Source organism: Lutra lutra, chromosome 2 (genome assembly GCF_902655055.1).
Source record: "Lutra lutra chromosome 2, mLutLut1.2, whole genome shotgun sequence".
NCBI lineage: Eukaryota > Metazoa > Chordata > Mammalia > Carnivora > Mustelidae > Lutra > Lutra lutra.
In genome coordinates this window covers 207,623,464-207,694,473 of record NC_062279.1, presented here as the reverse complement: position 1 = coordinate 207,694,473, position 71,010 = coordinate 207,623,464, and the positions used below count along the sequence as shown (strand labels likewise).

At 45.7% G+C, this 71,010-nt stretch overlaps 2 protein-coding genes and 2 pseudogenes across 3 annotated transcripts; 3 read left to right on the top strand and 1 right to left on the bottom strand.

Moving 5' to 3' along the window:
• Positions 1–23,225: 23,225 nt before the first annotated feature.
• Positions 23,226–31,000, bottom strand: PRDM8 (PR/SET domain 8). Of its 2 annotated transcripts, none has more exons than XM_047719649.1 (5): positions 30,884–31,000; positions 29,750–29,886; positions 27,234–27,454; positions 26,072–26,238; positions 23,226–25,589 (listed from the first exon to the last, which is right to left on the bottom strand). In XM_047719649.1, exons 1-5 carry the CDS (start codon positions 30,910–30,912, stop codon positions 23,615–23,617), a joined length of 2,529 nt encoding a protein of 842 aa, XP_047575605.1. In that variant the 5' UTR covers positions 30,913–31,000; the 3' UTR covers positions 23,226–23,614. The 2 variants fall into 2 exon arrangements, with proteins under 2 accessions (XP_047575605.1, XP_047575606.1); XM_047719650.1 differs by having other exon boundaries at positions 23,832–25,589; positions 26,007–26,238.
• A 5,632-nt stretch (positions 31,001–36,632) lies between these two features.
• Positions 36,633–42,981, top strand: LOC125094204 (collagen alpha-1(I) chain-like). The gene is made up of 6 exons (XM_047719872.1): positions 36,633–38,138; positions 38,194–38,458; positions 38,592–38,765; positions 39,546–39,580; positions 41,162–41,404; positions 41,545–42,981. The coding sequence occupies exons 1-6, from the start codon at positions 36,633–36,635 to the stop codon at positions 42,979–42,981; spliced, it is 3,660 nt and encodes a 1,219-aa protein (XP_047575828.1).
• Positions 42,982–52,714: 9,733 nt separating this feature from the next.
• On the top strand, positions 52,715–53,726 carry LOC125094413 (L-lactate dehydrogenase A chain-like; annotated as a pseudogene).
• An 11,883-nt stretch (positions 53,727–65,609) lies between these two features.
• Positions 65,610–71,010, top strand: part of LOC125094203 (60S ribosomal protein L35a-like) — a 9,566-nt pseudogene continuing 4,165 nt past the window's right edge.

Sequence of the window (71,010 nt, the reverse complement as noted above, 5' to 3'; positions counted from 1 at the left end):
AAGCCGCTGCCTTTGGCTCAGGTCATGATCTCGGAGTCCTGGGATCAAGCCCCGCATCGGGCTCTCTGCTCAGCGGGGAGCCTGCTTCCTCCTCTCTCTCTGCCTGCCTCTCTGCCTACTTGTGATCTCTGTCTGTCAAATAAATAAATAAAATCTTTAAAAAAAAATGGTGTTAAGCAGTGGCCACAGTCACCAAACTGTGGAAAGAACCAAGATGCCCTTCAACGGACGAATGGATAAGGAAGATGTGGTCCATATACACTATGGAGTATGATGCCTCCATCAGAAAGGATGAATACCCAACTTTTGTAGCAACATGGACAGGACTGGAAGAGATTATGCTGAGTGAAATAAGTCAAGCAGAGAGAGTCAATTATCATACGGTTTCACTTATTTGTGGAGCATAACAAATAGCATGGAGGACAAGGGGAGATGGAGAGGAGAAGGGAGTTGAGGGAAATTGGAAGAGGAGGTGAACCATGAGAGACTATGGACTCTGAAAAACAAACTGAATGGTTTGAAGAGGTGGGGGGGTGGGAGGTTGGGGGAACCAGGTGGTGGGTATTGGAGAGGGCACGGATTGCATGGAGCACTGGGTGTGGTACAAAAACAATGAATACTGTTATGCTGAAAATAAATTTTAAAAATTTTTAAAAATGGTGTTAAAATATCATGATGTGTTGATACTCCTTTCTTTTTTTTTTAAATTTTATTTATTTATTTGAGAGAGAGTGAGACAGAAACAGAACACAAACAGGGTGAAAGGCAGAGGGAGAGGGAGAAGCAGACTTCCTGAGTGAGCAGGGAGCCCAATGCGGACCTCGATCTCAGGATCTGGAGATTATGACCTGAGCCGAAGGCAGAAGCTTAACCATCTGAGCCACCTAGGCACCCTGATACTCTTTTCTTTCTTTCTTTCTTTTTTTTTTTTTTTTTGACTATACAATTTTTTTAAAGTTTATTTTCAGCGTAACAGTATTCACTGTTTTTGTACCACACCCAGTGCTCCATGCAGTCCGTGCCCTCTCCAATACCCACCACCTGGTTCCCCCAACCTCCCACCCCCCGCACCTTTTCCTTATTTTTTTAAGATTTTATTTATTTAGTTGAAGGAGAGAGTGAGAGAGAGGGTGAGAGGGGAGAGACTCAGAGGGAAAAGCAGACTCCCCACTGAGCAGGGAGCCTGATGTGGAACTTGAACCGAGGACTCCGGGATCATGATCTGAGCCAAAGGCATTCACTTAACCAACTGAGCCACCCAGGCACCCCCTGATACTTTTTTCTAATATAAAAGAAATTTGTAATCCTACAATTCTTTCATTAATGTTTCTAAAATAGGTTCTTTGTAAACCAGCCTGAATTAATTCTGCTTAGTTTTTAAGTTAATTTCTTTGGAACATTGGTTAATGTGGGTTTTTTTTCCTAGCCTGTTGGATTGCATTAATCAATGCAAAATATAACTGGAAAAGTTAAACTTTCATTTCATTTTTTTTCTTTTAAACTTTCATTTTAATAACACCCCTAATTTCTTCATTTGGTCGAGTGGGGAACTGAAGACAAGGCATTGCCTGCCTCAATTCTCAACGCAAGTCAGGAACACACTTCCAAGTTTTATACTTCTTATATTACACTCTAATAATTATTTCTACTTGCTCATTCCCACCCCAACTCACTATATAACTTGTGACCCAGTCCTGGCAAGTTGATACTCAGAATATTCAGGTGAGCCAAGTTAGTAAAGACGATGTGATGTTGCACATACATAACCTTTGACTCATTCATTCCTTGTTGTCCACAGCAACACAACTGTGAACACTGGCAATGCAGTCATTATTTATGTTTAAGACAAACAGCTCTACTTAGGGGCAGTAACTTTAAGACTGTGAAAGAAAAACATTTTTGGTTCCCTCATTTGTAGGATAGAGCGACACTACTTAACTAGACTACCTCACCATGTTGTTTCGAGGTTTGAATGAGATGGTATGTGCGAAAGAGCTTTGCAAACTCCAAAAGAAGCGTTTACATGCAAAGTAACCTTCTGGAAAATAAGATCACAAAATTCATAGTTGCATATGAGACTGCTGGAAATGATAAAGTTTCTGAATTTCATTGGTTCATAGGAATAAGATAAAATTTGGTATTGTCAGACATTTTCAGAAAAATAAACTTGGGTGAACATCTCAGCGTATTACTTGCTGTGGTCACTGAACAGTTACTGTTACTCTTCAATGTTCTTTCTCTCTGTCTTACAGAGAAAAATCTCCCAAGCAAGAAATAGATTATTTTATTTTTAAATCTTCAATTGGCTATTTTATCTCTTCAAGCTGGCATCTCTGTTGTCTTTCTCTCATTTTCGGAATCCACTATCTCCAGGGTAAGACAGAACAATCCTAGCTAATAATTGAGGAAGAAGGGTTAGAATTAGAATGGTACCATTTTTCAACATTTAATGAAATAGCAGATCAAGGCAATGACCGTCGGTAGTCATTATCATTCCTAAATAAAACAACCTGACAAGTGACTCCTGAAGCAAGTCTACAGTGCCACCTATGAAGAATTCTGGTCAAGTCTCTAGATCCAACTGCCATCTTACAGGAAGTAAAGATGACAGAAAACATAATTTAATGACACTACAAGAATGCAACCAGAAAAACCTAGAGTGCATGCAATTTTACATGACAAATGGCCCGATTTTTACACGAAAAAAAAAATTGCAAGAAAAAAATAAATGATTTTTCTATTTTTAAAGGTTTAAGAGACATATAAATTCAGGTGCTGTTTAGATCTTAATTCAAACAGATTATAAAAATTAGTATGAGACAAACAGGGGGACTTGAAAACCGATTTTGGTACTTTATGATGTCAAGAAAGTATTCCTAATTTTTACAATGTAATTATTTTCTTGTTTGTTTGTTTTAAACATAGCCCATATATTTTTTGATTACATCCTGAAATATTTACGAATGAAATGATTTTCCATCTGGAACTTGCTTCAAAATAATCTAGTAAAGGAGAGAGTGAAAAGTTGTAGATGAAAGAGAATTGGTCATGAGGTGATCATTATTGAAGTTGGGAGACAGTTACATATGGGCCCATTTTTCTGTGCTTCCTACAAATGTGTGTGTTTGAAATGTCCCGTAATAAAAAAATACCCAGAATTTAATCATTCACTGCCACTACCTTTACCACCACTGGCCCAGGTGGAGCTGCTGTCACCTTTCACCTGAATGATTGCGGTGTCTCCTAATTGATCACGCTGACCTCACTTTTGCCCCCTTTGCAGTCTATACTCAGCCCAGGTGCTAGAGGAATTATTTTGAAATTTAAGTCAGATCAAGTCACTGAAGACGGAAAAGGTTTCAGCAAGAAGCAGCCTTGGAAGGTTATTAGAATAATCCAAGTTTAAAATCACTGTGGCTTGGACCAGGCAAGTTGGGAGTAGCAAAGATGAGGAGATGTGCATTGTATTTTGACACACGTTGAGGCAGAGCCAACAGGATTTGTTGATAGATTGCATGTGGAATAGGAGAAAAGGGGAGGAATCAAGGATAATTCCAGGGATGCCTGGGTGGCTCAGTTAGTTAAGCACCTGTCTTTGGCTCAGGTCATGATCTCAGGGTTCTGGGATAGAGCCCCATGGCGGGCTCCCTGCTCAGCGTGGAGCCTGCTTCTCCCTCTGCCTGTGCTCTCACTCTCTCTGTCAAATAAACAAACAAATAACATCTTTTCTTTAAAGAGGGAAAACCAGGGTATTTTGCATGAAAAATTGTTATAATGAAATTGCAAATATTTTATGAAAAATAATAACATTTTCCACAACAAAAAATAATTTAGTAGGGCGAAAAGTATTGTTTTACATTTTTAAAAATCTCCTTACTCTCTGAATTAAAAGAGAGCTGGAGTCTCATGTCTGCATTCAATCTATTGAGATAGTGCCCATCCTGTAGCCTCTGAAACACTCCAGTGCATTGTGAGAGACTGACGCTCTCTGGGATAGTATTGATATCGCAGACTCCCGAAAAGTGTCGTGGGGATCTCTGAACACTTAGAACTGCTATTGTACTCCACTGGTAAATAGTTAAGTTCAGATGTCTGTTTCTATTTCTAGAAGATGGGAATGACAATTGAATCAATCCTCAGACTTTTCAGAGGCATGATTTTCCTCCAAATTTCAATATTCATTTTCTATGCTTGATACAAAATCAGCATCCTTTAAATGTTTGTGGATTACGTTTCAGACTTCCTGTAGTCTGGTTGGTTTTAAGTATACACTCGAACAATGTCAAGACCAATAGTGACTGTGTATTAGTTGGCAAATCTTAAGCACCAGTATTCTTAGGAAAGAACTGGACAAAGTGTTTATTATGTAGTTTAGAATCGTTTTGTACTTGAGGTTTTAATCCACACAGTCATAAATTCTCCCTATCTTTGGCAACTGATTTCACTGACAAGCAGCCTTAGAAAAATGGAGTTTCAATTAAGAGAAGACGTAAAGGTTAGCTGTTTTGGCTGCCTCCGAATGTTTTTCTGAAATTAACCCCAGCTTCACTCACACTGGGTGTCTAACAGACTAATTCATATTGTATGTAATTTATTTGGAGTGCTGGGCAGCAAAATAACCTGCGATAGCCCAACACTTTGAAAGTAATTTTTCTCTGTAACAAGGGTAATATTTTACTCTGTTATAATCAAATTTAAATTTCATACTGTGTTCCCTAACTTAATCTGTCAGATAAATAAATAAAATCTTAATAAAAAAAAAACAAAACAAGAGATGGACTGGAAAAATATTTGCATGAATATAACCAACAAGCACTTGATACTCAAAATATAGAAAATCTCCTAGAGACTGGTAAGAAAAAGGAAATGATGCAACTGAAAAATGGGCAAAAATTATAAATAAGAAATTCACAGAAGAACAAATACAAATACCCAATAATGCATGGAAAGATGATACAGTTAAATAGTGCTCATAACTAGGCAAATACAACTTCAAACATGAAATGCCATAAAAATGACAAAAATGTCAAGTTGGATCCAGAATGCTGACCAGGGTGCAGGGAGCCTGGTCTTCTGCCGTGGCTGCTAGATGTGAGGACAGTTTTGAAGACACCGGGAGAGCTAGTTGGCGGTGTCTGTTAAATGGCCAGTGCCTGCATTCTACGATTCAGCAGTGCTCCTCACAGGACCCGCTCCGTGGAACGCTGGGCACGTGCAGACGATGAACCCAGACAGATCGCTTCCAAGTTGGAAAAGACAGAAACGAACAGTACTTCCCTAGGAATACGGGTAGTTAAATTACGGGCGTGTCCATTCTCAGCGACATTGTGCCCTAGTTCAAAAGAATTAGACAGGTTTATAGAAACAGACATGTAAATAACTTCAACTCTATTATTAAATAGAAGTCAAGCATAAATGACAGAACAAATTGTTCAAAGTTACATAATGTTTATTTTAAAAACACACGTGTACATGAGACTAAGTAGTATGTATATATTTTAGGGGTATACATATTTGCATGTAAATGTTTATCACGAGATCTGGGAAAATACACAAAAAGAGTTACCTTTGGGAGGGTTTGGAGATCAGGGCTAGTAATCAGAAGCCTGCAGTTATCTGTAATATTTCAGTATTTTCCATGGGGAAACTATTCACATATTATATTTGTGCATAAAATAACTAACAAATTGGGTATATAAATAATGTATTAAAATTGCATATTATATGTATGGTTTAAAGTACACCTAGAGTTTTAACTCTTTTATTATGTTTTCAAATGTTAAATATTTTCTTTGATAAAATCTTCTCATAAGTGGTAGAAATTATGTTTAAGTGACCTCTGTTACAGTCTATTTAGACAAGTTAGTGGTACATGAATGTATAAAGAGACAGACATTTTTTTGGAAGGCAGGAATAAATCTTTGTGTGATTTCTTTATAAACATCTCCATTTCACAGAGAAATGAGATATGGCACTAGTGTCGTTTAAAACTGCTTATATGAGTAAATTTTAAAAATAGCTACAAAAACATTTTAAAATCAGTACAGTTATAGAGAGGAAAGATGTAGTGGGCATTTTTCCAATGGGAAGCCAGGAAATTGTAACCTTATGCCAGGAGGCTTAATAGGAAATACACAAGACTATAAATACATACAGATATATATATATATCTATATATATATATAGATATATATATATATATATAAAATACACACATGATATGTATGTTTGTAATATATGTATTTATATATATGATGTGTATATGTTTGTAATGTTACTTCTTGTCCATGAGTAGTGAGACTAACTATGTAACAGTAGCTTAACATTTATGCAATTCAAGCATAAGGAGAAAGAGATAAACCGAAGTATATTAGGCACTCAGTTAGATAAACTAAAGTATACCAGGAATCACATTTTAGAGTCATTGCTTTTCAAAAAGTGGCTCAAAATATATAGCTCCAATGGATTACAAGAGAAATTAAATCAAGAAGGATGAAATTCAGAGATGCATCACCAAATATTGATGCTGAATATTTTTCATCAGTATCAGCGTGTGTGGCAAGGAGCAGAAGTTGAATGGCTGCTTCAAGTCCTGAGAAGGTGTCCATTTCTGCTTCCTTCACATGAATACAGCATTATAAAGTCTATTAAAACTTCAGAAGTAGATACATCTTGCTAGTGTTCAAAGAGTGATGTTTAAAAATAAAAAATAATATAGACCTAATTAGATACTCAAGAAAGTCATTAGAAAGTCACAATAGAAAATATATTTGATATATAAGAATATATGAGCCCAGTATCAGAAAGATTTCAGAAAAAAAAAATTGAGTAATAGCAGAAATTCTTCTGGGAGGAAGCAAAATATCCAACAGTGGAAACAAAGTCGTGATAAAAGATTCAATGTCAGTAATCAAGGCTTAATTTCTCCATTTTTTAAGGGAAGTAAGTTGGAAAGTGAACTCTAGTGGATTCTTAGCTTCATGTATAAAGCTGGCTTTTTTCATTTTGGGGGAAAAAAATGTTTCTGTTATGAATGATGAATGTAAGTTGCTGAGGACATGGAATCTGGACAGTATATTTAAAAACACAATTACATTATATATTTATTCTGATTGCTTTCAAATTTTTAAAAGCACTGCAAAAGAAGTTCACAAATTCCCCTGATAGGCTATCATAGATCTAAAAAGAACCTAAAATTTAGAATGTACTTTTCACATATGGAATAGCATTAACAGGCCAAAAAGCATTCCCAGTTGGGCTCGGGCGGATCGTTTAGACTCAGGAGACATGAGGGGTGAAAGCTCATGGGCACATGCGTCCTCGGGCCTGACCCTTCATTTCTTTTACCTCCCACTTGCTGGTCAATGGCGCCCTTCCACCCTACCCACCTGGCAACACATTGCTGGTGTCTGATACTCTAAAATAAGGCTAACCCTCTGCAGGAGCCCAGAGCCTCTACTGGTAAGTGCCATAAGCCAGCACCAGCTTCCGACTTCAAAATCTTGTAGGAAATTTGTTAAAAAGCACATATCGGAAACAGTACATTGATGTATAGGAGTGTAATGAAATAGTAGAAGCAGAAGTTCTCACCAAGGTAAAGATCAGATGTCTCTTTGAAAAGCACCAGAAACTATGGTTTTATTAAAAAAAGAAAGAACCATTTTACAGAGTGAAAAAAAATTAAGATGACATTCATTGAATAAAAGGAAGATGTATTCAGAAACCCGATTTCCAAGCAAACATAGAAATTCTGTGCAAGTTGTAAGGAGCATAGAAAATTCCCCAAATAATCCTTTTACTCTTTCTAACCCAAGAAAACTGTCAAATCAGTAATCATCTTGAGGTTAAGAGATTTTTAGAAGCAAAACTTTATAGGTTTTCCTCAACAATGTAATACAATTTTATAGGACTAACGAGATTTCAGTAACTGCTGAGAATCTCTGCTAGTTCAACCCTACACCCATTTAGAGAAATACTAAATGAAATGAAGTGTTTCAGTTTAGTATTACTGTCGTCTACTTTTCATATGCACTTTGAACTTAATTCAGGCTGAAACCGAATTAAATGGGATTGAATTTTACCCTCTGATTCATGTTTTGTTTTCTCTCTTTACTCATCCCTCGTAGGAAAGAAACGACAGAACCTTGAGTTTTCCATCCATACTGGCTCAAATTCTTCCAGTACCTGGGTAACTTACCAACAAGGTGATCTGAATGGCTATTTTAAAGATATAGGACAATTCTTTTCCAAAGTCAAACATAGATATTTGAAAATGTCCTATACAGAATCAACAGGGCTCTGATAGGGTAACATGTTAATAAAATTCAGGCTTTCATTCTTTTTTCGAGTACGGAGTTTGCAGTGACCCCTTGGCAATGTGTCTCGCCAGTGCGTGCAAGCCCTTAGAACGCGGCTCCCGTGCTCCCGTCCAGGTAGCGGCTTATCAGGACCTCCCAGGCTGCTCTCTCCAAGCGTGAGTGAGCAGACAGGTCTGGGGCTGTGCCCTACAGGCCAGCATTCCTGGGCTCCACCAGACCACCAGGGAAGGGAGCTCTCTCAAGTGGTGAGCTTCCAAAGCAGTCTGGGGGAGTGGGGCACCGCCCCCCAGGTGTTTAGGGGAGACAGGTGATCTATGCTGCTGTGGGAGGAGACCCTGGTTCTGCCTCCAACTTCCTTTGTCTCAGGTCTCACCTGCAGTTCTTGGAAAACCGTCTGGATCCCAGGATGTCTCCTTTTCCCGTCTCCCAGCAACATCCTCCGCTCACAGAAAGAGGAGAGGGGATGCCTCCCTTTATTCACAAAAGGGAGAAAAGAGTTTATAGGCCTGAAGTTGAGAAAGCACAAGATAATGGGAAATTCAGAAAGGCCTATCACGGGTAACTCGGAAGTGATCATATTTATGTATCTCGGGCCTACTGTGTGACTTGGGCCTCCAAACCTTCACCCACAATGTTCGTGACAACCTCATATGGTTTTCAACATTCCAGTTTACAGGGGAGAAAACAGGTTCAGAAGAATAAGGCGACTTGCCAACAGGGCACACCACAACAGTGTACTACTACTGAGTGGTCATGCCAGTGCCTTTCTGACCCCCGCACTCCTTTTTGCTCCACCTTCCAGTATAGCCTAGAAAAGCAAGAGTGGCCATTCCTTAAGTCCTTGCTAATCTCAGTGTCTCAGTGATCATGCTTATTAGGTGCTACCAATAACTTCTGAACCCTGACTGAAGTTTTGTTTCACCAATGAACTAAACAAAACCAACCAACAACAAAACAAACTAAAACAAAACCTTGTGACTTTTCTCTGGCTTCCGCAAAACCACGTACATCCACTCAAGTACGCGGAGGCATTAAAGATACCAGATACCAACCCCAGACAAAGGCTCTATCGCTAAGGTAGATATGGAAAGCCTTCAGGCACCCGGAAAAGCCTGTCAATTAGTGCACTATTTATTTTAAAAATTTATTTATTTACTTGTCAGAGAAAGAGAGAGGGGGAGAGAGAGAGCACAAGCAGGGGGAGTGGCAGGCAGAGGGAGAAGCGGGCTCCCTGCTGAGCAAGGAGCATGAAGCAGGACTCGATTCCAGGACCCCGGGATCATAACCCAAGGTGAAGGCAGACACTTAACGAACTGAGCCACCCAGGCATCCCATAATATGCCTTTTAGAGTACAGCAGTAAGAGGACAAAAAATTGTCATGATTTGAGATATTGAAAAGGAAGTGAAGACTTTGAATCTCTGAGGCATTTGTTCGACTCTTAGAACAGTATATTCTAGGCTGCTCGCCAGAGGAATGTTTGGTTGCATATATATAAGCTCACTATCGTACATATGTATAAGTGTGTACAATAGCACTGAGGGTTAATAAGACATTTTACACCTAAACAGACCAATATTTTATCTGAAAGAATCATTATCAGTTTCGCCTATATTTCTGGGACATTTTTCCCTCTTAACACTCTGAATTCTAAGTACCAGCCGTATTTCCCAACTATTTCATTATCCTGCAAACTCTTTCTACAATGGACCATGGAAAATGTGTGGAATGTAACATGTATGACTTTAGAAACCTCTTCTCGGTTATTGGGACAAACACCCTTCACTTCCTTAACTCGGCTTCCCTGGGATGTATATCAGATGCATATGTGTTCGGATAATAAAAAGAAAAAACTGACACAGTCAAAACAAAGTTACCCTATAAAGTATCATTTCATGGGGTGGCACTTAGGATGCCTTCTTGCACTGAAATGGAATATTTTAATTTTATATTACTAGAGAGAACATATCTCACTGTTACATATGCCATTTAGTATTGTTCCACTACAATATGGGGGAAATGCTACCTTGAATAATAATAGTAATCAGTTGAAAAAAAATAGTAATCAGTTGACAGATGTAGGTGATCAAAAAACAGATATATTAATCTATACTGGAACTTAAGTTGTAGCTCAAACTTAGAGGATTTTTTTTTCAGACCTACAGAAATACTTCCCTAATGGCATGTGTCATGACCTTTAATTTGTCCTTGTCACATCCAACTGTTGTTTCAAGCATGCAGTAGCCTCTTCCATATTTTATTGCTAAAACTACCTAACTGAGGAATTAGAAGATACGGAATAGGCCGGCAAAATTGATAGTGAAAATGCTACGAGGCAGCCATATAATCTGATAGAATAAAGAATGTCTCAATTACTAAGTGAATTTTTACCTCTGAAATTAAGTAGATCTGGTTACTAAACTATTTGTATTTTAAAAAGGGGGGGAGGGGTAGAAACACTTGCTTATTCTAAGAAGGCAGGTAGTTTCCAGCTTTGCATTTGAGACTTAGAACATTATTTTTCTGTTGTTTTGCTGATTTAAAAAGAAGGTAAGTAGGTAAAATAGACAACAAATACCACAAAATGCACCTGAGAATAAATATTACAAACAGAACATACAAACAGTTTCTAGGAAGAAAAAAATGAGACCCTAGAAGTCCGCTCTGTTCCTCTCAGTTGTCAAAATCAACTTTCCCAGACCTTATTCACAATACATGTGGAAAATTACTCTGGAAAATTAACCATTACTCTCTTTTGTTCTTTTTCTTTCTTTCCTCCTTCCTTCCTTCCTTCCATCCTTCCTCATTTTCTTTCTTCCTTCCTTCTTTCTTTTTCTCCTCCTCCTTCTTCTTCTCCTTCTCTTCTTTCCTCTTCCTCTTCTTCTGTGGGGATGGGATAGAAGAAGGGAGAAGGAAATAAATGTACTAGAAATAGTATAATTAGGCTTCCTAAGTATGTTATCTGGATAAGGTCTCAAACAAAAGTTTGATATCAATCTTATGTCCTCTAAGTATTTTATTAGTGCTTACATGAATGGAGTTTCTCACTATTAATTATTTAAAAGGTAATTGAGTATAGCGGACTCTCTACCTGTAGTATTTCATGACACCTACTAATTTAGCACACTTGTTTCCTTACGCCCAGACATACTGACATTTTCACGTGAAGCCCATTCAATTTGAGAGGGAAAGACTTCTGTCTTAATGCTGTAGAGAAAGAAATTGCATCCAAGAATTTAAGTCAAACAATGTGATGACTTAAGCTCCCCAAATTACCTCATTTGAAACAGGACCTTTCCAGAGGGCATTCACACAGTAGGGTTAACTACTTAAGGCTTGTGACATTCTTGGAACATACCAAGGGCTAAGAAAAGGGAAGTGTCCTTAAATTCTCCTTTCCTTCCCCGGCCCGTGATAAGAAAGACTCACAGAATCACTGAGTTGTTAATATGATCCTTCATGCTTATTAAAGGTCCACAAGTCCACCAGCTAGCAGCAACCTTCTCTGAGTTTAGGACAGGAAACAATAAAGATGCTACAACCATGTAGAAGCAGCCAGGATAACTTAGCTGGATGGAATGTGATTGCTGAAGTTAAAATTAGCCGGGTCACCTTCATCTTAAGGGGGGGAGGCGGGGGAGAATCCGCGGGAACCTGGCAACAAAGTAAATAGATAGGAACTTCCTTTCCATTAATAAACTTCTTTTAGTTCTATGCTGAAATGTCACTCCAAAGACATATACCTATTAGCTCACCAGCACTGCTCTCTAAACTAAGCTGGGCACTCACCTAATTATTACAAAGACCCTGGGCTTGATACTATAAGTGTGTATTCTAGATATACAGTCTGATCATATTAGAATTGGAAATATCTAATCGATTATGTAGTTTAACACCACTTTTTCAGATGAGGAAACAGGACCAGAGCTGTGACTTGCCCAAACTGGCCAGCTATATTTACATCAGTTGTCTCCTATGCTGGCCTTCTGTGGACAGTAAATAGTCTTTCTATTTGCCTGTAAATACTTTTTGTCATTTTAGCTAGATGTCCTTCAGAAAGATTGGGTTCAACTTTATCCCCCAGATAGCAGTAGCATATGTCTATGAGGAGCTGCTGAGTAAAAATAAAGAATATGTAACTTAAAAGACAAAAATGGTATGGCAGCTAAATGTGGAAGGCGTCATTTAATGAAAGTGTAGTTATTCATGATGGAAGAACATTTTTAAGCATTTCTTGTACTAACCATTTTGTGGTTTAAAACTAGTGAAATCAAATGATTCTGCCTATTTTCCACTAGGTGGCAATATATCTTTTTCTTTATAGTCTAAGTCTGTTTTTCCAGGGTATGATGAAAATACTCAAATAGTTTCTCTTTGAGTAGATCCAAGTGAAAATTAAGATTAAAGAAATCTTAAGAAAGAGGCATGAGAAATTAGGGATGTATTGGATAGATGACAGGGTTGTCTTATAAAACCCAGAATTAAAATTAAAATAATAAATTCTATTTCATGTAAACTCATAATTAAAATTTACATTAAATTTACATGACCATATTAAAAATTTGGTGGTAATTTATTGTTTAATTAAAATCAGCCCTGCTATTTATGAGTGGTAGCAAAAAGTCCTGGAAATTTTCTTAGTCCTGTCAACTTAAAACATCATCTTCAAAATTAAGTCATAGTATTTTAAACTGCCTTACTTATTTCCATAGCTTATCTTTAATCAGGATTTTGGAAAAAATGCTCATTAAATCATTTTCCTTTTAGTTCATTTGTGTCCATACAAGAGATAAGTTGGTTCTGAACAATAACAAGACAGGCCATTTTCTTTAAAGTCAGTCGGGTTTCAGAAAACCATTCAACTAATGTGGTAGTTTGCTAGGGTTGTCATTAACAAAACACCACAAACGGAGGACAGCATAAATTTATTTTCTCACAATATCAGAGGCCAGAAGGTCCAAGATAAGATGCTGATGCGGTCGGTTTCTCTTGAGACTTGCATTTTGGGACCACGGATTGCTGCCCTCTCCTTGTCTCCTCAGTTTATCTCTGTGTCCTCCATGTCCTAATCTCCTTTTACAAAGACACCAATTACATTGGATTATGGTCCACCCATAAGACCTTATCTCACCTTAATTACTCCTTTAAAGTCCCCATCTCCAAATACAGTCACATTCTGGGGTACTCGGGGTTAGGACCGCGACATATGAATTTGTGGGGTAGGGGACTCAGCCCCTAGCAGTAAATCTGTATACTGTGGTAGAGAACCAAGAATCCCAGATTAAAAGTTAGAGTTCTAGACCTAAGGAAAGATCTGAAAGATTATCTAAGCCACTGATTCTCAACCCCTGCGGCACAAAATAACGTGTAGCGCCTGGTCCCACACCCAGATAACCTGATGTGCTCATTTACAGTGAATCCTGTCAAGAACATTTTTTAAAACTTTCCTTCATGTTTCTAATGCAAGAGTAGAGTGAAGAACCACTGATTTAGACAAATATTTCCAGAAGGTGGATCATGAATCACCCAGAGAGTTTATTAAAATGCAAATTCTTATACACAGGCCACTGCCCCTTCGTTCGGAATCTCCAGAAATGGAGCCAAACCCATTTATCAAGTGGCCTAGTAATTATTATAAAGTCTGAGAAGCTCTGATCTAGTCTAGCCCTCTTGTTTTACAGGTGAGAAGACTGAAGCTAGAAGAAATTACTTCATCCAAGGTCACACAGCTGGGGAATGGTGGAGCCAGAAGGAGAGTAGATGTTAGGTCTCCTGAAATCTAATCTCATTTTTTTTTAAGCAGGATCCTCTGTGCTAATGAAGAACTATACAGACCTAAATGATCTTGTAGCTCCAGTCCCAGTATCGGGCTGCGCCAACCCTCGAAGTCAGGCATGTCCGGACAAACCTAGAAGCCTAGTAGGACAAGACTGTTGCGGTTAGGGTTGCATTTGTACAAGTGCATCCCAGAGCCCTTACCCTGTCGAAGGACCATGGGCAACATCAGAACTGCTGGGTTCCTGTGAGTGCTTGGCCACCACCAGATGCCGCCAGGCCGTTCGGGTCCCACCCCCTCGGATTTCCATCTGAGGCCCTGATGGAGGCCCCGATGGAGGCCCGGCAGGACCCAGCTAGCAGAAGAGCCTCCGTTTCTGGGCCACAGTAGCTTCTGCAGTGGGAGTTGGTGGCCTCCACTCACGGTCCCTCAGAAAGTGGCAGTGTCTGTGTGGCCCCCAGCGGGGCTGGTTCGGGAAGCTGGGACAGGAGCAAACCCATAGCTTAAGAGATTTTCAGTTCTGTGCTCTGATCCACTGAGAACCCGCAGGTGAAGAGAATTCTTGGGAGGTTGGTGTCGCTACCTGTTTGGGGAAGGCCATGAGCACACAAATGCAAAGACGTTGTGACGCAATTTAAGAAAATCCAAAGTGTCCAAATGCAAAATAAATAAATAAATAAATAAATAAATAAAATGAAAAGCAAATCCCTCATGAGCTGATGATCCATGGACATTTAAAAATCTTCCATAACGATTCTGCTCAAAGATTCTCTTAGAGCCTTTCTTATGCATTTATATATATTTTATTGTTGTTTATACTAACGGCCCGGGCCTGAATGGGACAGAAAGGGCAAAATGTTGACATGTTATGAATCAGCAGAAATTAAAAACTGATCTGAGGGACTCCTGGGTGGCTCCGTGGGTTAAAGCCTCTGCCTTCGGCTCAGGTCATGATCCCAGTGTCCTGGGATCGAGCCCCACATCGGGCTCTCTGCTCAGCGGGGAGCCTGCTTCCACCTCTCTCTCTGCCTGCCTCTCTGCCTACTTGTGATCTCTGTCTGTTAAATAAATAAAATCTAAAAAAAAAAAAAAAAAAAGAAAGAAAGCTGATCTGAAACACAGCATCCCTGAAGATACTTAAAAACTTTTACTGTAAGGGCGCCTGGGTGGTTCAGTGGGTTAAGCCTCTGCCTTCGGCTCAGGTCATGATCTCATGGTCGTGGGACCCACGTCAGGCACTCTGCTTAGCGGGGAATCTGCTGCCTCCTCTCTCTGCCTGCTGCTCTACTTGTGATCTCTCTTGCTATGTGTCAAATAATTAAATAAAATATTTTTTAAAAACTTTTACTCTATGTAACACTGTAATTCAAATTAGACTCAGTATTTCTGAACCACTGCAAGTTTCTAGACTGAGGTACACATATACTTTAATTTGTTTCCATGGGGCTAATTACTGTTCTGAACACTTCACGGTGCTTCTCAAGTGTGGATCAAGAGTCACCTTCTCTAGAATCACCTGGGATGATTAATTAAAACACAAGATTCTCGGGGCGCCTGGGTGGCTCAGTGGGTTAAGCAGCTGCCTTCGGCTCAGGTCATGATCCCAGCGTCCTGGGATCGAGTCCCACATCGGGCTCCTTGCTCATCAGGGAGCCTGCTTCTCCCTGCCTCTGCCTGCCATTCTGTCTGCCTGTGCTTGCTCGCTCTCCCTCTCTCTCTCTGACAAATAAATAAATAAAATCTTTAAAAAAAACAAACAAACACAAGATTCTGAGCCTGAAAGAAGATCTAGCCAATTTCCGGAAGTGCACCTGGAATTTGCATTTTGAACAGTCCGCTAGGTGGTCTAGAGAGATCTCATCCTCAAGGACCTTTATAATGCCCTATAGATATTATTGCTTTCCTGGGAAATATTACTTTTCTATTATTATTGCTCTGTGGGCTTTTAAAATCTATCATTTCTAATGAAAATTTCTGACAAGGGGAGTTTGGGGGAAGTTATCTCCTTTTGGAGTTGTCTCCTTGGAGTCCACACAACTGGGAAGTCATTATCAGAGCTCCTGTCTTTTCATCTCTGTTTTTCCACTTGACCTGAGCAGGCTGTTGTAAAGAGCTGATACGACAGAGACTCAGAAACTAGACATATTAAGCTTTAAATTTCTTCTCTTGAAATGTTCAAAGAAGAGAGAAATTTGTGCTATCTGAAATCCCAAACCCCTCTTTCTGAGCTGTCATCAAATTGACTTGGTACTGGGGTGCCTGGCTGGTTCACACAGTAGAGTGTAGGACCCTTGATCCTATAGTTGTGAGGTTGGGCCCCATGTTGGGCGTGGAGCTGACTCTAAAAAAATTGGCTCAATACCAAAATAAATGTATTTTAAATATTTAAGGGATTTAAGAAATTCAAATGTGAGCTGCTAGCAGTCATGGAACTTGATGAAACTTGTCTTACCATGCTATTATCTTTAGTATGCATGGAATTCAATTTTTGAGAGGTAAGTTTCCTAGATATCTCCCTGGTTTTATGTTTAGGCATGTTTGGAAGCTTAATAAACACTTTCAAGGGCAGCCTCAAAATCAAAGACTTCGGATTTGGAAGTAGTTTTAAGCATTATCAGCCCAGGAACAGAAGTACCTCTGTATACCATTGCCTCATCCTTCTTTGGACTGTTCCAGAATGAGAAAAGAAGCTCAAAACAAAACAAAACAAAACAAATGGTGTGGAAAATACCTTCGTGTACATTCAAATGTTTTTTCCTTGCTATTTATTCATACCAGTGGGAATTTTGTATACCACCCCTTTGCTGGAGGGGAAAAGACTAAGGGAGATCTAAGAAAGCCTAAAGGCAGAGACAACTGAAGATGGGAAGTTCTGAGATGAAAATCAGAGAGAGATTAAATGTCCATGAGGATAAGCTTTATGGCATTCACGATTTACCTCTATCAGCCCAGCAAAAGCAAATAGTTTCACTTGTACTCTCTCCAAAAGCACTGTAACTGGGGAAGTCTCATTTACCCCCTTTCTAAGAGGGACCCTGCAGTAATATTCCCTTTGTTTTCTTTCCTCCAACCTCATTTGGCTCCAACACCTAACCTCTGAGCCTAGAGAAATGTATGGATACCATGATTTTTTAACTGCATGATTTGCATCGGTTTCTGGGCTGGGTGTCGCTGTTTGTCTTTCTCAAAGACCCAGTGAAATCTTGCCAGAGGGGAAAACAGATCTTAATTCATTTGTTTGTCTGTGAGAAAAGAAGCCATCAAAAGCTTTTAAAAAAAAAGTTTCACACTTCACAGAAAAGTAACTAAACACAGAAAAAACTACTTTGCGTTCTAGGAGTGATGGCATAACACTGGCACACCCATCCAGAGATGAATCCCCAGGGAGGAGTGTAATCATGCTATATTTTTCCCAGATTTCAATCCCCAAAGCAGTTGTGTGTGCTCTGGGATCCTGGTCTAGGGTGGAACTGTTTTCTGGATTTCTTCCCTGGAGAAACCCACACACTCCCACACACTTTCTCCAGAGAAAATGGGGAAGAAGAAGAAGAAAAAAAAAAAAGACGAGAAGTACTTGGAATTGGTAGCTAGCTAGAGATCTGAAGAGAAGTGAAAGGTTATAAAACTGATAGTTACATTTGTCCCATGATTTTTTTTCTTTCAAATTTTATTCCTTTTCTTGGTTTACAAAAAGGTTTAATGTTTCTCAGAAGAATTTATTCCCTCAAGAATTTGAGGAAAAGAAGAAGATACTGTATGTCTTCTTCAGATCTCTTTAAAAGACTGGAAATGTATAATAAAATAATGCATTGTAACTTAAGGTCCATTTAAGAACACTAAAAAAAACTCGAGCTGGAGTTGGTAGTCCCTAGCAGATGAAGAATCAAAATCAACCCAGCAGGAACTCCCACCTTTGCTTCAAAATGAGCAAAGATCACTTAAGGAAGTTAAGATCACACAAGATTTCTTACAGAGCTCAGAGAGCATCCCAATCCCTCGAGGAAGGTAGGTTGAAGATGAAAGCATGTCATCACCAACAGGAAAGACAATCACATGCGGGAAGTGATAAGTTTCTGTGTGAAAGGTCTGGTTTGCTTTTCAAGAGAGGGCAATGTGTCAGACCAGAGGTGGTATTACTCACTGAGACCCAAGCATGCAGGAAAAGGCCACAGATTTTGGAGCAGGCCTCTGACTTAGAAGCCACTATTCTTAACATTACCCTGTATGATATCCGTCTTTTTGTTCCGAGATGACAGACATACCAACTTCGCAATCCCAAAACTTAAAGGAGTGGGGCCCTTTGTAGGCTTCTTCTTGGGCAGGTTGTGAGAATTAAGCCGAGTCAACAGAAAGCACTGAGAACAGTGCCTGTCAAGTTGTGTGCGTGTGTGTGCACTACAATGGATATGTACACTTCTATGTATAAATATATGTGTTTGTGGTGCTATGTACACATATATCTATATGCACATGCGTGCTATATGTGCAAACATGCATATGTATGTATCTCAGTACAGACACACACACACACACACACACATAACTTGAGAAGGCATAAATATGGGGTGCCTGGGGGGGGCTCAGTGGGTTAAGCCTCTGCCTTCGGCTTAGGTCATGGTCCCAGGGTCCTGGGATGAGCGCGGCATCAGGATCCCTGCTCCTCTGGGAGCTGCTTCTCTCTCTCTCTCTCCCTCTGTGCACTCTCAAATAAATAAGATCTTTAAAAAAGAAAAGAAAAGGAATAAGTAACTAATAATTGGTATAACCGGGTCAGCTATTTAAGTTACATGCTTTACCAGACCTCTGACCCTACAGGTTAAAAAAATTAAAAAAGGATTTAAAATTTTTTTAATGATGCATTTATTTATTTATTCATTTATTTCTTAAGATTTTATTTACTTGACAGACAGAGATCACAGGTAGGCAGAGAAGCAAGGTGCGGGGCGGGGGGCTGGGTGGGGGGGGATGGGGGGGTGGAGCAGGCTCCCTGCTGAGCAGAGAGCTCGATGTGAGGCTCCATCCCAGGACCCCAGGATCACGACCTGAGCGGAAGGCAGAGGCCTCAACCCACTGAGCCACCCAGACGCCCCAGAACTTTTTTTTTTTTAATAGGACTTTTTCTTCTGTTTCTTCATCCACTACTGCTGGAGAACACACATGCTTCTGAGAAGTTTTTAGTTCCAATTCAAAGGAAGAAAAGCAAAAGTTACCTTGGGAATGGGGTGTGTGAAGCAGAGAGGCAGAACATCCCTCTCCCTGCCCAGCTGCACGACAAGGGCAGGAGGCCTTCAGGCCCACTAGCCTAGGACTCGTCTCCGCCTCAGGCTTCTAGGCCTCAGGCCCGCCTGCTTGTCAACCAAAACGCACGAGGAAGAGAAAAAAGGAGTCGGCGGCTTCTCACTCCATCCCCAGCTCCGCTTCCGGCAGGCCACAGTGTTCACACCTCCGCGAGGCACTTCTGCACCTGTGGGAGACAATGGCATTTCCCAGCAAGGCCAGGAGCAACGTCGGTTCGGAAGCCTGGCCAAGGGCGTCCTTTCCTAGGAGGGACTGTTTAGAGGTGGCTGTGAGTGTGTGTGTGAGTGTGCGTGTGTCTGCCTGTCTGCCCGTCTGTCTGTGTCGGAAGGCGCGCCCGCCCATCTCTAAATCCCTGGGTCAGGTGCGGGTCGCCCTCCGTGCGCGGTAGCTCGACAGGGCAGTGTCCTGCTGGGCGGCGGCGGCCCCCTGCAGGCTCCGGCGCCCGGAGCGGCGGGAATCCCGGGCCGGTTTCTTCCTGAAGCTCAGGAAAGACTCAGATCAGCAAAGCCCCGCGCTGGTGCGGACGCACCGAGGGAAGGGGACGGGAAAGACCACGGAAGGAGCCAACAGCGACGCCAGAACACGGGGCTGGGCAAGGAGAGGAAAAGAAAGAAACTCACGTCGAACCACTCACCCCCCCCCACCTCGCCCCCCAGGGACCCTCGCCGGCCGCCGCGCTGCCCGGGCTCCTTGGTGCCCGGTGCTGGGCCCCAGGGCACGTCGCGGGCTCCCCGCACCGTCCGGGCTGGCGGAGGGGGGTCGCGCGGCCCGTGTGCGTGGAGACCGGAGACGGGAAGCCCCGGGCCCCCGGCTGGACGGCTCTGCGGCTCGGGCCCCGGAATCGGGAGCGACTGGGGCGCGCTTCCCGGCCCGGGGTTGGGTGTGCCTGGTCCGGGTGTCCGAGGTGTCCCTCTCGCGGTCGCGCTCACTGGCCGGCGCCTGCGGGGGAAGGGGCTGGAGGAGAAACCGAACGGGGGACGGGAAGCGGGCGCAGCTCTGCCGTTCGGGCATCCCTGGAGGAAGGAGACGCGAAACCCGCCTCGAACACCTGCTCCCGCCCCCGCCCCCTGCGGCGCGCAAGGCCGCTGACCCCGGCCTGCAACCCGCCGCCCGCGGCTGCCACTGGGAAACGCGGCACCTCGGGCGTCGAGGACGGAGCCGAGGACAGGACCAGGGACCTTAGGGACTTTCCCCGGCGGCTCAGGTTTCGGCCTCCCCTCGCCGGCGCCCGCGGACAGGTGCAGAGATGTGTCCTCTGGGGCCCTCCAGGCGCGAAGCCGGTGAGCGAAAGCTCCGCACCCTCGGAAGCCAAACCGGGAAGCGCAGCCCCCCCGCCCCGCCCCCACCCTTAGCCTGCCCCCGCGGACCGAAGCCCGGAGCGGAGGGGGGTTCGGAACCTGCTCCGAGAGCGCGCGTGGAGACGGAAGGCGCAGGGCGCGCGGCAAATCCCGGGAACCGGCCCCGACTGGGACGCAGCAAGGGCTAGAGCAGCGCCCCGGTTGGGTTACCTCTCCCCGGTCTTGAGGACCCGCTTCGGGGCTGTGAGCTCAGGCCACCTGTCCTAGACTCACCTGACCCACGCAGCCGCCGCCTGCACAGCCTGTGACCCCGTTACCCCCGCGGCTGTGCGGGCGTCTACGCCGCGGCCTGGGCCAGCGACCGCAGCCCTGTGGACCCGGGCGGTGACGAGAAAGTCTCACCTGAGAAAGTTCAGACGCGCAGAGAGTCAAGATACACCCGAAAGCTCGAAAACGCAGCATTAAGATAAAACACTTCTGTTTGCTTTGGCTGAAGGCAAAACTAGCTCTGGGCGCCCTTCCCTACTCATTCCTGCCAAAATGTCTTGTGCGCAGACCGATCGGCACCGGGGCCCAGCCCTAAGCGTCTGCCTGCGGCTCACACACCTGGATCTCCCGGCCGTCGCTCTGCCAAGACGCCGCGTTCTTCCCGATTGTGCGGTTACGTTAACGGCCAGACCGAAGGAGACACGAGGGAAATCTCCACGCAGCCTTCGAACCGCGAGATTCCAGACTTTACAAAAAGGAGCATCTGCGTACCTTTTGTCTAGACCTAAGTTCATCTCTGGATCCCAACAGGGAACAAAGCCCCGTAGTCAAGAGGAGATTCTGGACAACTGGGACAGAACGTGGGAGCATTTAAGTCTGGGGCATTTTTGTCGGTTTTGGAGACGTTGGTCCCCAAGCGACCTGTGCTGTTGGTTGGTTGGCTGGTTTTAAAGATATTTTTGCTCCAGAAATCCACTAGTGTCCCAGGTCTGGACAATTCAGTTAGCCTCTCAAGCTTCGTGATTTAAGGATCTCTTGGGGCCCATATTTCATTTGCCCCCCAAATATCTTTCCTACTTCTTGCCATCAAATTTGCTTCCTGACCAATCTTGGTCTTTTCTCTACAAATCTCCTTTTAGATGTCACTGGGGCCTGATTAACCCATTACAAAACACAATTCCCCAGGGCGGGAAGTAGTTTACAGAGAGCAGAACCTGTCTCACTTCCTGTGTAGATGAGAAAACCAGAATGCAGCGAAATCAAATGACGTCAGTGGTGATGCAGCCATATTAGTCATAAAGAGCAGTTAAAACTGAAATTTTGGACTGTTCTCATTCTACTTTGCTGAGGATTAGGGTTTCAGATCATCCACCTGTGGCCTAGGAAAACTGAGAGCAGGCCTCAGACACATGTAGCACAGAAAAGTCCTTAGATGGTAAGGAAGTCAACCAGCTTTTTGACCCAATGGCGGTCACACTATGGATATGTCTCTTTACCCTACCCTTGGTCTTTACTTGCTCCCTGCCTGAAACATAACTTGTTCTGTAGTCACCTCAAGACAATGAAGGCTTTCAAATCCTTTTGGACGGGAAGCCATTGAATGTCTCCAGTGAGACAGTGTGGAAGTTTCCCATTACAGACCTTCTCACAGGTGTCCTCCTTCTGACATAGTGGAGGACAAAATGGGAAAGAATACCTCCAGTGATAGACAAACCAGCTTAGTGTCTGTTCGTAGAGCATTTCTAGAATGACTCTAGATGCGGGCTACCCTAAGTCCTAAAGGACCATCATTTTTATGGATTTGCACCTAATGGTGCCAAACAGTTTAACTGGGAATTGTCAGCAGATGAAGAGTACAGAAGACTTTTCATAAGAAGAACAGGGAGAGGAGGGAAAATTATCCGGTCCCTCTGTATCATCATGCTCTAGGACCGGCTTTTTCCAGAGGCTGTGCAGCTGCTCGAGCCTTTGGAAAGAAGGCTGGGCCCAGAATGCATAGACTATCATGGTCATTTCACCTTGGTTTCTAAAGAAACTCCTCACTAGGTCTCTTAATGGGTCATGACAGAATGCTGTAGGGTTCTAGAGCACAGGATACTCCTCCTTGTAGGCATCACTTGTAGAATGAAAATGGGCTTTTCATCCAGTCTCTCTGATCAAGGCCTAAAGTGGTCTCTGGCCACTTGTGAAGATGCTAATTATCCTGCCTCTGAAAAGAATGCTGACACCCCCCCACACACACACACACAGGTTAGCTTGCTGGCAGACATCTTTGTCTAAAGGATTTGCCCTTTGAGGAAGAAGCCCAACACCTTCCAGCTATTAAGATTTTACAAACATCAAACTTTGACTCCTCACTTTTAGGTTCCATATTGGCTCAGAGTACATAGATGCAAGTGGGACAGGGTTTATCATGGCTCTCTTCTGCTCTCTCTCCTCTTCTTTTCAGAGACTCAGTGAAAATAGATGGTAGCTACTCAAAGTGTAGCCCTTAGCTACAAAAAAAAAAAAAAAAAAGAGTACTTAAAAACTTTCCACATAATTGCTTTGAAGAAAATAGTCATTTATTGTCAAAGCATCCAACATACCTGGATAATCTATAAAGTTTAATAAATCTTTCCAGGGATAAAAGAAACACATAACTATTCAGACTCCATTTCACTGGCACAAAATTACACTTTGTATTAAAACCAAATACATATTTACATAATGATGACATTCTTCATTGAAGTCCATAATCATTTCATGATCCATGCACTTCCCCCTGGAAACTGAAATTGAATGGTGACCCCTTTTTCTTTTTATTTATTTTTGTAAGAACACAAACTGTCATCAAGAAATGCAGAAAGCATCTCACCCTCCTCCTTTACTTTATATCCAAAATAAATTTTGCCCTTACATATAATTATTACATCTAAACCGTAAGTGCTTAATAATTTAAGTAGAAACGTATGACAAATGCATCAATATGTTGCAATATATGACATTTTTAAAAATGTACCTTTGTTTTTGGAAAGTGAAAATGCGTGCATTCAACAGAAAACCCCTCGAACAACCCACCCAATCAAAAATCCACCATCCTGTCTTGTGTGTGCGTGCGCGTGGAATGTAGGTCGCAGGTAAACATGTAATGGAAAGGTTGGGGCGGCCCGTGTACGCTTGAGTGTGTGTGCTCGGTCTCTGGGTGCAGCGTTCCAGGTCACAAGGAGGCGGTGGGTGTCCTCGCGTGTTTTTCCCGCAGGTGGTTCGGCTGCGAGCGCGCGCGCGTGGAGAGCCGGGGTCCTCTCGGGTCAGTTGTGCGAGGTCATGTGCCTGGAGAGGTGGTGGCGCTCCCTGAAGGACTCGTTGCAGATGGGGCACTTGAGCTTCTCCTCCCGCCGCCGCTTCACCAGGGGCTCCATCGCGTACTCCTTCTTGTGGTGCGAGCGCATGTGGTACACCAGGTCGGAGGTCATGCGGAAGGACGCGTTGCACTTGGCGCACCAGTTCTGCGCGGGCAGACACAGCGACGTGAAGGACGGCGGCAGCAGCGTGAGCGCCGAGGGCAGCTGCAGCTGCAGGGGCCCCGCGGCCGCCGCGGCCGCTGCCGCCGCGGCCGCCGAGCTCTTGGGCCAGAAGGCGGTGGCGTAGAGGAAGGGGTTCTGCTTGGGCAGGCCGCCCCCGCCGCCGCCGCCGCCGCCGCCCGCCAGCGCCCCGCAGCCGCCGTTCAGGTCCGCGGCGCCCTGGAGCTTCACGGCCAGCGGGTCGGCGGCGGCGGGGTAGAGCCTGGCGGGGCCCACGCCGTCGCCGGGGTGGCACGGCTCGAGCGCGCCCAGCTTCTGGCCCAGCACGAGCGGCGACAGCTGCGCGAAGGAGCGCGCGGGCTGCGAGAAGGCGCTCTTGCGCTCGTCCGGCCCGGGCCCCTGGCCGCCGCCGCCCCCCGCCCCCGCGCCCGCGCCGCCGCCCGCGCCGGGGCCGCCCGCGCCGCCCAGCTGCGGCACCGACGTGAAGGCGCTGCCCCGCGCCGGGCTGCCGCCCTCCAGCCGGCTGGGCAGGGGACCCCCGGGCCGCGGGGCCAGCAGCTTGTCGGCGCCCGCCGGAGAGGCGGCCACGGGCGTGGAGGGGCCGCCGCCGCCCCCGCCGCCGCCCCCGCCGCCGCCGCCCCCCGCGTCCTGGTCGTCGGCGGCCGCGCCCCCCCCGTCGGCCGCGTCCTCCTGCAGACCCGCCGCGCGCGCCGCCTTCTTCACCTCCACGAAGGCGCTGCGCTTCGCCTCGCCCGTCTCGGGGCTGGGCGGCGCGAACAGGCGGCCGCTGTCCTCCAGGCCGAAGTAGCTGCCCGCGGCGCGGTACTGCTGCGGCGTGCACACCAGGTCCTCCTTGGAGGCGGGCGGCGGCCGCTCGGCGAAGCGCCCCCGCGCCCCCGCCAGCCCCGCGCCGCCGCCGCCGCCGCCCTCCGCCGCCTCGTCCGGGAATTTCCGCTTGCCCTTGCCGCCGCCGGGGGCGCTGCCGTCGGGGCTCAGCTCCGCCTCCTGCTGGCCGCTGCCGAGGCCCCGGCCCGGGGGGCAGGTGTGGCCGCCGCCTGAGTTCTCGAGCTCCCGGGCCAGGTTGTGGAAGTCCGTGGAGGGCTTGGCGCCGCCGCCGGCCGCGGGCTGGCCGCTGCCCTCGGGGGAGGGGGCCGGGTAGTGGTGCACGGGGCCGGCTTTGCCGAACTTGGGGCCGGCGCCGAGGGGCGCCTCCTGCGGCGGCTGCGGCTGGTCCTTGCCGCCGCCCCCGCCCCCGCGGTCCTTGGCGCCCGCGCCGCCGCCGTGCTCGTCCTGCGGGCTGGCGTCCGCGCTGTGCAGTCTCTTGGGGCAGCGGAAGCGCAGATGCGCCACGTAGGGGAACTCGAACTGGAAACGCTGGCTGCACTCCAGGCATGTGTACGGGGACGACCCTGCTCAGCGAGAGAACACCGCACACGCGCGCACACACACGCGCGCACACGCACACACACGCACACACACGCGCGCACATGCATACCACGGGGTTACTAAGCATCGTCTCCGCACCAGCTCGCCATCACCCTCTGCACAGATCCACCTCCATCTCTCGCGACCTGAGCGCCCCGAGAAGAGTGCCCTGTCCGAGCTGCTCTAACTTTCCCTGCAACCCGGGTCAATGCAGTAACCGAGCCAAGGGTCCCAGGTTTATTCTCGTCTGTCTGTCCCGGCTTCGTGCCGCGCTAGGCCTCCGGGTTTCCCCGCAGACGCCCTAAGGGAGGACGGGCGCCAGGGCGCCGAGCGAGCCCCCGCCTCTCCCTGCGTCTCCCCCACTCGTGAAGGGCCCCGCCGCAGGTCGCGAGCCAACCTACCATTCATTTTGCTGTGGGGTCTAGAGGGGCAGAGCAAGAGTAACTCAGTCAGTTCTTCCCCGTACCAAACTAGTAACTCCTCGTCTTTGGCGATCCTGCGGAGAGAACGGTAGAACAGCTGTCCGCTTTTTATGTAGGCCTCGAGGTTCTGCTCTTCTTTATCTCGGGCTGATTGGACAAGTCGCAGCCACATGAGACCTTCTGAAGAGCCACTTGCCGCTGAGGTGTCTACCTACAGTCCAGAAAACAGAAAGAACACGAGAAGGTAGGGGGTGGGGGAAGGGAGACCCTCCTGAGAGAAGGAAGCCAGAGGAGCCTGGACCATTTCCTTTTTGTTATCCTTTTCCAAAGAATTGTCTGAGATGGAGCTTAACCACGACCCCAGTAGGCACCCATCTTTGTGTTTGCAAGCAGCAGGCCAGATAACTGTCCTTTGAAGCGCTGTGCCGATCATATAAAGCTGTGTTTCTCATATATTGGTTGCATATCAAATGAGGACATTTCTCTTTACAATTCAAATTAATATTAACCTCTTGAGAATTCAGTTCTAAATTATCCCACCTTACAAAAAGTGTGAGGAATTTTGTTTGCTTTGGAAGTTAAAAAGCAAGCTTAGATCTTAGAAATTATTCCGTGGCATTCATTCATATTCCTAATTTTGCCTTAAACAATTAATAGTTCTTCTTTGTAAAGAAAGAATAGAAAGTGGGAGGACTTATATCTTGAAAGCCAAACATATGAATTTAATGATGTTTTATTGTCAAGCCATTAACATTTTCATTAAATACAAATTCTGGAACTAGGCTAGCTTCCTAGAAAGAGTAACATTGAGAGGAAAAGAAGGCCTCCTGGGCTGGAACACAAATGCACCCAGTACTAACAATAAAAGTACTTACAGAAAGTACTTAATTTGCAAATAGCTTCCACCCTAGTTGAAATCTTCCAGAGTTAAGGAAGTTGTGCTCACGGCCAGGAAAGCCTAGAACTGAGGTAGTGATTTAGATATACCTGGCGTTCCAGATCATATTTTACCATTTGTTCCAGAAATCAGCTGACAATGATTTGAGTTTAATATTCTTTTCCTCTTTTTTGTGTGTAAAATAGGATGTCTCACCTTACTTTACTCTCTACATTCAAACCTATCTCAGCTTGTCATTAGAATGATCCTTGGTCCATTTTCAACATGGGATTACCTTCATACCCTATGCAGCACTGGCCAACACTTACCCGGAAGATATAGGGGACTGTTCTCTTGTCCGTGGACTTGAGAGCTATGAAAGCTATGCTGTCATACAGGGAAGTATGGCTCAGGATGCAGGGACCAAATATGGCGTTCTCAGGGATGTCGCAGGTGGTGTAAACACTGGTAAAAATATCTGTCAGACATTGCTGGACAGCCTTGGCATCTCCATCCCAGATGCCTCGCTGGATGCCTGAATCCTCCATCACTGGTGACAGATACACAGGACAAGGAAACAACTTACATTACTCCTTATTTACTCCTTTTGCCTCTATGAATCCAGACAGAACATTTCAACTATAATTAATTTTTCTTGAGTTTACCTGATTTTTTGCATAGCCTTGATTTCAAAAATAAAGCCAGTGGCAGATTAAATCTGGCATATTTTGAAAATGCCAACTGAGGAGTACTCCCCCTCCCCCATCCCTGCCACTTTCTTTAAAGAATTGGAATCATGGGATCTCAGGGGGGACCGCTTTTGAGAAGGAAAACAGGTCTGGGAAAGACAGATCAGCTTTTTGCATTATCTTGGGGGAGGATGGGCCAGGATTGGGGGGATAAGGGTGGGGAGAACAATAGGATTTTTGTTTTGTTTTGTTTTGTTTTTCCTAGCCTACAGACTGTCCCCGACTGAAAGAAACTTCCAACCCTTGGGAGAAAGCTCCTCTCCTCCCTTCTAATGTATTGAACTGGGTGCCCAGGAATTGATTTTTTTTTCTTTCTTCCAAAGAGGGGAGCGGCCTTAGCGAGCAGGCAGACAGCGGAGCATGGCAAATGGATTTCCAGGAGAGTGTCAGGGCCACTGAGTCTGTGTCAGCTAACCTTCCTCTGCAGCCTACAAGAGGGGACGTGTGTCTGTTCATTACCATAATCCAACAGTGTCCCTCCGAGGCTTTAATTAAAAGCAGCAAGCAGAGGTAATTATTTTTTTCTCGACATGCTTATTTATGGATGAGAGTGAATCCCAGTTACCTTGTTATACAAGGGGGTGGATTGAGTTGCATGTGCCTCATGGAATGAGCAGGCACCCGGGGCAGGCCTGAAACGTCCCTGATTGAAATACTGCGTGTGTAGTGACTGGTGAACTCTCACTCCCCCAGATACGACCTGGTATGGGCAAGAGGGGGCAGCCCCATTTGGGTAGACCTCTGTGGGCTCTCTGTCTGTTTAATCCACAGCAATTTACAAAGTTTAATACCCTGATGGAGAGCTCTATTAAGCTGTCATAAAGAGACATTTTCCTTCCTATGCCACTGAACACCCGTACAAAACTGGTGACTTAAAACAAAACAAAACAAAACAAAGCAGGTGTTTAAAATTTAAACTGGCTTTGAACTAACTGCATTGTTAACCCTGACTGATTAAAAGATTCCCTCAACTTGGTTTTTCCCTAATAACGTCCGGATAGGCAGTAATTTATGTATACTTTGTATAATTTAAGTCGCAAGAAAGAGTAGACCTAATTCTTTTCCCGAGAAGCTGTTCATTACAGAATAATATTAGTAATGTCCATTTTTATCATAATGTCTATTAACCAATTAATCTTGTAAATGTGATTACAAGGTAGAGGGTTTTTTTTTTTTCCTTTTCAGTTAACAGAGCATGAAACTTTGGTCAGCCTCTTTTTCCATTCACTCTGCTACATCCTCCAAATGTCAAGTACTGGGCTGTTTCTGCCAGACAGAAATAAGAGAAAATATCCATAAAATAGAAACTTACTTATTATATTAGGGCATCTTTCTCTGGGTATTTTTACCCCACACAAGGTAGCCTTTCTGATCTCTAATTGCACATTTAAATACGTTAAAAAAAAAAAAAAAACAACCCTTCAGAATCTCTCATCTCCTTTTCCGCGGAATCCTATTCTCTCCTTTTCAGTTTCCTCAATTCAGGGTTTTATGCCTCAATTTCTCTCTCCCCTTTAAAAGTCTCTTTCACACAGGCGTTTCATTGTGCGGGAGGTCGCCCGTCACTTCGGCGACAGCAGGGACGCAGTCATTAACATGCAGTTCTACCGAACAATACGGCGAAAGCCCCTCGCTCCGCCGCGCTCCGAGGGGTTCGCGTCGCCGCCGCGGCCGCCACGAGCCTCGAGCGGCCACAATCCGCGCCGGGCGACAGCCTGGGGTCCCCGCCGGCGTGCGGTCGCCGCCGCCCCCCGGCCCCTCCGAGCTCCGCGGCTGCTGCGCCCCGGCTCCCGGGGCCCGGGGATCCTCCCCAGAGCGCGCGGGGCTCGCCGAGGGCGCGTCGCTGCCGCCGGCCGCTCGCCCTCCCCGCGGGCAGGCATTGTCTGGCGGCCGCGCGCGCCCCAGCCGCCGGCTTCTCCCGCGAAGGGATCCCCGCCCGCTCCTCCCTTTGTATCATCGTGTCGCCGGGAGCGGTCCCCGCCACACGGCCGTCTCCCTCTCTCCTGGTGGGCGACGAGCCGGGCGAGGTTTTCCGCTCTCCCTACCCAACCCGCCTTCCTCCACGCCCCCTCCCGCATCGAAGCCCCGAGACTCACCGGGAAGAAGGTCGGGAACGAACCGCCCCGAGCAGGCCACCTGGAACCCCGGAACGCAGTCGAGTGTCTCTTTTGCCCGCGGAATCAGTGCATTTCCATGTCGAGAGGTGCTGGTGTTGCTGCCCCGCAGGCTGTGCCTAAAGAGAGGAGAGGGCGCGCGCGAGAGACGGAGAGACAGGGTGCGAGAGACGGGCGGAGAGCGCGAGGGAGAGCGAGACGGCGAGAGCGCGCGGAGAGAGTTGTACAGATGGACCCGATGCAGTGACTGACTGGCACGCAGACACACACTTTTTGTTTGCTGCACATAATCTGCCCAATGACGCGTGACAGCCCACGTCCCCTCCCTTTAACTCTTTGCTGGGCTGGGCGCTCCCTCCGGCGCCGCCTGCCTCGCCGCGGTCTCTCCGGCCTGCCGGTGCCCCGCAGGTCCTGAGCACCTTCCCCAAGTGGCAAAGCGTCTCTGAGCGCGGGCGGGCCCGGGCCCTGCTAAAGCTGCGGCCCCCTGGGACTGTGAGGAGGGAGCGATCAGTGTCGGGGTCGGAAAGGGGAGCCCCGAAAGGACGGGAGCGGCCCTTCCTCCGTTTCTCCGGGCACTTGAGGAGCCTCCGGCAGAGAGCTGGCCACCCATTGCGCGCCCCGGGCCCGCGCGCACTTCCCAAGTCTGAGTTCCGTGATGGGGTGGGGGGTTGCGGACGAGCCCCCAGGGATTTCCCGGCCGTGGAGCCACCGCTGCTTTGCGCAGCGAGTTGCCCGAGGGTGATGCCCCGGCGCCGGCTCCCGCTCGGAGCGCTCACCCTACCCAGCCCTTCCGAGCAAGACGCAGGCAGGATGCGCTCCGGTGAGAACTCGATTCGGTCTTCCCCGGGACCCACAGAAGGGGTGAGGAGGACGGAGCGAGGACGCCGCCAGCCCACCTCAGGGGGCTTACTGGGGTCGTCCGGTCGGAGAACTCGAGTACCTGGGCCAGGGAAGGGGGAGGGGGCCCTGGCGGGAAGCTCCCCGGTTCCTAGACCCAAGATGTTCCTGCCCCTCCGCTCTCCCCTGGCGCGTTCTTCGCCTCCCCGCGGGGGTCCCATGTTGGGGGCGGCCCGTATTCTGAGACCTCGGAGGGGTAGTGAAAGTAGAAATTATTACCAAGATGGGCTCGGGAGGGCAATGTACATCCAGCCGGCGGCGGAAGAGCGCAGGGGGCCGTCGCGGTCTCCTCGGGAGCCTCGTTCGCGCTGAGCCACTTAGGGGCGCCGACTTGCCCCTCCGGGGCCGCCGCGGATGCTAATGACCCGAGGACTCGACAGCCTGAAAGTTGACTCCTTCAGCGGGGGCCGCGGCACAGTTTCGCGGGGGGGTCTCTGGGTTCTTCTTCGCCTCCAACTCTCAGCTCCTGCGGGAAGAAAGACCTTCGAGCGCACGGGCGGCTGCGCTCTCGCCCCAGCCGCCGCACCGCCGCTCGGAGGAGGACGGTCTGTCCGCTCCCGCAGGGCTCGGAGCGCGCGGCCGGCGGGACCGGACCGAGCAGAACCACCACGAAGGCGGAGACGGTCTCGTTTCCATCCAGTGTTGAAAGGAGGTAAGTGGTTTGGGGGTTGGCGAAGAGCAGCTTAAAGGAACGGGTGCGGAGAGTGTGGGCTTGACCCGCTCGCAACCGGGAGCCTCCCTCCCGGACCCAGTGGGGCAGCGAGGAGCGCCCTTGCTCCGCACCCCGCAGTCCGCGGCGGCCAGGGAGGGGCTCTGCTGAGCAGAAATGAAAACGGGGGAGTAATTTCCCACTACGTGAGTTCTCTTCTTGGTCTCCCTCCCTCTCTCCTCTCTGTCCCTTCTTCCCTCCCTCCATTCTCACCCGGTCTTGGTTAGCTCCCCTCCCCACCTAAGTTCCAACTTTTTCTGATCAGACGGAGCTGCTGCCTCGGTTTAAACCGGGACTCGGCAAAAAAGGGTTGCAAAATCCCTGTATATTAGTGAGGAAGGGTGGAATATCCTCTTCCTTTCCAGGTTAGCTACTAACTTTTTCAAAGCTTCTTACACTGCAGTTTTCTTTCATCTTTATCTATCATTTCTCTTATGCATGTGTGAACACTTTCAAGCAGTTTGGCAAAGGGCAACTCGACCAGAGCTCAATGCTGAGAACTCTCCCATGTCTGTGTATAAGAGTCTTCCAGTGTTTAAGCCACGAATTGTCTTATGACTGGGTGTTTCATTCATCCCTCCCTACTTTCTCACACACGAGAAAGCATCCCCCCATCACTTGTTTAAAGAAAAGGGGGATAATTAGAAATGTCCCCAAAGAAGTGCCCAAACATCTGAAAAATAAGCAGGGATGAAGAACAGTGGTTACTCAAGTGGATGAAGAGAAGAAAAGGAAAAAGAAAGGGCAGGAGAAGCACAGGTGTAAACAACAGCAAGTTAAGATAAAGAATTAGCCATAAGAGAGTTGTGGTCCTTCAGAAACTGCAGCCTAATAAAGCTAGGGTGTGTGTGTGTGTGTGTGTGTGTGTGTGCGCGCGCGCGCGCGCGCACGCGTGCGCACCGTGCCCATGACCCTAATTCCATTAAACTGTTGAACACAGCAATCCTTAGTCTTCCTCTGTGTTATTTAGAAAATAGAAAGTTTGCCTTTCCCAGAATAAGTCATCTGTCCATTGCACTTAAAACAATCCTCCTACATATTGTAAATATAAAAGCACCCACTTCAGGGTGTGGGCATTTAGATAGCCTTCAACGCTCAATGGAACACATTTTCTCTTTCCCTTGGCCTTTCTTTTCTTAACTACACAGGACATTTAGACTATATCTCCTGTGCTCGCTTCGGCAGCACATATACTAGACTATATCTCCTTTGAGGTTCTGAGACCTAGATTCCAGTTTATATAAAATAAAAATTGCTTCTGATACTTAAGCTGGGGGTGGGGGAGTTTGACCTTCCAAAACACAAGACAGAAAATAGCTAAGATTCAAACATCAACGAGGGGAGACATGTATGGAGAATCTGACCATCAGATATTTACTCTCTTTCTCTTTTCTGCCCTCTAATTAAGAGTTCCCCTACTGATTTCAGGCAAAAATTCCCAAATAAAAGAATTTCTAACATTCTATGAATCCTACCGACTCTTCGTCTTATGGATTCAATGACTGCTATAACAAAAAACAAATATGGGTAAGACTAAGCCTGACATTCCTACTTTGAGGGTTCTCTAGTATTTTAAGTGATGCACATTTTGCTTGGTAATATAAATGGTCTTAATTATTAATAGGTTGTAAAGAAAAATCAATAAATTACTTTTATTTCCCTAGAAATTTATGGGCTAAATTGGTGTATAAACTATTTTGAAATCACTCTGCATTATTACTTACTGGAATTCACTGATACTAAATGAAGGATTGAAGCATTTATTCAGTTTCAAGCAGTACTATAAAAACGCATCTCAGTCAATAGTTTTATCTTATTCACATGGAACAATGGGTTTATAGTTGAAGCACTCTCCCCTGGGATTTTATTTCCAATTAAATGATTAGAGAGATAACAGTGAAGAGTGAAGGTCTGTTCACCTTGCTCCCCTTAGCAAGGCTTCCTGCAGTTATGGTAAAAAAGACACATGTAGACAACTGCAGTATTGTTTTGGAAGAGAAGGCTGGAGAGAGGTTGATGAATGATTCCCGAGGTGGTGCCTTTTATGAACTAAGTGAGAGGGTGGAGAGAGGGTAAGAAAGGAAATCTGATTCTTAGTGAGTATTAGAATGGAAATGCCCTTTTTCCTCCCAGGGTAGAGAAGTGGGGCCCAAAATGCTTCAGCTTCTGTGATAGGAGGCTAGTGTAGCCTCTGAGAATAACTCACTTAGAAGAATTATTACCCTTTAAGAATGAAAACACATTGTTTTTCTTTCTCTCTTCCTTTCCAGGTCCTGGTTCATCCTCCTCTAATCCTACCTCCAGAGCAGTAAACCAGCAAAGCCTCAGTAGTCCAATTTTTTAAAAAAGTAACAATTCATGGTGAAAGGGAGAATGCACTGAGGACAAGAGGATGGCCAGTGAGACAGTGTGTGGAGACTTTTTCCTAAGCTTATTAATGTCGCTTAGGGAGGTCTCTGGACAGGGCTGTGAGGGTTGGGGGAGGTAAGAATGGACCTTCACAGAGGGTATTGCATTGCCCAATCTCACCTTGGAGAATAAGAAACTCTCTAAGGGATGACCGAGAGACAAGAAAAGGCAGACTGCTGAGCTGGATAAAAGTGGACAGGATGGGGGGCACTTTGGCTTTTATAAGTGTACATGGTAATTTCAGTTTAGGTCTATTCCTTGCCTAAGTATTACAGTTGGTTCAGCAGGTGATAAATGAGTGAATGTGTCCCAGGCTCGTCCTGGAATAGCCAGACTCTCAAAGGATGGATAATTCTGTAGCTTGGGAAGGGACTCCAGTCTCCTAAGTTCAGGGATCAATACTCCTGACTCACATTGTTCTGACTTCAGCTTTTCCTGTTTCTCAATAAATGGTATTGTTGTTTTTAACAGCTGCTGCTATTCTACAACTGTTGTCATTATGCTTATAACCTCCCTTTCTCAAGTTTATAAGCTTGTCTGTGAGGGATCTCAAGTTCCACTCACCCTTCTCTTGGGAGTTCAGCTGTGAGCTGGATAGTCTTTGAGGACTTTGTGTAATTTATTTCCTCTCCTGGATCTGAATTGTTAACTGACCTAATGGCTTTTGAGTATGATTTCTAGCAGGGCTGGAAAACTAAGGTGACACTGAAGACAACTACCACAAATCTGAAATCAGTGCCTCATGCTCACTGTGTGAGTGTGACTTGTGAACCAGATGCACTTTCCAGCACCTTGACCCCTTAGATTGTCCCAGCTTTGATATCACACCCCATACAGTATCTAGAGAGCTAGCAGGGAATATCCGGTTTTGTCAAAAGTGTGGGTTATGATGTCCTTTCCAGACTCAGACACCACAGCCCTTGAATAGGTCTTAGCAGGAGGAGTAAGGTGAACAGAAGGAAATGTAAGCAGAACCATGGTCAGCCACCCAGAGCTTCCTCACCCCCTGGGCCAGGCTTTCCAGGCAAACTGGGGACCAAGGGCTATCCAGCAGCCTCAGAGAGAGCATCAGATTTTAAGAAGACCATCTAGGCCTTGGGAATGTCACTAAGTTGAGAAGTTCTAGGTGAAATCTCTTTCCACAGCCAGGAGAAGGGACATTATCCCAATGGTACTTGAGTTCCACCACCTTTTCTCTCTGTTTTAGGCTGTGTATAATTTCTGAGTTAAAAAGCCAGCTGCTGATCAGCATACAGGGGATTTGTAATAGGAAGATTACTTAGCATCAGATCCCAGCCAGTTCTCTGAGGTATGGACTTTCATTTTAAAATGGGCTGCTGAAGGATGAGCTGCATAAAGCATTCCTCTCCTGGGAAGGGAGTCTAGGCAGAATGCACACATGCCCAGGACTTTCTAGATTGGAATGTGTCCATGACATACTTTCCTGAAGGCTGAAGAGAGAGACAGACATCTGATTTTCTCTAAGGAAAGGGGAGGGGGGGGGGAGAAAAGAAAAGGATTTGGGGAATAGACACCAATCAGTAACCACAACAGCAGTGATTCATACTGCTTTGTTAGAGCCTTGAAAATACAGTCTGATTTCTTCACAAACCATGCTCTCATACCTAAACTGCTCCCCTGTCATATGACATATTGGACTCTGAGTGAAACCATCTTTCATGATTTCAGTTCAAATGGACTGCAGGTGTTTCACGATTTAATCCAGGCATATTAATCTAGCATCAATGAGGGAATGTCTCCCCAAGCATCATATGGAAAGCCTACAGCTTTTAGTAGATTTTCATAAGCACTTAAGAACTACCACTGTAATTCTTTCTTCAAATTCTAATACTTGAAAATGTGGTTGCTCAGAGAACTCACAGATCAACTTGTCACAAAGAACAGGAACGGCACCACTACTATGGAGTGTACTACTGCATATGCATTATGAAACATCAGAAATAACAGGTAAAGAAATTGAAAGTTACACTTCTTCTCTTGAACTTGCTGATTGAAAAAGCAGTTCCCAGATTGATTTGATAGTCTTCTGGTAATTTAATATAAAGGTGACCAAGATATAATTCATAGTGTCCTCTAAAGTTCTGAGGAAAATTAATATTTTAATAAATAATATCCGGAAGTATCAAATGACTCACAATGTCCCAAGAAAAAGAAACATTTTGAATACGACCTGGATGGTGAGACTTCCTGAAGGCCTAAAATTCAGTTAAGGTCTGAACAATTTTTATACCTAATCAGGTATGGTCCTTCAGTGTGTGTGCGCACACGCGCGTGCGTTTAAGCAGGTTGGGGCTGAATACTGTTGAGGATAGCAATTTTAAAGAAACTTTCAGGACTGTCACTTTTCTTGACTTCAGGGTCAGGGCTCCTCGTGGCATGTTTTCAGGTGGGATGGTTTCGACAAAATGGCCTGTGGGAGTCCTACCGAGGAGCAACTGTTCCTGGACGAGTGGAACTGGACCGAGTTCTCAAGAGCCTGTTTGCCACCACCTGAGCACCCACTACCGTGCACGTGGGTCAGATGCCTCACAGCGTGGGCTACTTTCCCGACTCGGTCCGCCCGAGGCCTAGGAAGCCCGCGTTTCCAGACAAGGGGAGTCTCTGAACGCGTGAAAGTGTGTCAGGGACACCCGGGTACCGAGGTGGTGGCTCCATCCTACGTCTGCCCAGGCAGGTGGTTTCCGACGTCGGCATCCCCCGCAGTTGATGTCTCGGTTAAATGCTCTGCCACGACGCTAGGAGCGCGGAGGACACCGACTGACAAGAAGGGGCTTCGACGCGGGTCCACGAGGCGTCCCGGAGAGACCTGGGCGTTCACTACCCCGCAGTATGGCGAAGGGCGGGCTCCACTCCGTTGGGGACGAGTCAGAGAAAGGATGGAGCCCCCGACGCCGGGTGCGACGGGTCAGGACGGGACCTGCCACCTTCACTGGGGGTGTCTCAGACGCGGCCACGCAAACCCTGGACGCACGAAGCCGGGAGGCTCCACGCTTCCCACGTTCTCCGGGCTCCGGCCCTCCCCGGGGCTGTGCAGCTGCCGTCTCCCGCCGGGCGCCCGGGCCAGAGAGGCGTCCTGACGGCGGGGCTCGCGGGAGCTGCCACCCTCCTCCCCACGCGCCACGCGTCCTCCCACCGCGGGTCTCCGCGCGCCTCTCCAGGGTCGGGCGCCTCTGCCCTCCCTGTCCCGGGCTGGGCTGCCAGAGTCCTCTTCGGCCGCGGCTGCCTCCCGGAGCACAAGGGCAGGAAGGCGCTGCCTCCGCGCCGGTCAGGTGCGCACGAAGGCGAGCGCGTCTGCAAAGCCAGTTCCCGGGCAGACGGCGAGGGCGCGCGCCCGAGCGCCGGGTCAGCCCAGACAGGGGTCAGCGCCTGCCTTCGGGGCCTTCCTGTGCCTCGGAGGTCGGGAGGACGGACCCCGGAGGGACCCGCGAGTCAGGCTGCGGCCTGGCCCTGCGACTGCCCGGGTGCGCGTCCCGGGCCCGCCGCGGTGACCTCGCCGGCCTGCATGCGACAACCGGCGCGGGCGGACGGAATCCTCCTGACGCCGTCGCGAGGGGCGAGGTGACCGGCGGCACGTGCCGAGGACAACGCGTGGTGCGGGGCGAACACCCGCGTCAGTCCGACCCGCACGGCCCTCGCGCTCTTTCCGACGGGCTGGGCTGTCCTGGGAGCCGCTCGGAGCCCCGGAGGCCGAAGGGCTTCTCGAAGCTTCCGGGGAAACCAGGAAGTGCTGGGCGACAACGGGCGGAGGGGGAACCCGCTCAGGCTCCGGGACCCCCGCGCCTGCTCGCCGAGGCCCGAGTGTCGAGCGCAGGGGCGCCCACGCCTTCCCCCGCGACGCCGCGGAACAGGCAGCCCTCCGCGCCCCGCCCCCCCCCCCCCCCCCCCCGTCGGAGCCGACCGCGCGCCCCTGGCAACGCGGCTGGTGGGGGCAGCGCGGGCCGCGGGAGCGCGACCGCCCGCAGGACGCCGAGCCGGGGACGCCCCGCCGGCTGGTTCAGCGCCGCGGCCGGAAGGCCGAAGTCCCGGCCGGGAGCCTCCGGGCCGCGCGCCGCCCCTCCCCGCACTCCCCCGCCGCAGGCCGCGGGGCCGAGCGACCCCCTCCCCGACACCCCCGCGGCCCGAGAGCGACGCGGCTGGCGGCGCTACCGGCCCCGGCCTCGAGCTTCCCCCGCGACCGCCTTCCGGCCCCGCCCCCGACGCCGCACGCGGCTGCGCGCGGAGCATTGTGGGCCGCGCGGCCGACGCAGGCCTGTCCGGGCCCGGCCCGGGACCGCGCTTCCCGCCCGGAGCGCACCCGCCGGCGCGCAGCCGCGGCCCAACTTCGGGCTCCGCGGGGTTGGACGCGGAGCCCCGCGGTCCTCCTCGTCGCTCTCTCGTGCGGGACCGGCAGGCCGTGCGTGAGCGCCCGGAACTGCGGACGCGCGTGCCCCGGGCCTGCGGTCGGCCCCGCGCCTCCGAGCGAACCACCCGCGTCCCTGAACCGCCGCCTCCGCGCGCGAAACCGCGGAACCAGCGTCCGCTTCGCGGCGCGGCTGCGGCCGGGGCAAGCCGGGTTCCGTCCCAGCGGGGCCGCGCCCGGCGGCAGAGCCTCTCGTGCGTCTGTTTCCCCGCAGAAGGGGCGTCGCTGGACTGGAGGGGCCCGCGGGGCTCGGAGGGTCGGTTTGAGTGACACGAGCCTGCTGAGCCCAGACTTAGTCACTGAAGGCCTCTCAGGGCCCGGCACCTGCAAATTCAGGCAAATGCGAGTTCTAAGTCTTGTTTTTCCTGCCCCCTTCTCCTCCCCTTCAGAGACGCCCTGCGCGACGGTGCGCGCGGCCCTGTGGACCGACGGTGCCGCAGGACCGGGAAGCACGGGCTGCAGCAGGAAGTTAGACGACACTTCCGACGGCTGCGCGCTTGTCCTGCCCCCCAGCCGCCCCTCTAGCGAGCCTTTCCCTAGGGACGAGGCGGGAAGTGAGAAAGGTAGGGAAACCCAGCTTAGAACATGAAAGATTCTGAACAAATGTTTTACTAAAAAAAAAAAAAATGTCACTTCCAACATTAAGAAGACAGACAAGGAGTCCGTCTGAAGTGGGATGGGAGGCCCAGGCCTGGAGCTGGCTTCCACGTCTCTGCGCCTGGCCGCCAGGGCCTGGCTCGCAATGCTGGGGGCACTTCTGCGTCTAGTCACGGCTCCTGCGAGGAGAAGATCTCAGGGAAGAGATGGAAGAGGGGGCGGCACTGCTCTAGGGAACAGGTCTGGGGAGTAGCAGGAGCAGGGGCTGCGGCCTCTGCCTCTGTAGAAGGGACACATTCCTGCAACAGACACGGGGCGTATCTGACTCAAGAGAAGTAACGCTTAGATGAGGGGAAGAAGCGAGAAAAGACGTAAGTAAGGTCAATTACCTTGGGGTGCATTAGACCCTCAGTGGAGTGTTGGAGTCTGTACAGTCTCCAAAGCTTGAAAATTAAATAGGAGTCCCCAAACCGACACCCCCAGACATCCCTGAATCACCCTTGCGGATCAGTCCCATTCGGAGTGCGGGAGCCCACCTCCATCCCACGCGCCTCACCAGGGCCTGCTCCCTTCTATACCGGTGACCTTCCCTGACTTTTCGGATGGGAGCACTTACATCCCTTTTTGTTCTCTATAGATAATAGGATAATAGAGGATGATGTTTTACCCAGGAACTAACAGGACATCTGGGAAAACATGGCCCCAGACAGTCTTGGAGACCATACCCTTTCTGCTTTTTCCCTGAGGGCAGAGAAGGCGGATGCCGCAGTGCTCACCTCAGGTACTCCACAAACTTCTGGTTCTTAGTCTGCTCTCCTTTCAGACTCTGACTAAAAAGTGCTGTTAGCAGATAAGAGAATAAAATAAAATAAAACCAATTCTTCAGAGTCCCCCCCCCCCCCCCCACCAGCAAAAGAGACAAGTGGTAAGAAGGAGCCACAACTTGGAAAAGATTTATTTTTCCTGGCTATAAATCTCACCCCCTTGTTCCTCTGCCCAGCGAAGCATGATAAAGCCCTTTTCCATAAAGTATTCAGTATTAGAGCCACAAAGCTCCCCCAATCAGTAGCCATCTGCTTCTACCATAACTGCTGCTCCCGAAGCAGGGAAAGCAGCAGCAGAGAAAGGGCACCACTGTTCGGCTGCTGGACAAATGAGGAGACTGAATAGCTTTGGTTTTCCTTGTGTATCTGTATCTATAGAGACAGGAGAAGAAAGGCCGCATTATATTGATACAACAATTGTAAAACAAAACACGGAAGAGGCATCGAAAGGGCAGCATCGCATGCATCAGGGGTCCCCAGATAAAAGGGGAGCTAACAGATTTATAGAAACCTTTAATTGGTTTTCAATTGAAAGCTAAAGGGGCTGGAGCGAAGCTGTGAAGAGTGGCAGAGTGCCCTCCTTCAGCCGTCTGGGAGGCGGGATCGATTTCATGGAGGAGAAAAGAATCCAGACCCGGCCTGCGCCTCTGCCGAGAGCAGAGAGGGACTCGGTGTGACGGGTACTTCTCTGAGGCCAGGGAATTACAGTGTGATCGTAACAACAGAGTCTCTCAATCTTTTTCTTCCTCTCTCCCCCTCCCTTCCTCCTTCCCTTCCTCTCACTCTCCTCAGACTAGGCAAGTGGAGAGGGAAGGGAAGGATGCAAAAGTAAATTTAACTCTCCAACCCGGGAAGAAATAGACCCCAGCCTAAAAACACCCGACTTCAAATCTGTTCATCTGCCAGGAGGGAGGCCTCGTGGACAGAAATAGGTGTCCCATCCTCACCCCACCCAAATCCTTTCCTCTTTTTTTCTAGACTCAGACAGGAAAAGCTAAAAATCACAGGAGACTCTCCAGTTAGTACGGCGAGAAATCCTTGCTTGCGCCCACTGCGGTCATTTCAGCGCAGATGCTCCACTCGGCGCGCAGCGGCGCCTCTTGTCAACGGCCTCCTTAGCGGCCCCCACCAGGCTCCACTGGCCACTGGCAGTGCCCACCCACACGGTTCCGTCTGTCTGTCTGTGTGTCGGTCCCTAAAGCTAATTTATGGGCGCGACCCTCCATTATCTTTGTCTATTTCTCAATCACAGATAAAAGGCAATGGTGCAAATTACGATTATGAAGGACTAAAAGACGGTTTTGAACAAAATGGGAGAAAGGAAATAGGATTAATTGCACATGAGAGAGAAGGCTCAAGTGGGAGGAACAGGCCTGGGGGTGGGGCGGTCAAACCCTGACCCCTGCGTGCTGTGGGTGGGCCCCGCTGCCTCTCCCAGCGCCTTCATAAGGAGGCAGCCCCCCAGATGAGGTCCCTTGGGTCCCAAGCTTGCAGAGGAGAGGGAACTGGGTTTCCTCTCAGGCTCCCAACCCTGTTAGGTGCCCGCCGCCAGCTCACTCTCCCTTGCCCCTGTCACTGCCCTCCTCCCATTCTGCCGCTGCCCCTGCGGAGTGTCGGGACCCCCGGCCGGGGATTCCCCTCCCAGCGGCGAGCCTTGTGGCTGGCCGCGTCCCGGGACGGCACGGGCGCACCGCACGTCTGTCTCGGAACATTCCTCTGGGGAGGCTCTCGAGAAACTGCAGGAGAAGGAGTCTAGTAGGTCCCAGATTGCATTGGTCCGTGTAAGGGATTAACGACGCCCCTTTCCGAGGCTGCTTTCCAGAATTGCGCGCGGGATTACAGAGCAGACGCGGCGGCACACGTGCTGCACTCGCTGGCGGCTCTGATTAGTGTCTCCGAGGGGATTTGTGCGGGAGCTTAGGGACGCTCGCGGGGTCTGGTGCGCAGGGCCGCGGCGCGGGGGGGGGGGGGGGGGTCTGCGGGCGCGCGCCGGGCTCGGGGGTTAGCGAGGACCCAGGTGGGCGCCGACGCCAGGCCTCCCCCGCACCACCCCACCCGCGCCCCCGCACCCAGCAACGGCTCGGAGGAGAAAGCTGCGAGAACTGTCCCGGAGGCAGACGTGATTTTTAGGGTGTGTGAGGGGAAGAGGCCATCGAGTGGCCTGACTCTAGGTGGAAGGGGCTCGGCTCCAGCCTCTGCCCCGCACCCACGTCCTCCAAGACGCACTCATTCCGAACTCCGTGCGCGGGGAAGCCGCTCCCGACCGCCGCACTCACCGGCCCGCAGAGTCGCCGTCCCGCACCGGGAGACAAGGAGCGCCGCCCGCCGGCTTCGGGTCTCGGGGCCGCGTCCTCGGGCGCCAAGAGCGGCGTCCGCGGGAGGACCGGGGCCGGGGCGGCACCCGTGGGCGACGGACCCGTCCCGAGCCAGGGAGGGGGCCGGGGAGGAGAGGACAGTTCCAGGGCGGAAGGAAGGGGAGGGCGGGAGCCCGCACGCAAGGAAAACGGAGAAACAAATAGGAAATGAGGGGAGGAAGGCGGGAGGAAGAGAGGAGCCCGGGACGCGGGAGGTCACGGCCCGGGCACTACCGCTGTCCGCCAGCAGGGGGCGCCCCTCCGATCCGCGCCTCCCCCGGCGGCCGCGATGCCTCGCGCCGCCCGCAGCGGCCCCCGCTCGGGATGGGCGCCCCCTGCTGGCGGCCGCGCGGTGCTCGGGGCCCGGGGAGCGGGTGCGGGGAGCGGGTGCGGGGACAGCGAGCGGGGTGAACGGGCGGAGGGTCCGGCCGTCCCGGCAGCCGCGACCGGTCTGCTCGCCTGCGGCCGCGGCTCCGTCCCCGCACCCGCTCCTGAGGGCCCCCGCCGCCGCGCTGCTGCCCTGGCCCGGGCCTGTAGACGAGCCGCCCTCGGCGCACGGCGGTCCGGCCGGTCCCTGCCGCAGCAGCCGGGAGGGAGCCGGCCGCGGGCGGCATCGGGGCCTAGAGCGCGGCCATCTGGAGCCTCGGCCGCGGGCGGCGTCGGGGGGGGCGGGGGACGGGCCTGTGGCGCGCGGGCGGAAGCGGGGACGCGGGCGTGTGTGCGGGGAGGCCGGGGCCGGCCCGGGGGCCGCGGAGGTCCGCCGGGTCAAGCCGCCGGATCTCGGCGCGGGGGCGGCGCGCAGTGCGGGAAGCGCGGGCGCCGACGGGGCGACTCCCCCCGCCTCCCGGGACGCGCCGTGGAGGGCCGTGGGGGCCGCCGGGCCGCGGTCGCACGGGTTCTCAGTCCCCGTCCTCGGGCCTCGGCCGTCCCCCTTGAGCGAGCCGTCCCCTCCCGCGGGGGCTCCCGGCGCCACGACAGCGCACGGCCGGCGGGGCGGGCGCTGACGGTTCCCCCCGGGGGCAACCGCGCCGTTTGCAGGGGTGCTGGGGGGAGGGGGAGGCGACGGGCACGTGCAGCGCCGGGACGAGACACGGGGGTAGCGAGTGCGGTTCCCCTCCCCGTCTCGTCGCAGGCCCAGCCGGTGCGGTCAGTCCTCGAACTTGGGAAAACCGCGTCCGGGGGAGGGGGAGGGGGAGGGGGAGGCGCGGGGGAAGGGGACGGCGTGACGCACCTGGGCCGCGGTCCCGGCCGGCTGTGGGGGCCAACCGGGGTGCGGGCGGGGGCGGGAGATCCGAGACGTAGCGAGACGTAGCCCGACCCGCCGCACCCCCGGCAGGAGAGCCGCTCCCCTCCCCCGCGGCGCGCATGCGGCGGCGGGCGTCGTGCGGGAGACCTGGCGCGTCCCCCCGCGGCGCATCTGGCGGGTGCGGGCCGCGTCGGCGCGGGGCCCGGTCCGCCGCGTGCGCAGCCCTGCCGGGTGCCCGCTGCCCGCCCCGCGCTCGCTGCCCGCGGACTGCTCCTGCCACCCTGGCGCGGGGCCTCGGGAGACGATGTGCTGCGACAGGAAGGGCTGGAAGCGGGGCTGGGGAGACGGGGCGCCTCGAAGGTGCACCCGGGGAACAGATGGCGGCGCGGAGAGTCGTCTAGCAAGAAAGCGTACGCGGGATCCGGAGGGGGGCTTGGGCCGGGGTCCGCCTGCCTAGGACTGAGCGGAGGGAGGGGCGGGAGAACCCCTCTGGAAACCCCAAAGTTTGTCCCTGAATACAGAGGCCACCACCCCCGCACACCCCAACGGTAAGACCCCCCCAGGTATCCCGTGTGTAGCTGTTCTTCTAACTAGCTCAGAGAAGGTGAACCGTGACCCTCCTCAAGTCTTTTGATGACCTTTAAACCTGCGGGTCTAAGGCTGCACCACTCTCCTTGCCTTGTAATTTGAGAAGAGAGGGAGGCCCTGAGGCTGCCTCCTGGATTTGAAAACACGAAGTGTGTTGGGACCACAGTGTTTCATACATTAGCAACATGCACGGAAAAAAAAAAAGCTAAAGGTCTTAATTTCTAGCTTTTCAAAGGGGATAAAGATGAACAAAAAGCAAAGGGAATTATTAAAATGGCAAAAGATGGATAAACGTAAAATCTAGGATAAAGCTTGCCTCTGAGGTTGTCCTTTTTCTTAGGCCAGGTGATGATTACCTAGCTGGTCAGTGTATTTTTTTTCTTTATGTCATGCATATATTTTAAAAATATTCTTTTTATCCATTCAATATTTAATAAAGCAATAACAAAACTCAGAGATTTGAGGGTTTGCAGAATGAGGTTTTTAAGTTAAGTCTAACAGCTCTTTATTGAATGTGTACTCATATATAATGTATAACATGATAATACTCTTTCTAGTATAAGTACATGCTATGAAATACTTGGGGCATTCTTAATACTGGTTCATGGGCACAAGATGACTGCTGTAACTCCAGACATCACACTGTTGTTCTAAGCATGAAGTAGGGGACAGGGGCAAAGAAAAATAATTCTTTCCTTTTATTAGTAAAAGAAAAACTTAACATTTTCCAGGTGACCTGAGTCACCTGGCCACAGATAGCTACAAAGCACTCTGGGGGAACTGAATCTCAAAGTGCAAAAAGATAAGGCAAGGGAATTAGGAATAGTTATTGACTTGTCGCCTGGGGTGTCTGCCAAAAAACTGAAGGCGAAGAAGACTTAATGTTAGCACCAGGCCAGAGCAGATTCTCAAGTTTTGTCATTGTTTTAAGTAAGAGTCTTTTCTTCTCACTATAGTCATTGAAACTTATCAGTTAGGGATACTGTGCTTGAATTTAACAGTTTCTTTGTGAATTTCATCAAATTCTATTTCAGAATAAGGGCTCAAGCTTAACGTAGTCATGAAATAGGTGACATAAAATCTGACTTTTATTTAAATAAACTCTGGAAAAATGGAAGTAGAATTTGTTTACAATTATTTATTTATTTACTTACTTAAAATTTTATTTAGGGCACCTGGGTGACTCAGTCAGTTAAGCGGTTAAGCATCTGCCTTTGGCTCGGTTCATGATCCCAGAGTGCTGGGGTCAAGCCCCGCATCAGGCTCCTTGCTTAGCAGGGAGGCTGCTTCTCCCTCTGCCTGCTGCTCCCTCTGCTTGTGTACTCTCTGACAAATAAATAGAATATTTAAAAAAGATAAAGATTTACTTACTTCTTTGAGAGAGATATAGAGAGTGCAAGTGGGTGGCAGAGGAGGGGAAGGGCTGAGGGAGAGGAACAGAGAAACTCAAACCGGCTGCACTGAGCACGGAGCCCAGCGAGGTCTCCATCTCATGATGCTGCCATCAGACCAGTGGAAGCCAAGAGTCAGAGGCTTTAACTGACTGGACCAGCCCGGTGCCTAGTTTACCAATTTAAATGAAATAAGGAAAGTAGCTTTTTTTTTTTTTAAAGATTTTATTTATTTATTTGACGGAGAGAGGGATCAGAAGTAGGCAGAGAGGCAGACAGAGAGAGAGGGGGAAGCAGGCTTCCTGCTGAGCAGAGAGCTTGATGCAGGTCTCGATCCCAGGACCCTGAGATCATGACCTGAGCTGAAGGCAGAGGCTTAACCCACTGAGCCACCCAGGCACCCCAGGAAAGTAGCTTTTATTAGGACTAGCGTTTTAATCCCAGCTCTGGTTTACTAGATGTGTGACTTTGGGCATTTTACTTGTCTGAATCAAGTGTCCTTACCTGTAAATGTGTAATAATGTTAGTAAAGTCTGGCAGGGTTGTGGTGAGGCTTAGAAATAAGACCACACGTAGATTTTTAAATGTAGTAATCAGTAGGGACCCAGAAGGAAACAGAATTCAGTCCAAATGAAGGGACTCTAAAAAGACATGGGCATGGTAGTGGGAATAAATGAGACACGAAGCACACAGAAGCAGTTTAGCAAGAAGCTCTTGGGAAAGCTGTTAGTGTTTCTGGAGGTCAGTAGGACCTGGAACCTGGAAGGAGGGGCTCGGTGAGAGCCACAGAGATCCAGCTGATGCGGGAGAGGCAGCCGCAGGACAAGGCCGAGGCAGGGAAGAATGCTGACCTCTCTCTTCTCCAGCTTCCCAGTTTCATGTGGCTATCTAACATCGGCTAAACCCATCTGGAAACTAGGCGATCAGGTGTTGGAACGGTGCTGAACCTGCCTGGGTCAGCTTCTGAGGACTTAGAACTAGGCCTGGAAGGATGGAGAATGGATCTCAGGGAGACGATGGAGTATAACTAGCATACAACTATTATTACTCATAAATCAGACCCTTCAAGAACCCTCTCGGCAAACAGCTCTTCAATTCACAATTCCGGCTGAAAGTAAAAACTTACTTTCAGGCTTTAGGGGCGTCTGGGTGGCTCAGTCAGTTATGCGTTTGCCTTCGGCTCAATTCATGGTCCCAGGATACTGGGATGGAGCCTTGCTTCAGGCTCCCTGCTCACAGAGGGATTCTCCCTCTCCCTCTGCCTCCTCCATATGCTTATGCTCTATCTCTCAAGTAAATAAACAAAATCTTAAAACGAAACAAAAAACACCTAGCAGGCTTTGTAAACCTAAGCATCCAAGTTTTGAAGAATCATCTCTCAGAGCTCTTTGACTGAAAGGTGCTGACCAGCACTCATGAGAGATTTCCAGAGGCCTTGGCAGGCTTTGTAAACCAAGACCGGGAAGAATTTGAGAGTACGCCCTATTAACTTCCTCTGGGCATCCCAGGTCTTTCATCATGTTGTGGCTTCCTGTGACAGGATCAGTCTTGCTAGGCCTGGTTAGTCACTTGCTGACTGTTATTTTCAAGGAAGCCAGCCAGACTTCAGCAAAAGGTGACTGCCTCCCAACAAATGACTCCCACAGCAACAAGAAGTCATTCTAATGCCTTCCCTAGAGTTCAGCGTGTATGTGGGCTTCAAATTGAAGTAACTTCCTCCTTTCAACTTTGCCGTCCCAGTCCTTTCCTCCTAAACCTTAATAATCCCATAGATAAAATGACGAACAAGGACCGTGGTAGAGAAACGTGTTCTTTCCTCATTTTAGATAATTATCATAACTAGTATCAGAATCTTGAGTGTTCAGTCCAGATATTAACATAAACAAAAGCCTCATTTCTGAATTTCTAGAAATGAAGACTTTGGGAAGTTGAGAGTACTGATATAAAATTGGCAGTCACTGTTGTAATGGAGAGAAACAAGTTAACTCTAGAAAAGTTAGTGAGAAGCAAGGATGAATGATTGTATATAACTTGTATATTACTGTGTATAACCGAACAGTACAGTTAACCGAAACAGGCCAACTTCCGGCATGATAGCTTGGGGAGCTCTGCTGAACCAGCCCCCAGTGAAACTAGTGAAAATTATATATATACAAAAAAAAAAAGGTCATTTAGGGAGACCTGGGTGGCTCAGTCACTTAAAGGTCTGCCTTTGGCTGAGGTCGTGATCTCAGGGTTCTGGGATCGAGCCCCGCATCAGGCTCCTTGCTCAGTGGGGAGCCTGCTTCTCTCTCTCTGCCTGCTCCTTCCCTTACTTGTGTGCTCTCTGACAAATAAATAAAATATTTAAAAAGAAAAAAAAAAGGTCTTTTAAAGCCTCTAGAATCGTCCTAAAGGCAAACAGCAAATTAAGAAAGGTCTATGCAAGAAACTCCATAAAAATTTGATAAGATGGATGAAACGGACATGTGAACCGAGACCACTTCCCTGCTGCCTCTTCCCAGCTCACTGGGGCCTAGACTCAACTCAGACTGCTGCAGCCTAGAGCTGGGCGTGCTTTATCCTGCAGCCCCCACGGGAGGATTTTCTTTGCAATAGGAGCAAGATGGCTGCTTTTCTCCTCCCGCCCCTCGCGGTCGGTTGCTGAGGCTAGCTCATAGGAGTGTGGTGGGAGGTCAGAGCTTCCTTCTTACGCCTAACCCTTTCTTGGGGAAGAGACGATTACTTTGGGTTGGGTGTGGTGTATTGGGAGTCCTGGGGCCCAGAGAGCCCTTCCCTCAGTCTTGGAGGCAGAGATTCCATACCAGGAGAGGAAGCTGAGAGGACTGCTGCCCTCCAACCCCCACCAAGCACTCATCTCCTAGAGTACCAGTGTCATTCAGATGCTTGTCCTTGTTCCTACCCCCAGAGCCCTGGCTCAGAAATTCTGCCTGCGGGTGGAAGGGGGAGAAGCAGGTCATGAAGTGGTGGAAGTTTAAACCTAAGGGCTGCTTGCGAGAGCAGTATAGCTGTGGGGCACCTGGCTGGCTCAGTTGGTGGAGCGCGGGACCCTTGATTTCGGGGCTGTGAGCTCCAGCCACATGGTAGGTACAGAGATCATTGCAAACAAGCAAACAAGCAAACAGACAAAGTGTCTGTTGTGTGAGTTGTGATGAGAGGCGACTGGAAGGGTATTTAGTATAGCTGAGACTGTAAGCCAGGTAGTTCGTGTGAATGAGCTGCAGAATGAAAGCTTTGGGAGGAGTCCCTCCTGGATTAGTGCAAGTATCAAATACTGATCTCAGAAAGAGTTCTTTCCAAGGAGCCGCAATATGATTGGATTAGTTTGTGGAGGAATTTTGCTCCTGGGAACTCTTTTGTTTTTCCTTTTCCAGCTTTATTGAGTTATAATTGACACATGAAATTGTATATATTTATAGCATATGATGACTTGATAAACATGTACATTGTGAAATGATTACCACAATCAAGTTAATTAATACATTTATTACCTCTTATACCGGTAAGAACACTTAAGATCTACTCTCTTTGCAAATTTCAGGTATACCATACAGTATTATTAACTGTACTCACCAGGCTGTGCAGGAGATCCTCAAAGTATTCATCTTATAACTGTTAAGTTTGTATTCTTGGACCAACATCTCCCTATTCCCACCTCCCTGCCTCCCCACCCTAGCCCCTGGTGACCCCCATTCCATTCTGTTTTTCTCCATTAGTTTGAGCTTTTTAATTTATTTAATTTTTATTTATTTATTTAATTTTTTAAAAAAGATTTTATTTATTAGAGAGTGAGCATGAGTGGGGATGGGAAGAGGCAGAGGGTGAGGGACAAGCAAAGTCCCCGGTGAGCAGGGAGCCCAACGTGGGGCCCCATCCCAGGACCCTTAGATCATGACCTGAGCCAAAGTTCAGACACATAACTGAGTTACCCAGGAACCCCTTCTTTATATTTTTTTAAAGATTTTATTTTTAAGTAATTTCTACACCCAATGTAGAGTGCCCTGATAATTGAGATCAGATAGATGGTTCGCAAATATTTTCTCTGATTACATTTTTAAACGATCTATGTAAAATTATGTAGTATTTGTCTTTCCCTTCTGGTTTATTTCACTTAGCATAATATCCTCTAGGTTCATCATTCCAAAAATGGCAGTATTTCCTTCTTTTTATGGTTGAATAATATTCTGGTTGTGTGCGTGTGTGTGTCTGAGTGCGTGTCTGTGTACCACATTTTCTTGATCAGTTTACCCATTGACGGAGACTTTGGCTGTTTCCATATGTTAGCTATTGTGAGTAATACTGCAGTGAACATGGGAGTACATATTATCTTCCAAGATACTGATTCTGTTTTCTCCGGATATATATCTAGAAGTGGGATTGCTGGATGTTACGGTAGTCCTATTTTTAATTTTTTGAGGATCCTCCATACTGTTTCCCACAATGGCTATACAATTTACATTCCCACCAACAACGTACAAGGGTTGCCTTTTCTTCAGATCCTTGCCAATACTTGTTATCTCTTCTCTTTGGATAATGGCCATCCTAACAGGTGTGAGGTGGTATCTCATTGTGGTTTTGATTTGCATTTCTCTGATGATTAGTGATGTTGAGCATCTTTTCATATGTTTGTCTTTCAGCATCTTTTTGTGTACCTGTCTACTCAGGTCTTTTCTTCATTTTTAAATCAGGTTGTTTATTCTTTTGCTATTCGATTTTAGGAGTTCCTTATCTTTTTGGATGTTGATCACATATCAGATAGATGGTTTGCAAATATTTTCTCTGATTACATAAGATGCCTTTTTATGTTTTTGTTTATTTTCTTTGCTGTGCAGAGATTTTTAGTTTGAGGTAGTTCCCCTTGTTTATTTTTTGCTTTTCTTGCCTCTGCTCTTGATGTCATGTCCAAAAAATCGTTGCCAAGACTAACATCGGGAAGATTTTTCATTATGTTTTCTTCTAGACAGTCTAGGGTTTCAGATCTTACATATAACTTTTTTTTTTTAAAGATTTTATTTATTTATTTGACAGAGAGATCACAAGCAGGCAGAGAGGCAGGCAGAGACAGGAGGAAGCAGGCTCCCCGCTGAGCAGAGAGCCGGATGTGGGGCTCGATCCCAGGACTCTGAGATCATGACCTGAGCCGAAGGCAGCGGCTTAACCCACTGAGCCACCCAGGCACCCCTTACATATAACTTTTTAAAAGATTTTGTTTATTTATTTTATATAGAGAAAGAGAGAGAGAAAGATCACAAGTAGGCAGACAGAGAGAGGGGGAAGCGGGGTCCCCGCTGATCAGAGAGCCTGATTCAGGGCTTGATCCCAGGACCCTGAGAGCATGACCTGAGCCAAAGGCAGAGGCCCAACCCACTGAGCAACCCAGGTTCCCCTTACATATAATTTTTAATACATTTTGAGTTAATATTTGTGAGTGGTGTAAGTTAGTGGCCCATTTCATTCTCTTACTTATCTAGTTTTGCCAACACCATTTATTGGAGAGACTGTCCTCTCTTCACTGTGTGTTCTTGGCAGCTTTGTCAGAGATTAATTGGTTACATCTGGGCTCTTCATTCCAGGTCTCTTGGTTTATATGTCTGTTTCTATGCCGTTGCCATACTGTTTTGATTATTATATCTTTGTAACATAGTTTGAAATGAGGAAGTGTGATGCCTCCAGCTTTGTTCTCTTTCTCCAGGTGCTTTGGCTATTCAAGGTCTTTTGTAGTTCCGTACAAATTTTAGGATTGTTTTTTCAGTTTTTATGGAAAATATGAGGGCATTATTGAAAACATTAGGACAAGATACTGGGAATTATTAGAGTTCAACAGCTGTTGTCAGAAAAGGGTGGAAGATAATTTTACTAGTACCATTGTCATCCTAGAGTGACTATAGGCTGTGCCTCCCTGATCACAGAGCACCAGAGACTTAATACTGTGTATGTGTATGTGGGTGGGATAATGATAACAAACCTGAGGCAGGAGACTAATTCTCAGAATTGCTACAGTATAGTACGTAAACTGTTTAGTTCCCAGGAAAAAAACTATGGGGCCTGAAAAGGAACAGGAAAGTATGACCTACATACTGGAAAGAAGGCAGGCACCTGAAAATACCTGTGAAAATGACCAGATGTCAGATTTAACAGAAAAATATTTAAAATAACCATTATAACTAGTTCACAGAACTGAAGGAAACTATGACTGAAGTAAAGTATAATGCCAATGTTACACGAAATAGAGAATATAAAGAGAAAGAGTGAGAGAGATTTATTAGAGATAGAAAAAAGTTGGAAACTTTGGAGTTCAAAAGTGAAGTGAAATAACTAAGGTAAAAAATCCTTTGGAGAAGCTTAGCTATGGATTTGAGCTGGCAGAAGAAATGATTAGTGGACTTGAATATTAATTTATGGTCTATACAAGCTGATGAACAGTGAGAAGAAAGAAGAGAAATCAACAGAGCCTCAGAGAAGTATTGGACAGCATGAAGTGTACTAACGTGTGTGTAGTAGTAGTAGTACCAGAAGGAAGAAGAAAGGGGAAGAAAAAATAGAAATAATAGCTGAAAAATCCCCAAATTTATTGAAAATTAATAACCTACACATCCAGGAAGCTCAATGAATAAAGGAAAGAGTAGAATAGATGAAAAGAGACTAGTAAGTAGATACATCCTAGTAAATATGTTAAAAATCAAAGGAAAGCAGAAAATCTTAAAGGCAGAAAGAGAAAAATGACTCGTCACTCACTTATCAGAGAACTCCAATAAGAATAACAGCTGATTTCTCAGCAGAAAAAGTGGAGGCCAGAAGGCTATGGGATACCACATTCCGTGTGTTTGAAGAAAAATAAAAACCTGATTGGGTAAGCCAGTTCCATGTGAGCTAATTTTATATAGTCCCCTGAGTGGTGTGCCCTGTCTTCTTCTAGGTATTATGAGTGTAAGAAATCTTTGTCAAGTTTATACACCTCTCCGTGGTGTTATTTTCTGTCTGTACCTGATTGATCATCAGATATACACGTCTTGGGACATCCAGGTGGCTCAGTCAGTTGAGCATCCAACTCTTGATTTTGGCTCAGGTTATGATCTTGGGGTTGTGGGGTCGAGTCCCATGTTGGACTCTGTATCGGGCCTGGAGCCTACTTGAGATTCTCTCTCACCCTCTGCCTCTCTCTCACTCTTATTCCCTCTCTAAAACAAAAACAAAAACTCCCCAAAATCTCAAAACATTTTAAGTTACATAATTATTCCTTACAATATAACACCATATGTTAAATTTAACTAAATATGGATCAGAGACCTAACTGTAAGAGCAAAAACTGGAAAACTTTTAGAAGAAAATAGAGGGTTAAAATCTTTATGACCAAAAAAAAAAAAAAAATCTTTATGACCTTCAATTTGGCAAAGGATTCTATGACATGAGTCCAAAATCACAAACAACCAAGTCAGAGCTGCTGCTGGCAAGTTGGGGTCTAGTCTCATGCACCACTGACCCCGGCCCGCCCAACGTGCACTCCCGATTCCTTTTAGTTCTAAGTCCAAAATGGCAACTCTCAAAGATCAGCTGATTCAAAATCTTAGGGAAGAACATACTCCCCAAAATAAGATTACAGTTGTTGGGGTTGGTGCTGTTGGCATGGCTTGTGCCATCAGTATCTTAATGAAGGACCTGGCAGACGAAGTTGCTCTTGTTGATGTCATGGGAGACAAAAGGGAAGATGATGGATCTCCAGCATGGCAGCTTTTTCCTTAGAACACCAAAAATTGTCTCTGGCAAAGACTATAAAGTGACTGCAAATTTCAAGCTGGTTATTATCACAGCTGGGTCATTTCAGCAAGAGGGAGAAAGCCATCTTAATTTGGCCCAGTGTAACATGAACCTCTTTAAGTTGTCATTCCTAATATCATAAAATACAGCCCAAACTTCAATTTGCTTGTTGTTTCCAATCCAGTGGGTATCTTGACCTATGAGGCTTGGAAGATAAGTGGCCTTCCCAAAAACCATATTATTGGAAGTGGTTGCAATCTGGATTCAGCCCAGTTCTGTTACCTAGTGGGGGAAAGGCTGGGAGTTCACCCATTAAGCTGTCATGGGTGGATCCTTGGGGAGCACGGAGACTCCAGTGTGCCTGTATGGAGTGGAGTAAACGTTGGTTTACCACCAGAAGGCTGGTGTCTCTCTGAAGAATCTGCCCCCTGACTTAGGCACTGCTGCACATAAGGAACAGTGGAAAGGAGGTCACAAACAGGTGGTCAACAGTGCCTACGAGGTGATCAAACTGAGAGGCTACATTTCCTGGACCATTGGACTGTGGCAGTTTTGGCAGAAAGTATAATGAAGAATCTTAGGCGGGCGCATCCAATTTCCACCATGATTAAGGGTCTCTTTGGAATAAAAGATGATTTTTCCTTAGTGTTCCTTACCACTTGGGACAGAATGGAATTTCAGATGTTGTGAAGGTGACTCTAACTCCTGAGGAAGAGGCCCGTTTGAAGAAGATACACTCCGGGGGATCCAAAAGAAGCTGCAGTTTTAAAGTTTTCTGCTGTACCACTTCACTGTCTGTCCTACAACAGGGTTTTCGTTGGAGGTTGTGTACATTGTCCTTATTATCTGATCTGTTACTCAAGGAATATTAAATAGCCTAAGAAAAAACATCAGTTTCCTGAAGTTCTAAATAGGAATGTTCATCAAACCCTGAAGCTATATCCTAATGCTGGATGATACCTGTATTTGTAGTCCTAAATGGGTTCATCTCAGAGGCACCACTGCCAATGTTGCATATGCTGCAGTTGCTCTGCAAAACAGATGCGTATTTCCTGTGTGTTCTTTGACTTCTGGTTCCTTCACCCAACACCTAGCATGCCTAGTCCACCTTTTCCAGTCAGTCACATCCTTAGATCCAATGTATAAATTCATTATTGCATGTATTGTTCATAACTGTTCCAAAGGATCTTATTTTTTGTACCATATATGTCAGAATATGTACATTGCATACATTGCCATATAATGTAAAAAGACCATGCAACCAACTAAGTGTCATGCCAACTAAAATGCCAAATAAAATTTGAACAGTGACTTTTTTTTTGGAAAAAAAAATCACAACCAAAGAAAAAAAATTAATTGGGAATTTGTAAACCGTCTATCTGGTAAGGAATGGTCCTGTATCTCAAATATAGAAAGAACTCTTACTGCCTAGTAGCAAAAAGTTAAATTACCCAATAAAAGATTGGCCAATTGATCTGAATAGATATTTTTCTAAAAAAGATAGAAAAGTTGTCAACAGACACATGAGAAGATGCTCAGCATTATTACACATTAGGGAAATGCGAATGAAAACTAACAAAACACACATCATACACACTAGTGTGACTACAGTAAAAAAGGCAGACAATAACAAGTGTTGGCAAATATGTGACAGTGTTTCAGAAAGTTAAATAGAGTTACACAGGTCATCCAGCAATTCTATTCTTAGATATACGTTCAAGAGTGTTGAAAACATATATCCACACATAAACTTGTGTAAACATATTCAAAGCAGAATTATTCATCGCAGCTAAAAAGTGGGAACAACCCAAATGTTCATGAACTGATGAGTGGATAGACAGATTATTTTATATTCACAGAGTAGAATGACATTTAGCCTTAAAAAGTAATGATGTACTGATACAAGCCACAACACGGGTGAATCTTGAAAACTTACGCCAGGGAAATAAGCCAGACCTAAAAGAACAAATATTCTGTGACTCTATGTAAGTAATTAGAGTAGTCAAATTCTTGAAGAAAGTAGTCAGGGGTGGGGGAGGTAGGGAAGTTACAGTTTAATGGGTACAGAGTTTCATGTATGGATGATGAAAATTTCTGTTGATAAAGATTGCACAACAATGTGAATGAACTTAATTCCACAGAATGGTACACTTAAAAACTGTTGAAATGGCAAATTTTATGTTATGTATATTTTACCACAACTCAACACTGGAAGTGAGGAAATTTTTCAGATGGGATTTCCATTGTGGAAGAGAGTGAAGAGACACTTGTGGTGGTAATATACCTACATTCAGCTTCAGCTGGTGAAATACTCATTCTGTGAAAAGATGACTGATTATGTTACAATCCTTAGAGCAGTTGCTAAAAAGCTATGCAAAGAGAAACACAGCGAAAAACATAGCAGATAAATTGAAATGAATACCCAAAAATGTTAACACAACCCAAAATAAGCCAGGAAAGATAAAACAGAGGAACACAAGCCAGATAAATGAACAAAAAAGAAATAATAAAATGGTAGGCCTAATGCAAACATATTATTCAGTACATTAAATGTAAATGGTCTAAACATATCAGTAGAAAATGCAGAGATGGCCAGAATGGATTAAGGAAAAAAGAAGAAACCATGAACCAAATTTGTGCTGTCTACAAAACAATCATTGCAAATATAATGATATATATATAGATTAAAAAGATAAAAAATAATGTCTGCAAGCATTAATCAATAGAAAGCTTAATGGCTATATGAGTAGCTTACATAGATTTCATAGCTAAAAACAGAGCCAGGGATAAAAAAATGATTATCATAATGATCAAAAGGACACATTACCAATAATTCATAATAATCTTAAATCTGTATGCACCTAATAATGTTGCTTTACATTACATAAAACTGACAGAATTGAAAGGACAAATAGACAGTTACTATAGTTTCATTGGAGACCTAAAACCTCCTCTAATACTAATAGTAGAATGAGTAGAAAGAAAATCAACATAGTTGTAGAGTAATAGAGCATCATCATCAAACAGCTAGATTTAATTTTAACTTATGGAACATTTAACCAAATAACAGTAGAAATATTTCTTCCCACATGCACATGAACACTCACTAAAATACATCATATCCTGGAACATAAAGTTGACAAATTTAGGACAATCAGAATTATCTTAAGTATGTTCTCTGACCATACCAAGCAAAAACCAGATATCAGAAAGATAGTAAGCCAGAAACAAACATTAGAAAGTTAACAGGAAAATTTCCAGACACTTAGAATTTAAATGCGTGTCTAAACAGCCTATACATTCAAATAGGGAATTTTAGGAGAAATAGAAAATATTTGAAAATGAAAGAAAATAAAAATAGAGAACAGAATTTGTGGAATGTAGCTAAGATAGTACTTAGATAGAAATTTATAACTTTAGATGCTTATATTAAAAAAGAAGAGAGATCTCAAATCAATAATCTAAGCTTCCATTTTGAACTAGAAAAGGAAAAATAAACCCAAAAGAAGCAGAAGAAAATAATGAAGATAAGAATAGAAATAAAAGAAGTATAATCAATGAAACACAAGCTGGTTCTTTGAAAAGGTTGATAAAATTGAGAAGGATCTAGCAAGACTGACAAAGATAAGAGAAGACACAAATTGCTAATATCACGAATGGAAGAAGAGATACAACTACAGACTCTAGATGATAAAAGGATACTAAGCTAATACTATAAGAAACTTGACAAATCCATGAGATTAGATGAAATGCCAATTCAATGACAACCATAAACTACCAAAGCTCACCCAAGATGGAACGGATGCCCAGAGGTCCTAGAACTACTAAAGAAGCTGAATTCATAGCGATCAACGATAAGAACAAAAAAGTCATCGCTTCTCTGCCTTTTGGCTAAGATCAAGTGTAGAACAAAAAAGTCATTTGGAAAAATTTCTATGCTTATATGGCTTAACTGGTGAATATACCAAATGTTTAAAGAAGACATAAGAGAAATTCTACGCAATTTCTTCCAGAAAATGGACAAGAGGGAAATATATCACAGTTCATTTTATGAGACCAAAATATGAAACCAAGACAAAGGCAATACAGAAAAAATCTCACAGATCAATATCCCTCATGAACATAAAGTCCCCAGTAAAATATCAATAAATTGAATCCAGCAATATATAAAATGAAAATGACACTAAAGAAAAATGGAGTTTATCCAAAGAATGCAAGGCTGTTTCAGTATTTGAAAACTAATCAGTTTAATCTACCATATTAACAGTCTCACAAAGGAAAACCCACATGATTTTATCAATCGATCCTGAAAGAGTATCTGATAAAATTCAACATAATTCTTGTTAAAAATGCTCTGCAAACTGGGAATAGGGGAGAACTTTTCATAAAGAACAACTACAAATAATCTACAGTGACATTGCACTTGCTGGTGATAAAATGCATGTTTCCTATGATTTTTTTTTTCAGTGCAAATAAAAGAAGATGGTTTTATTAAAGCACAGGGACAGGATCTGTGGGCAGAAAGAGCTGCATTGGAATTGTGAAGAGTAATTGGTTACATATTTTTAAGTTGGGAAGGATAGAAATAAAGGCAATCTCCAAAAGGATTTTCATATGCTAACGAAGATTTATGGAATCCCGGAGGCCTGATTATTGTCAAGTTAAGGTTGTTTTTCCGCCTTTAACAAAGCATTAACCTTAAGACAGTTGGGAGCTCCTGGAGGAATGTCATCTTCTGCCTGTCTCAAGTATTTGTCAATGGGCCACAAGTTGTATGGAAACTTAATTCTATCTACATTTCCTTTTGTCTTTGTTCTCTACATAATTCGCCCTTGAACAATCTTTAAGGTTGTTGAAGGTGGAAGGTCTTATCTTCTGTAACTTCTTCCTGCTGTGTAGGGGCATAAAGATGTCCCTTCCTGTGGGTCAACATTGATCAGTTGCAGAACTTGTATATATGCGTATAAATTCATATATATATATTTTTTTCTATATATAGGATTTGTGAATATAGATATGTATACATAGGAGCTACCAAATGCAGTAAAGGAGTCTTGGCACGAGAGGAGTGCCAGACACTGGAAAAAACAACAAAATAAGGTTTATATGAGAAAAGAGGCCCAATTAAAAAAGCCTTTGATAGTTGATCAAAATTTTCTTCCAGCCCAGGAGTTTAACCAATCACTAAAGGATAGGGAGAGAGAGAGAGATCATGTAATGCACCAGTTCAAGTATTTATCTTTTAGCAATCCGGCTACATTTCTGTGATGATCTGGAATATATACACAACATCCTGCTCTTATGATAGCACAAGTTCCACCTTGTGCAGCAATGAAAACGTCTAATGCCGTTTTATTTTGTAAAACTGCTTTACCTATTTGCATTACTTCAGTGTTTAATAGGGAAATGCTATTTTGAGTGTCATTTAGGGCTTTGATTGTGTATTATTAAGAGCTTCCACGTGCCAAGTGACATCCTCCAGTCCTTCGTTGTCATTTGAAGAGAAGTTGGAGGTCTTCCACAGGTTCACGGGACAAAGAAACCAGTTAGCGGGCATACTGGCTTCCGAATTTGCAGAGTCTCAGAGTCCAGACAAGAGGACTCAGCCGGCAAGTTGGGCACCAAAATTATATGATTTGATGTGGGGCGGGGTCCTGGAGTGAACCGTCAAGAAAGAATTCTTGAAATGTTTTTGGTGCAAAAAAGATAGTTTTATTAAAGTATGGGGATAGGACCCATGGGCAGAAAGAGCTGCACTCAAATATTTAGGTGATTGGAAAAAGGAAGGAAGTTCACTTTCCTCGTTACTATTGAATACCATTCTGACAGTCCTAGCCATTTCAGTAGGGCAAGGAAAAGAAATTAAAGATGTATGGGGTGGAAAGGAAGAAATAAACTATCCCTGTTCATAGATGACATTTTTTCCAACACAAGTAATTTCCAGGAATTTGTTTTTAAAATTTTAGGAAAGGGACGTCTGAGTGGCTCAGTTGGTTAACTGTCTGCCTTTGGCTCAGTCATGATCTCAGAGTCCTGGGATGGAGCCCTGCATTGGGCTCTCCACTCAGCGGCAAGCCTGCTTTTCCCTCTCCCTCTGTGATCTGTCTCATTCTCTCAAATAAATAAATAATTTTTTTTTAAAAAAAGAGTAAAATTTTAGGGCAAATATATGAGCTAATCAAGGTCACTAGATACATCTTTGAAAGGTCAGCACACAAAACAACTATGGCATACTAGCAATGAGCAATTAGGTATCAAAATTTTTTAAAAATTAAAGAAGTTTCTGACAAAAAAGGAAAATACCTATGAATAATTCTAACTGAACTGTGCAGTATCTGCCTGCTGAAAATAAAAATGTTGAGAAAAGAAATGAAACGCAATTTAAATAATAGGTCTTATTTATGAATTAGAATACTCACTATAGGAAAATTATCAATTTTTCTTAAATTAATGTATAGATCTAAGATGTTACAGAGGGATATTTTGTAAAGTATTTATGGAAAGACAAAGGAAATAGAGTAGCTAAAGCAACTTTGAAAAAGAAGAATACATTTAGAGAATTTGTGGTACCTGAATTTCAGACTTACTGTGAAATACAGTAATCAAGACAGTGTGGTACTTGCAAAAGAACAGGCAAGTAGGTCAGTGGAGCAGGACAGAGAAACAGAAGCACATCCGCACAAATGCAGCCGTTTGATTTTTGGCAATAGTACAAAGATTCTTAAATAAAGACTAGTTTCTTCAACATGTAGTGTTGGAAAAATTGGATATTCATATCCAAAAGGAACTCCAAAAGAAAACAACTAAATTTCACATTTTATATACCAATATTAATGCAAAATGGATCAGCTCTAAATGTAAGGCCAAAATCTAGAAAACTGAGAAGAAAACAAGCACATCCTCATGAGCTGGCATTAAGCAAAGAGTTCTTAACCATAATGTCAAAAGATGATTGATAAAAGAAGAAAATAACTCAGACTTAACTAACAGCCTTTATTTTGGGCAACATTTTGGTGGGTTTGAGCATGAGACTGTCCAGAGGCCACAGTGGGGGGCCACCATTCAAAAGAGGGGAGTGCAAGGGGACTTCTAAGGGTCAGGAGCTGGGAGACGTGATGTCACACGGCAGCCCGACAGGATTCTCTAGGTCAGAGAGTTCTGAAAAGCAGCCACAGTTTAGGGTCATTATCTTATCTATGGCTAATACGTGAGCAAGATTATGGGGTAGCAAAGAAGGGACCTTGGTGGTGTGGGCCCCTGGGTGGCTCAGTGGGTTAAGCGTCTGCCTTCAGCTTGGGTCATGATCCCGCAGTCCTGGGATTGAGGCCCACGTCGGGCTCCCTGCTCAGGGATAGTCTGCTTCTCCCTCTCTGCTCGCTCTCTCAAAGAAGTAAAATCTTTAAAAGTAAAAAACAATTGGTTGTGTAAAAATGTGAGTTTGACAGGGGTGGGATTTTGGACTAATGAGTCTCAGCCTGCTGTTGAGAAGTAAACAACATAGAAGACAGTATATGGAGGCCATCGCTGGCTCATGTATGTCACAATTGGATAACGGGTTATGGCTCGAAGAAATTTGAGCACATACTACAAAAAGTCTAGATTGCCTTGAGGAGACTGTTGGTGGAAATATGGGTAGTAAAGGCGATTCTGGTAAGGACTCAGAAGGAAAAGAGGAACAGATTACTGGAAACTGAAGGAATTTTATATAAAACTGGAGGAATTGTTATATAGTGGCATAAAACTTGGCTGCATTGTGTTCTGCTGTTGTGGAGAAAACAAACTGTAAATGATGACATTTAATATGTTGCTGAAGAGATTTCTAAGTGAAGTACTGGAGACGTGGCCTGCTATTTTCTTTCTGCTTAGTAAAATGTAAAAGGAAAGAGATAAATTAAGGAAGAAACTGTGAAGCAAAAAGGAGCCAACACTTGATGATTTCGGAAGTTCTTGGCTTCTCCAGATTTCAAAGGATGCGGACATTAAGAAATGCACGATTAAGGAAGTGTGTTCTGGAGAGAAGTCCAAGTGTAGGGCTGGATAAGCTTTTGCTCAAACAATTAGGATGTACTCAGTCATCTCAGGAGATGGCAGAAGTGAGGGGGTTTTCCAGAAAATATCTAAGGCTGTGGACTCTCGTGACATACACGAGAGACCCACATGGTTTTTGAGAATGTTATTTCAGCAGGAACACTGCTAACTTGGACTGAAAGGGACAGAAACAGGACATAATGAGAGAAAGCTGTTGAGCTTCCAAAATTACTCAAGCAGGAAATTACAACTGCAAACATATGCTACCCTTCAGGAAAAAGTAATAATGATTCCAAGGGTAGAGCCCCTGCAGGTTGTATAGAAGCCTCTGGAGTCTCGGGGACAGAGCATTAAGACACACAGTATTATTCCCAGGTCTTGAGACTTAACAGAACTTTTCAGTATGTATTTCAAACTTACCTGGGACTGGTGACCCCTTTATTCTTTCCACTGCCCCCCGTTACTCTCTTTGGGAATGGGAAGGTCTATCCTGTTTATGTCTAATGTTATACATATCTCATCATTATATTTTAAAATTCAAATAATTTGTTTTCTTGTTTTATGTGTCCGCAGAGAGAACTCTTTTGTTTCAGCGCAGAACACACTCAGAATCTAACCCATACTTGATGTAGGTGATGAGATTTGGGACTTTTGAGCTGATGATAATTAGATGAGGTTTGGGACTCAGAGCTGATGCTATAAGGAAGTGAGTTTGGATGAGGATATTGGGATAGAGTGAATATGTGAGACAGACGTGAGTTTTAGGGGGCCAAAAGTGAACTGTGGTGGGTTGCACACTGCCACTCTCCAAAATATATGTCCACATTCTAGTCCCTAGAATCTGAGAATGTGATGTTGTTTGGAAAAAGGGTTTTACAGATGTAATTAAGTTAAGGATTTTAAGATGAGATCATCCAACATTCCCTGAATAGGCTCTAACTCCATTGAAAAATACCTTCATGAGAGACACACAGAAGAGGGGCGTGGCAGAAGATGAGGAGAAGGGCCCGGAAAGACAGAGGTCGGGACTGGCATTATGCACTCACAAGCTTAGGAGTGCCTGGAGCCACCAGAAGTTGGAAGAGACCAAGAAGTTTTCTGTCTTAGAGGCTTCATAGAGAGTAATACCTTGACCTTGGACTTCTGGCCTCCAGAACAGTGAAAGACTTTACTCATTTCTGTTTTGTTACAGAGCTCATAGCAATTTGTTGTGGAAGGCTTAGGAAACAAGTACATCTACCTTGTTCTGGTTTCAGGGTTAGGAGCTCTGTTAAGGGAGAACCATGTAGCATTACAGAAGAGTCCTGATGTACATTTGGTTTCTTGGTATAGATGTGGGAGCCCAAGATTCGTGGTTCTGGAATGATTAGGACATGAAATTACAGCCCTAAGTTTACACAGATCTCTTCACAGCCTCCATACAGAGCAAACTCATAGGAAAAGCTTAAGATTTCATAAAAGTTTTGCATCTTATTGAGCAATATACAGTTCCTCTGAAAAAGGTATTTTGTTTCCAATCTTCCAGTTTGGAGGGTCACTGCTAGAACAAGTTGTGATTCCGAGGTACAGTTAAGACGCAAGAGCGCGAAGACAAACTTTCTGAGCTAGTTTTCTCATCTGTGATATGAAAAAGCAGTGATATCTATTTTCAGAATTGTTCTGTTCTGTTTTGGTTTTTAGGATTGTTTATCTCTCAGGAGAAAGAACACAATGTGCTCTTTAAATCTGTGAAGTCCTACTTGTGATGGTTAATTTTATGTGTTAATTTGACTGGGTCATGAGGTGCCCAGAGTAAACACCATTTCTAGGTGTGTCTGGGAGGATGTTTCCGGATGAGATGAGGTGGACGTGGGAAGTAGGGGGCCTTCCCCCAACGTGGGCGGGCAGCATCCCATTCTTCGAGGTCTTGAAGAGCAAAAAGCTGAGGAAGGAAGGATTTCTTTTCTTCCTTTCTGCCTGCTCGGCTGTGACATCAGTCTTCCCCTGCCCTTGTACTAGAATTTACAGCACTGGCGCCTCTGGTTCTTTGGCCTTCAGACTAGGCCTGGAATCACACCACCGGCGCTCCTGGGTCTCCAGCTTGCATACGGCAATTGTGAGACTTCTCACTTCTGTAATCACATGAGCCGATTTCTTATAACAAATCAATCTCTCTCTCTATCTCTAGTCATCTATTTATTTTGGCTTTACTTCTATATTCATTCTGTTTCTCTGGAGAACTCCAATACACTACACAATTCTGCTTTTGAACTAAATATTATTAGATGACTTTTAAGCCAAAATAGTACAACTTTTATGCTTTACATTGTCAAAATTTCCCCCCCCTCATACCTTACTCTAGTAGGCTCACTCATTCAGTCACTGAGTCAAGTAGCCTTATCCTCTTATCAAGGTTCCACAATTTTGGATGATGCCTATTCCAGGCCAGATTCAGACCAAGAATTTGTGGTTTTGTTCTGTTTTGTTTAGTTTGAGACTATTAAAAAGAATAAACTGCCTTTAGAAAATTGCAAATAAGCAGTTTCCTCCTGGGATTAGTATTTTCACCAAGTCATTCCCAATGGTCTATCACTTACCTATTACATACTAGAACTGTCCAGTTATTTTGGTATTTTTCTTATTGGTAAAATGTTGCTCTTTGGGTTCCTGGACCCAATTCCTGTGTGTGTGTGTGTGTGTGTGTGTGTGTGTGTGTGTGTAGAGTTCCAATACCAACAAGCAATTCTGATACCAGCAGGGTCTGAGAATTCTGGTTCCCCAACCTGGAATCTCTCTAAATTCTCTTCTTGGGTTTTTATGAAGTCTTTGTTATGTGATTGATTAACTCATTGGCTCTTGGTGACTGATTCAGCCTCTAGCCATTCTACCTCCCTAGAAGTCAGGGGGTAGAACTGAGAGTTCCAGCCCTCTAGACATGATTGGTTCCCCTGTCAATAGCCCCCATCCTTAGGTATTTTCTGGAAGTGACCTTCATTAACATAAATTGTGGTGGAAAAGGGGTTTGTATGAATTACAAGACACCTGTTTCAGCTTTGTGGCTCTGAAGCAATTTCAGGAACTGAGACTAAGAAGCCAAACATAATAAAAGATGTTCCCATTGCTTTTACAAGCTCAGGACATTCCAGGGGTTTTGGGAACTGTGAGCCAGGAACTGTTTATAAAGACCAAATATATATAATAAATATATTTTGGTCATCTGAATGATCCAATATATATATAAAATAAATCACAGTATCACAGTTGGCCAAGAGATTCTGTTTGTTTCCCTGTTTTGAGAGAGCTAAGTATTCAATTATGTTGACTTTAACTGTAGAGTCTTTCTGCATCTCAGAACAAAAACAAAAAAAACCTAGATGCAGGCTGAAAATCTCAGTCAAAAATCTAAATAAATATTGTGAAATAATTCTTGATATTGAATTTTCTGTTTTAACCTAGATTTAGATGTCACTGACTGTAGCCTTCATGTTAATTCATTTCAATCAAATGGAGACTATGATTTTAGCAAGAAATGTCAGAAAGAATAAGATAAGAAAAATATGTCAGCTCTCACTATTCCTGTTGCAGCCTTTAGCTCCAAAATAATAGAATGAAAGGCTATCTAAATTTATTCATGCAAAACAATTACTTCCCATATCTGATTCATTACCATACAGCCATGTTAACTCATGGTAGATTCATTTCCTTTATTTGCTTTCTCTGAAGCATTTTTTTCACTTTACTGTTTACTGCTTGTCCAATATTTTGTTTTTTCTACTATTCTTTGTTCAAACTGCAAAAATCTGAAATAGAAATATAATATAGAAGTATAGGCATCAGCTAACATTTTCTATGGCATATGGTCCTTCAGATGCCATATGTACCAGTGTTTAGTGATTCTGGCAAAGAGGCATAGAATGGTGAAATCCAACTGCCAGGATTGCTGAAAACAAATATGTAAATGCTCCAGGGCTTTTGTTATTCATAACATACCTCTAACACAGCACATACAATATGCTGTTCATTCTGTAACTAGTATAACTAATAAACCACATTTTTCTCTCTATTTCTTTAAGGCGTCTCCAAGTTTGTGTGGTCTTCTGCCTCTAACCTTGACTCCCAGGACTGAACTCTGCATTTCATGAAGCTCATATTAATGAAAGAGGCCTAAGGGAATACACTCATCCTTTTTCAAGGGCATTTATTTGTTTTTCAAATTAAAATCCGGAGTCTTCTGCAGGCCTCTTCCGTGGAACAAAGAAAACGCACTGGGCATGTTCTCTAGACAGTCATTAGGGGAAAGCCACGAGCACCAGGAAAGGCAGATTTGTGCAGAAGAACAGGAAAAGTTGTTTTCACTGTGACACTGTCTCGTGGGCTTCTCAACAGCTGAGTTCTGTAGGATGTAATGTGAGAGGAGGTCTGCAGATATAATTCTTTTGAAAAAGGGCGATAGTGACAATTTGAATAACTTTCATGCTGCCGTGTGCACTCATGTCCACGTAAAATGATCACAATTTAGGGAGTAAACCTTGTTTATTAATCATTTATTTTTATTATTAATAAACCTTGTTTTGTTTCGTTGGCTTTTTTCTGCTGATTCAGACATAGCGGATGCGGACGCACCTAATCTCCTCCGTTCTGCTTCATGGACAGGCAAGCCGCACACACGGAAGGAGCAGCAGACCAGCCCCTGGAGGCGACAGAGGTCATCACTTCCCATTTGCCATCAGACAAGCTGTTTTACCTCTTTGAGCCTGTTTCCGTATGTGCGATGAGGAGAATGTCTTCCCTGGGGTATTAGTGCAAGGGTAACATGCGATAATCTTCATGGAAGTGCGCTTCTCTAGTATTGTTATTGTTAAAAAGAAAACATCTGCGGACTTGCTGGTAGTTTAGAGGCCTGAGGAGGCTCGTACGACTTATCACTGAGTGCTTTTCTGAACACACAAACCTAGAAGGGAACTGGAAATAGAAAGTTGCAAACATGCCAGTAAGATGGTCAGCAATGAAAATGACTTTTTCTGGGTCTGATTTTTTTAGGTTGAATCAAATGAATTTGCCATTTTTATAGGTCAATAATGATCTTAACATAGGAAATTTCCCTTGGTTCTTTTTAGCTGTTTTGATGTATTCCCCATGATAACACGCACACACACACACACACACACACACACACACACACACACACACCTGACACCCTCTCCTGTCAAGCGGTAACTGATAACTAGCAGAGCTATCTGATTTCCATTTCTGCTTAATAGCTTCTTCCCTTTCTATCACCCCCCAATTAGGCACCAAATTATTTTGATCGTGACTCTGAAATGCCTCGCACATGCGAACCTTTCCTTTCCATTGCCAAGACTCGGTCCAGGTTTCATTTCTTGTATAGATTGTTGAAATATTCTTCTTTCTAATATTTAACCTGAGAATTCTCTGTGGCAGCAACAAAGATGATTTTAGGGCATAGGGAATGCAGGATCAGGAAACTGTCTCCAAATTTAGTCCGTGATCCTAGCTATAATTATAAAGAGATGTAAAGGACATTAACAGAAGGTTGGAGGAGAAACAGTGAGGAAGTAGATGCTAAGAGATCTTCAAGAGGAAGATAAAATCAAGGATCAGGGAGCTCTAGGACAAGGTAACAGAACCTGCATTAGAACAGTTATTAAAATTGCCCATCCTGCAGTCTCATTGTCAACCGTTGGAATTGGGGTTGGGAAGATACACCTCTTCTTACTTACAGGTGAAAACTGCCCGGATTCTTTCTCAGGAAAACTTGAGAGCTTGGCCTTTCTATCGGAAAAGTAGACAGAGTTATGTTACAGGGAACCCTGCAGAAAAATTCCAAAATGGGGCTCGAGGTCCCCAAAGTGCTAACATGTAATTATAACTTTTCTTTCCCATGAATCTACAGATAAGACTGGTAAATTTTGTTTTTCTTAAACAAGGTGGCTCAAGCTTGCTGGGCTCTTTTTTGAAATGTTCCATCACTGAATTGAAAGAAAAAAATGAACAAGATTCCTTTTTAAAGGTTCCTTTTGTTAGGAATTATATTTGATTTGTATTATAATAGGTCTATATCCACATATAAAACAAGGAAAACCTTGTCTCTCTCTGTCTTCTAAACAAAACAAAGAGAAATTACAATTGAGTTTTACCACAGGCGAAACAGTTCCAAATTTCAGCCCGGAAAAAAATAATAAAAAATACTAAATATAAGAGCACTTTATGTCCTTCCAGGACAAACATGCAGAGAATCAGCACTTAGGAACAAGTAATCCCTCTATCACTGGGACGTCATTACTGAGGAAATAATGTTAATTCTGGGGCCATTAACAATTAAAACGCTGTATCTTCAGAGAGCCATGTGTGGCTTAGAGAGGAAAGCATCCTCCAGTTCAGCAGAAACTGACACATAGTTCATCTTGATTTTGTCATTGACTTAGCACTTGTTAGAGGTGCATGCTCGACTAGAGAAGTCCTTCGATTAGGAAATAAAGATACTAGTGGTGGTAAAAAGCTTTCAGAATAACGTCTCTGATAGTTCAAAGCAACCAATGTAATGCAAACATACTCCCGGGGATAGTGTCATTTGCCATCGGTGATCACAATTCTCAAGCAAGATTAGATCATGAGGCCTGCTTCGATCTTAGGTAAAGAACATGGACTTCAAAGGAAGTGCAAAGTAGCCTCATGAAATTTTAATAAATACATTTTGAAAAATTCAGAGAGGACAGAGACAAATGCGTCATGATAAAGCAGGGCTCCCAAGAAGGGTGGAGAACCTGGACACACATGTTAATCAGTGGATCAGTCAGTTCATCAATTTAGTGCACTGGAGCCAGATTCTGTAAGAGACGCTGAAGAGGGAATATAAGTATGACGCAGCCCCAATTCTCAAGGAGCTTATAGTCTGACAGAAGAGGAAGAAGAGAAAGACCAGAGACTCTCGTGTGACTCATTATAGCCGTGGTAAGAAGTAGGGAGTGATTTTGCTTGGGTGTCAGAGGACGTGCAAAAGGAGAATTATCTGCACTTGGTTGTTAGAGATGACTAGTGGCCTGCCAGGGAGAGAGGGAACATCACAGTCAGAGGGAATAGCATGTAGCAGAGTTCCAAAGCCTGAAAGAGTTATGCTGGAAAGAACAAGAAAAACAAGCTTGGGATTTATGGAAAATACGGATTACAGAAAAGAGGAACTAAGGAGATGAAGAAAAAAATGGATATTTGGGAATTTGGAAAATGCAGTAATTAGATTTGATTAGTAATTTGTAAAATAAGGCGATTATCAGTCTTCTCACTCAGCCAGTAGGTACCAGGCACAAATTGGCTTCACACTGGGATGAATTGGGATGAATGACGAATGGGTGATATTGTGTAATTCTGATCCCCCACCTTCTTTACCCCTTCACTCCCTCCATCTCTTGACCCCTACATGACAAAGCACTTCTGTGGCGGATCCATGTGGCTCTCTGGCACCGTCCCACGGTGCAGGTTTGGGAGCGGCTAGTTTTACCGCCGACTGCTGTGCGTGATTCCAGGACTTACACCAGGGACCTTTCTTGGATGCCCCTAAGTTGCTGGTCATGCCCTTACTCCAGATAGATTCTGCCCATTCTTGAAATGACCAAAGTGAGCAAAGAGGCAGGCGAATTCTGGCCAAGAGAAATACGGAGAGGAGGGGCAGTTGTATTGGTTTCCCATCAGATGCGCAGAGAAATGAATTGAGGAAACTTTCTGATCATCTATTGGGAAAATAGAGACTTCTTAGTATTCTTGTATTTTAAAACATACTGTCTCCGGCTATCGGGAATACTGCTGCCACGAACTTTGGTGCATGGATTTCTGTCCATTACCGGAATGGGAACACTTGACATTGTTAGGTCCGTTATCAAAGGAACGAGACTGAGACAAGGTGAAAGTTATTTAAAGTTTTATTCTATGCCAAGCATGAGAAGTCAGACTGACCAGCCAGGGCCGTCTCCCAAGAGAGCGACCCCTCCCAGCCTCACAGACTAATTTTTATAGAGCAGAAGTCTGGCCACACATCGGTGGCCAGTGAGATTGTAACATTGCATAGTCATGTTAGGTGACACGCAGGTGGCCAATTGAATTACAATTTACCTTATAGTAGCTGTTTGAACTAACCTATTACTCTGGTCAGAATTGGCGCTCAAGTTTGGCACCCAAAAGGCGGGGTTTACATTCTTTGTTGGTTAGGCAGACAATATGTGTGCTTTTTACTGATTGGATGTCTCCACCTGGCCTGACTCGTCTTTTTATTCTGGGCTCTGTTATCAGGAACTGGCCGACCTGTCCTTGTATTCTGGGCTCTGTTATTAGGAACTGGCAGACCATATTTTACTGGTTTTCCAGACTTGCTTCTAAGTAAGTTTCTCTGGGAGGGGCAGGGTCAGTTTAAATTTTACTGCACAAACAACAAAATGGCTATTTAACAGAATTGGAGTCGCTCTGGCTAAATAGGTTCTTACAACATCACACATTTGTCTAACTTGTAGAATGCTGAAGACAAAGAATGTATTTTAATGTAAACTGCGGAGTTCTGTTCATAAATTTTTGATGATGTTTTGTTAATTGTAAGGTGTGTAGCACACCCTTGTAAGATGTGGCTAATGGACGAAAGTGGAGGAGTGGGTTATGGAATCTTCCTGCAATTGTCTGTTCCGATTTTATGTTCATCAAACAGTTCAAGACACTGTCTCCTACATACTAAAAATCTAGAATCAGTTTCATGGAGAGATCTATACTGACCTGTGTTCCAAACATAGCTAAGATCTGTGTATTCAGCAAGTAGACACTTTTTTCCTATGACACATGGATCTCGTTTCAGTGAGAAATTCATCTTGCCTTCTGTACTTAATGGTGATGGACTCAATAAATTTAAATTTATACATATGCAATAATAGAAAAAAAAACACACTTGGTGTTTACACTATGACTGTACCTATAAGAATAAGATGAATAAGAATAAGATAAGAATAAGAATAAGATGTGGGTCATCTTCTTCTAAGACATGCAGAATTGAGGCTGGAAAGTGCATTTTAAATAGAGACAAATGTTGTAGTAAGGAGGTAGTATTTTAGCATTATTCATTCCATCAACGTAATGTATTTTGTGAGTAAATAATTATTGATCATTACAAGAATGCAGGCACAAATGTTACCATTAAATAATTAAGAAAATATTTCTATGTATTCATCGATGGCTATATATTTTACAGAATATTTACATATGTGTGCACACGTGTGCACATGCACACACGTGTGCAAATACGCACAAACATGCCCAGTGTAGTTTAGAAAAGAGCCAAACCCCTTTATGATACATTTGCCAACGGAATAAACAATCTTGAATATAATGAAAATCTTGCCAAGTCCTGTCAGAAAATTCTTGTGGTTCAATGCAATTCTCGGATGGTGAAGAGCCACTAAAATAACCCCTTCACTCAGACTCCGGTGACTCGCTGGGGGGCTCTCATCGCAGTTGTCGCCAAAACAGTCAGATTTAACGTATAGATAGAAGGAGAGAAACGTGGGTGTGTGCTGTGTGTGCTCTGGTGCGTGTGTACATGCGTATGTGTACCGAGGGACAGCTGAGGCCTTTGATACAATGTATGTCAATAAAAATATGAACATGAATAATTGGCAGAAGGGGTCCTTCAGGGTTTCAGTGTCTTTTTTTTCACTCAATATTAAAGCTAATGGAGGCTTTTGTTTAGTTTATATTCACGGGTTTTTAAGTCAACGCATAATAGGACAAAATAGTCACATAGAACAGTACTTTTCAAATGATGGGTTTGATCCATTAGGAGGCTATAAAATCAATTAATAGGATTGTGACCAGCATTTTACAAAGCAAGGTTGAATAGAAAACTATGGAGAGGGGCGCCTGGGTGGCTTAGTGGGTTAAAGCCTCTGCCTTCAGCTCAGGTCATGATCTCAGGGTCCTGGGATCGAGCCCCACATCAGGCTCTCTGCTCAGCAGGGAGCCTGCTTCCTCCTCTCTCTCTCTCTGCCTGCCTCTCT

Excerpts from the sequence above, each read along its gene's own strand:
- PRDM8 (XM_047719649.1), bottom strand. The coding sequence starts at position 30,912 with ATGTACATTGCCCTCCCGAGCCCATCTTG. Across the intron at positions 29,887-30,883 it reads GCCCTCCCGAGCCCATCTTG|GCACAGCCTGCGGGGCAGCA; the intron begins GTAATAATTTCT and ends TCCTCTCTTTAG. Across the intron at positions 27,455-29,749 it reads CGTTCCCGACCTTCTTCCCG|TGATGGAGGATTCAGGCATC; the intron begins GTGAGTCTCGGG and ends ATCTGTCACCAG.
- LOC125094204 (XM_047719872.1), top strand. The coding sequence starts at position 36,633 with ATGGCGAAGGGCGGGCTCCACTCCGTTGGGGACGAGTCAGAGAAAGGA. Across the intron at positions 38,459-38,591 it reads GGGCCCGCGGGGCTCGGAGG|AGACGCCCTGCGCGACGGTG; the intron begins GTCGGTTTGAGT and ends CCTCCCCTTCAG. Across the intron at positions 41,405-41,544 it reads CCCAGATTGCATTGGTCCGT|GGACGCTCGCGGGGTCTGGT; the intron begins GTAAGGGATTAA and ends GCGGGAGCTTAG.